Source organism: Somniosus microcephalus, unplaced genomic scaffold (genome assembly GCF_052327205.1).
Source record: "Somniosus microcephalus isolate GS21.2 unplaced genomic scaffold, FLI_Smic_1.0 unresolved_chr2, whole genome shotgun sequence".
Taxonomy (NCBI): domain Eukaryota; kingdom Metazoa; phylum Chordata; class Chondrichthyes; order Squaliformes; family Somniosidae; genus Somniosus; species Somniosus microcephalus.
Window position 1 is genome coordinate 2,518,628 of NW_028225180.1, and position 72,089 is coordinate 2,590,716.

Below are 72,089 nucleotides of genomic sequence, written 5' to 3' on the forward strand. Positions count from 1 at the left end.
AGATTTGGATTCATTCAGGGTCAAATTACGGCGATGGAGGGCATCCCGAAATTTTTGGAGGTTGGAGTCGTGTTCCTGTTGATCGTGACCTGCAATGGTAATGTTATCAAGATAGGGAAAAGTGTCCCTTAGGTTTTCCTGCTTAACCAGGCCATCCATTGCCCGTTGAAAGACAGCCACTCCATTAGTAACCCCGAATGGGAGGCGACGAAATTGGTACAGCCGTCCATTAGCCTCAAAGGCTGTGTACTGCTTATCTGAGACCTTCAAGGGTAACTGATGATAGGCACTTTTTAAATCGTAAGTTGAGAACACTTTGTATTCGGCCAGTTTATTAACCATATCATCAATGCGTGGCAATGGGTAGGCGTCCAAGTCGGTATATTGATTGATGGTTTGCGAATAATCGATGCATAGTCGCTGTTTGTGAGGTTTTAGAGGGTTCTTGACAATGACGACTTGAGCCCGCCAGGGCGACGAACATGGTTCAATGATATCCTCTGCTAGAAGTCGAGAGATTTCAGCCGCAATAAAAGATTGGTCTTCCTGATTAAAGCACCGCAATTTCGTTATTATCGGTTTGCATTGAGGCGGAATACTGGCAAAAAATGAGGGTTCATCCAGTGAAGCTGCTGATAATGCACACAATGGTAATTTAGACGGTATATTAGAAATAGTAAGTCCGGGTTTGGATCCACCAAACTCAATGGTGAGTTTCTTATGCTGTTTTTGGAAGTCCAGCCCTAAGAGGAGATCACGACATAAGTCCTTGAGCACCGAAAGTCGGGTGGAGGGATACATACGACCATGAAGTGTCATATCAACAACACAAAAGCCAGAGATTCTGGTATTAAGTGATGACTGGGCCATCGCAATTGCCTGGTCCGATGGGAAGACATGTAGTTTCAATTTCGCAACAATCTGTTCCTTAATGAAACTATCAGTACTTCCTGAGTCAATTAAGGCATCTAAGGTATGCCCTTTGATTGAAACTTTTGTGGCTGCATGTGACAGGTTCTGTGGGCATGCAGCTGTAATTGGTGTCGTTGCACAGAGAGTGGCTAAAACTCTCGGTGTGCTTCTTCGGGGGAGAGCTCGAGAGGAAGCTTGATAGGTCCTAGCTGGAGCATCTTGATAGGCCCTAATTGGGGCAGTTCGGTAGGCCTTAGCTGGATTGGCCCTCGTAGAGGCCCTTGATAGGCAAATTTTAGCAAAGTGTCCTTTTTTCCCGCAATAACTGCAGATTGCATTGCGAGCAGGGCAGGTTTTCCTAGGGTGAAAAGCATCTCCACAAAAGAAGCATTCCTTCCTAGATTGCCAAGAGGCTGCTAAAGTGGGGTCGTCCTCCTCTTCTTCATCAGAATTATCAGAATTAGATTCCCCCATGATAGGGTTCACCTGAGACCGCTTGAATTTTCTGGTTGCAGCTACAGCAGCAGATCGAGATCTGGCCAGCTGATAGAGGTCTGCATTTCTCTTTGCCAAATCCAGTGAACAGGCTAGGTCAAAAGCTTTTTGTAGCTCAAGCGTTTTACTTTCTAGTAGACGCTGGCGTATAAATGGAGAGGCAATCCCGCAGATGAAAGCATCACGAATCATTTCTTGGTGGTACAGCTCAGCTGAGGCTGCCTGAAAGTTACAATCTACGCTGAGCCTGCGAAGTTCTTGCAGGAATTCATCAATTGATTCCCCTGGCCCTTGTCGGGCTGTGGCCAGTAGATGTCTAGCATAGACCTCATTTGGGGTCTTCGCATACAGTTTAAGTGCCCGAATCAACTCTTCGTAATTATCCCATTCATCAACATATTCGAACGCTTTTGGGTTCACATAATTGACAAGTATCTTCAATTTAGCAGGAGCATCCGCTTTACATTCATCCAGAAAATTCTCAAAAGTACGATACCAATGCTTCCATACCCTGCCAGCTGCTGGTGTATTCGGGTCCAAGTCCAGATGAATAGGTCTAAGGATTTTCTCCATGATGGGTGGTTCCCTGGATCCTTAACTTCCGAGTTTGTCTGAAGGTCTAGTATTTGTCAGTGTAAATATTAAGTTACTTAAATTGATGTAAGAAAAAGGAGACTTACCATCAAGTAACTTTAAAGTAAGCTTTAAGTAACTTATAAACACACTATATACACAAGAGAGGTCTTTACCATGCCTCTGGTAGAAGCCTCTTACAATACTGAACAGACCAGTATTTATACCAGTCCAACAGGAAGTGACATATGACAGGAAGTGAGTTATGTACACAGTTCATAGTTCATAGTTCACAGGAAGTGATGACATAACTTCCCGGAAGTTATCATTTTTATCACATAAGCTACACTCCAAACCATGGGTACTGTTCCAGATTCCATCGAATGTCGGAAGATGATCAGCAATGCTTCTAATATTTCTAGGGCCACTTCCTTAATTACCCTAGGATGTAGATTATCAGGCCCTGGGGATTTATCGGCCTTCAATCCCATCAATTTCCCTAACACCATTTCCTACAAATAAAGATTTCTTTCAGTTCCTCCCTTTCATCAGACCCTATGTTCCCCATAGTTTCTGGGCAGAATACACAGCTACTGACTCGCTCTTGTAGCCACAGTTTTTATGTGGCTGGTCCAGTCAATTTTCTGTTGAATTGTGACCCTCAGGATGTGGATAGTGCGGGATTTGCCTATGGTAATGCCATTGAATGTCAAGGGGAGATGGCTGTTGTTGGAGATAGAAATTACCTGGCAGTTGTGTGGTGTGAGTGCAACACTCATACATCCCATTTGGACGGCAGAAATGTTCTACTTTACTGTTGTCCAAAACATGCTGGATTGAATGGGGTTAACTGAAGCTGTTTGTTCAGTGCCTGTAATTAATATCAGTCTCCATGGGTAAACTGAAGCTGTTTGTTCTGTGCCTGTAATTAATATCAGTCTCCATAGGTTAACTGAAGCTGTTTGCTCAGTGACTCTAATTAATGTCAGTCTCCATGGACTCTAATTGTACCAGTGCAGGGTTTCCCTCTTCTATTAATAAGGGATTCCTTTCAATGTGTTATGTTTCAGTGAGAGCTTCACCTCCGGCACTAACAGGGATCAGCGCAATGCTCCACACATAGGGAGTCAGAATATGAGAAGAGTAGATTGGAATTTTACAACAATGGATCAGAATCTGAAAACAGTAGATTGGAATGTTACAACAATGTGCAGGAGTTTCATCTTTGAGTTTGAATATCTGTCTGCATATTATGGCAGAATACCATTAGAAGGGCGGATCTATTTAGCACTTAAGATTATTCAATACTTTTACTATCCGCTCCTTGCTGCTGTTGGTGTTCCTGGTAAGTCTTTTTATCCAGCTATTCTATTAACCATGTTTAATTGCATTACTGTTCTTGTCATTTACTCTCCCCTCCTTGTTGCTGTTGTTGTTCCCGGAAAGACACTGCATCCAATGACTAACTCTTCAAACCTTTGCTAAATGCATTAATGTTCTTTTAATCTACTCTTTCATTTTTGCCCCGGTAAGTCTCTATATCCACCAATAGATATGTAATCCATTGAATCACCACACCATCAATATCACCCATCTCGGTCCCGTCTCAGCCATTCTGCTGCAATAACCAATTTGTTAAATCTAGACTCAACTATTCCAATGTTCTCCTGGTGGGCCTCCCAGTTACACGCCTCCATAAACTGGAGCTCATCCAAAACTCTGCTCTCCTTATCCTAACATGCATCATGAACTTTTCACACATCGCCCATGTGTTCGCTGACCTACATTTGCTCCCGATCCGGCAACATGTCAAGCTTAACATTCTCCTCTTTGTGTTCAAATCCCAACATGGCCTCACCCCTCCAATTAGTCCCATTCCCCTGCTGTTTTCCCATTGTCCTGCAAATTGTTCCCCTTCAAGCATTTATCCAAATCTGCTTCAAAGGAGATGTATTTTCCTCTGTAACTCTCCCAGTCTTTCATTCTTTATTGTTCTTTCTTTCTCTTTCTCTCTCCCACTAGTCTCTCTCTCTCTCTGTCTGTCTGCTCCTCATAGAATTAAAACATGATCCAGCACAGAAGGAAGCCATTTGTCCCATTGTGTTCGTGCCGTTTCTTTGAAAGAGCTATCTAATTAGTCCTAACCTTTAGCCAGAACCCTGTAAAAATGTCCTCTTAAACTAATAATTCAATTCCCTGTCGAAACCTACATTGAATCTGCCTCCATCACCTTCTCAGACCGTGCATTTCAGATCACAATGATTCACTGCATAACGAAAATTCTCCTCATCTCTCCGCTGATTCTTTTGCCAAATTCTTTCAATCTGTGACCTCTGGTTACCCACCATTCTACCACTGGAGACAGTTTCAACTTATGTACTCTATCAAAACCCATCATGAGTTTGACCATCATTATTAAATCTCCCATTATGGAAATGGACAAACACAGACCATGTTTAAAAGTTCTCAATTGTGGAAAGGCTCATTTTGTTAAGCTGCGATGTGATTTAGCAAGAGTGGATGGGAAAAAGTTACTTGAATGGAAATCAATGCCAGCAGTGGGAAGCATTCGAAGAGGAGATAGTGAGGTTTCGGAGCAAATATGTTTCCACAACGAAATAGGATTTGAATCCAATTCTAGAGTCCGTTGTATTTCAAGGAACATACAGTTGGGATATTGAAAAAAAGGTAACCATTTGGCAGATACCGAGAGCTCAATACTCCAGAAAGCCTAAAGGAGTGTAAAAAGTGCAGGGATGAAACTTAAAATGAAATTAGGGAGGAGAAGATTGGGCATGAAAAAGTATAGCCAATTAAAATCAAGGAACGTTTAAATATATTTTATATATATATAAAGAGCAAGGGCATATCTAAGGAAAGTGTAGGGCCTATTAGAGTCCAAAACGGTAACCTGTGTATGGAGGTGGAAGACCTGGGTATGGTTTTTGTATGTACTTTGCCTTTGGTAAAACAGCAGAGAGGGATGCTGCTGACATTGTAGTTAAGGAGGAGGAGTCTCAAATATTGAAGAGATAAGCAAAGTGGGAGAAGATATATTATGGCGTTTAGCATTTTTCAATGTAGATAAATCACGAGGCCTGGATGAAATTTATCTCAGGCTGTTAAGAGAGGTACGATGGGCAATAGTAAACGCTCAGACCATCATTTTGAGATCCTCAGTGACTACTGAAGCGTTGCCAGAGGAGTGGTTATCTGCTCAGGTTGTAACGTTGTTTAACGAGGGCGAAAGGGATGGGCCAATTTCAGGTCAATGAGCATAATATCTTGGGGAAAATCATTGGAAATATTCTGACGGCCAGTAGATTCGGCATTTAGTTATGCACGGATTAATCAAGGACAGTGAGCATGGTTTTGCTAAGGGAAGGGTGTGTCTCAGTAACAGGATTGAATTTTTAATGATGTAACGGGGAGGGTCCATGAGTGTAGTGCATTTGACGTACCACATATGTATTAGCAAAGACTTTGGCAAGGTCCCACATGACAGGTTAGTAAAAAAGTAAAAGAGTTCATGGGATTCAAGGGAAAGTTGCAAGTTGCATTCAAAATTGTCTCAGTGGCAGGAAACAAAAGCTAATGGTTGACAGGTGTTTTTGTGATTGGAAGGCTGTTCAAGTCTGGTTATGCAGAGCTCAGTACTAGGTCCCCTGCTTTTTGTGATAGATATCAATGATTCATACTGCAATGCTGTGGCCATGATTAAGAAGTTTGCGGATGATACACAAATTGACAGTGTGGTTGATAGTGAGGAAGATAGCTGTAGACTGCAGGAAGATATCAAAGGACTGGTCAGGTGCCAATTGGAATTCAATCCATAGAAGTGTGAGTTAGTGAATTTGTGGGGCAGGGAGCAATGAGGCAAGGGAAGACACAATTAATGCGAGGGTAATCAGAGGTGTAGAGGAACAGAGGGACCTTGCAATGCATGTCCACAGATCCCTAAATGTATCAGGACATGTAGATGGGGAGATTAAGAAGGCATATGTGATACTTTGCTTTATTAGCCAACGCAGAGAATATAAGAGCAGGGAAGTTATGCTAGAACTTTATAAAACACTAGTTAGGCCACTGCTAAGATTATTGTATACAGTTCAGTTCATCACATTACAGGAAAGATGTATCGGCACTTGAAAGTGTACAGAGCAGATTCATGAAGATGTTGCCAGACCTGGAGAATTTTAGCGATGAGGAATGTTTCGATAGGCTGGAGCTGTTAACTTTGGAAAGTAGGAGGCTGAGGGGAGATTGAATTAAGGTGTATAAATTTGTCAGGTTCTAGATAGAGTGGATAGGAAGCACCAATTACCGAGAGCAAAGAGATCAATAACCAGCAGGCATGGAGTTAAAGTAATTGGTAGAAGGATTAGAGGGGAGATGAGGAGATTTTCTTTTCACCAGAGGGCGGTAGTGATCTGGAACTCACTGCCTGAAAAGGTGGTAGAGGCAGAAACACTCAGCACATTAAAAAGAACTTCGATGTGCACTTGAAGTGTCACAGCTTTCAAGCCTACGGACCAAGAGCTGGAAAGTGGGATTAAGCTGGATGGCACTTTTCTGAACAGCGCACCCACGATGGGATGAATGACTTCCTTCTGTGCCGTCTATTTCTATGATTCTATAAAGCTATGTTTGTTAACCTTCGCTGCTCTAAAAAGAACAATCCCAGCATCTCCAGACTCTCCACGTAACTGAATCGCTGATCCTGGTGCCTTTCTGGTAAATCTCCTCTACACTTTCTTTAATCCTTGACATGCTTGCCAATGTGTGGTGCCCAGAATTGGACACAATACTTCAGCTGGTGCCTAAGCTGAGCATTTCCTCCTGGATTTTGATAATCTGGGTCTCTGTTTGAAAAGCCAAGGACTCTATGTTTTTTTAACAGTCGTCACAACTTGTCCTGCCACCTTCAAAGATTTGTGTAATTACAGTCCAGATCTCTCTGATAGGGCACCCGCCCTTAAAAATGTACCGTTTAGTTTATGTTGCCTCTGCTCATACTTTTTACCAAAATGTATCACCTCACACTTCTCTGCGGTAAATTGTATCTGCCATGAATCTGCCCATTTCACCATTCTGTCTCTTTCCTCCTCATGTCTCTTAGCACCTTTCCCTCTGTTTATTAACATTTCCGACTTTCCTCGACAGCTGCAAAATTTGAAATTATGCGCTGTATACCAAAGTCCATGGCATTGATGAAAATCAAACCAACAGTTTTCATCTTGAGCCGCTGCATTTCATGTGGTGAAGGTGCTCCCACAATACTGTTGCAGAGGGAATTTCAGGCTTTTGCCCAGTGATGATGAAGGAACGGCGATATGTTTGAAGTGTACAGTAGCATAGTGGTTATGCTGCTGGACTAGTAAACCAAGATGCCTTGACAAATGATCCAATCTCCACCAGCTGGAAATTTAAAATCAATTAATTAAACAATTCTGGAAGAAAAAGTGAGGGTCAGTAATGGTGACCATGACACTGCTAGATTGTCATAAAACCCATCTGGTTCACTAATGTCCTTTAGGGACGAATATCTGCCGTCCTTACCCATGCTGAACGAAATGTGACTCCAGACCCGCAGCAGTGAGGTTGCATATTAACTGCTGCACTGAAATAGCTTAGCTAGCCTCTCAGTTGTATACGCCAGCTCCACATAAGAAGTTTGGGATGGGCAATAAATGCTGGCCTTTCCAGCGGCGCCCAAGAAAGAAAGTTTTAACAAGTCCATGCCTGCATGCTGTGTGACATGAAGTGGGAAAATGGAGGTGGTGGTGTTTTGTGCTACAGTCCGAACAGATTTCTACCCCCTCCCCTGTCCCTCATCCCCCTGATGCCAATTGTAGCAATCCAACTGCAGCCCTGGGGGTTGAGAAGAACGTATGGCATTTTTGGGATGCAAGTCCTTTACTGGACGCTTGTCAATCCTTTGATGCTGAACACGACGATGAAAATGTCAAAATTGAGGCATTGCCGAAACAGGAGGGAATGTAAGTCAGCGAGCACATTGGTGATGGGTGAATGGGACTTGGTGCGAGTTAGGACACTGACAGAAGAGTTTTAGATCAGAATGAAATGTTTGTAGTTAATTTTAGATATAACTTTTTTATATCCTCACACATGTAGCAATCTAACTCGGAAGTAATAAATGACCCTGAATGGATTGAAGCCGAGCCTTTGAGAGGCAAAGACTAAGCCCAATTCGTCAGCACTCTGTGAAATTTATTATGTGCCGATGTCTGCAGACAAGGGCCGGGAAATTCTTCTCAGGCGGCTATCGCTGAATGTGTTGTGGCACTAAACGGGCGGTATCGGATCATAAGGACATAGGAAATAGGAGCAGGAGTAGACAATCTGGCCCTTAAAGCCTGCTCCGTCATTCAAAACGATCAAGGCTGATCTTGCACCTCATCTCCACTTTCCTGCACTATCACCATATCCCTTGATTCCGTTAATATTCAAAAATCTATCGACCTCTGTCTTGAATATATTCAATGACTGAGCATCCACAGCCCTCTGGGGAAGAGAATTCTAAAGACTCACCACCCCCTGAGTGAACAAATGTCTCCTCATCTCAGTCCTAATTGGACGACACCTTACGGTATTTTGAAACTTTGATCCCCGGTCCTTGACTCCCCAACCACGGGAAACATCCTCCCGGCATCTACCCTGTCAAGCCCTGTAAGAATTTTGTATTTTTCAATGAGATCACCTCTCACTCTTATAAACTCCAGCGAATATAGGCCTAGTCTACTCAATCGCTCCTGATATGTCTATCCCCCCATCCCAGGAACCAGCCTGGTGAACATTCGTTGCACTCCGTCGATTGCAATTATATCCTTCCTCAGGTAAAGAGGCAAAAACTGTCCACAATACTCGAGGTATGGTCTCACCAGAGCTCTCTATAATTGCAGTAAGACGACTGTACTCTTTAACTCCAATCGTCTGGTAATAAAGGCCAACATGCGATTTCCTTTCCTAATTGCTTGCTGTACCTGCATGTTTCATTGATTGGTGTACAAGGACACCCAGGTCCCACTGAACATCAACATTTCCCAATATATCACCATTTAAAAAATAATTTTCTTTTCTATTTTTCCTACCAAATTGGATAACAGCACATTTCTCCACGCATTATTCAGTTTGCAATGCTCTTGCCCACTCACTTTGTCTATCTATATCCCCAGGGTACTTGTAGAAACAGGACCAGTCACTTCGGCTTCTTTAAAAAGACAGGACCTGTCACATTTTCCTTTAAAAGAGACACGTCTAGTCCCGTAGGATTTTTAAAGAGACCGGACCAGTCACCCATGCTTTTTAAATAGACAGGGCCTGTCGCGCAAGCTTTTTCAAGAGACAAGACCTTTTACGCAGGATTTTTACAGAGAGTGGACCTGTTAACCAGGCTTTTTGAAGATATAGGATCTCTCATACAAGCACTTTAACGAGATGGGACCTGTCACATATGTTTTTTAAAGAGGAATAACCGGTGACACCGACTTTCAATCATAGATTGGTTACAGCACGGAAGAAGACCATTCGGCCCGTCAAGCCCACATCACCTCTCTGCAAGAGCAAATCAGCAATTCCCACTCCCCCGCTGTGCCCCCTGCATGTATTTTCTTTCAGGTATATATCTAACTCTCTTTCGAATGCAGTGATTGAGTCTGCCTCCACCAACCTTTCAGGCAGTGCGTTCCAGATCCTAATCATTCGCTGTGTAAAAATGTATTTCTTATGTTGCCTTTGGCACTTTTGCCAATCACCATAAATCTGTGTCTTCTGGTTCTCGACCCTTCTGCTAATGGGAACCTTTTCTCTCTATCTACACTGGCCAGACCCATCATGGATTTGAACACCTCTATCAAATCTCCTCTCAAACGTCTCTGCTCTAAGGAGAACAACTCCAGCTTCTCCTGTCTATCCAAGAAAGTGAAAACCCTCCCCCCTGGATTCTTTCTCGTAAATCTTTTCTGCACTTTCTCTTCGGCCTTCACACCCTTCCTATATACTCCAGCTGAGGCCGAACCAGTGTTTTATACTGGTTCATCATAATTTCCACGCTTTTGTACTCTGTACTTCTCTTCATGAAGCCCAGATACCGTAAGCTTTATTTAACTGTTTTCATAACATGCCCTGCCAAATTCAACGATTTGTGCACATATATGCATAGCTCTCACTAATCCCAATAATAATAAAAAAATCAAGCGGGCTATAGAGAGGGAGGAACTTAAAACTGTCCCTATCAATAGTCATAGAGTCATAGAGTCATAGAGTTTTACAGCACAGAAAGAGGCCCTTCGGCCCATCGTGTCTGCGCCGCCCATCCATCCCTGTCCAGTCTAAACCCATTTTCCAGCATTTGGTCCATAGCCTTGTATGCAATGGCATTTCAAGTGCTCATCCAAATGCTTCTTGAATGTTGTGAGGGTTCCTGCCTCTACCACCCTTTCAGGCATTGAGTTCCACATTCCAACCACCCTCTGGGTGAAAAAGTTCCTCCTCAAATCCCCTCTAAATCTCCTGCCCCTTACCCTGAATCTATGCCCCCTTGTTATTGACCCCCCTACTAAGGGGAAAAGTTCCTCTTTATCTACCCTATCTATGCCCCTCATCATTTTGTACACCTCAATCAGGTCCCCCCTCAGCCTTCTTTGCTCCAAGGAAAACAACCCCAGCCTGTCCAGCTTCTCTTCATAGCTGAGGCGCTCCATCCCAGGTAACATCCTGGTGAATCTTCTTACCACCCTCTCCAAAGCAATCACATCCTTCCTATAGTGAGGCGACCAGAACTGCACACAGTACTCCAGCTGTGGCCTCACCAACGTTTTGTACAGCTCCATCATAACCTCCCTGCTCTTATATTCTATGCCTCGGCTAATGAAGGCAAGTGTCCCATATGCCTTTTTAACCACCTTATCTACCTGTTCCGCTGCCTTCAGGGATCTATGTACATGTACACCAAGGTCCCTCTGACCCTCTGTACTTCCTAGGGTCCTACCACTCATTGTGTATTCCCTTGCCTTATTTGTTCGTCCAAAATGCATCACCTCGCACTTTTCAGGGTTAAATTCCATTTGCCACTTTTCCGCCCATCTGACCAACCCGTTTATATCGTCCTGTAGCCTGAGGCTTTCCTCCTCACAATTTACCACCGCACAATTTTCGTGTCATCTGCGAACTTACTGATCATACCTTTTACATTCTCATCCAAATCATTTATATGGATCACAAACAACAAGGGACCCAGCATCGATCCCTGAGGTACCCCACTGGACACAGGCTTCCAGTCACAAAAGGAACCTTCGACCATCACCCTCTGCCTCCTGCCACTCAGCCAGTTTAAGATCCAACGCGCCAAGGCAACCTGGATCCCATGGGCTCTTACCTTCTTGACCAGTCTCCTATGCGGGACTTTGTCAAAAGCTTTACTGAAGTCTATGTAAACCACATCCACAGCATTTCCCTCATCTACCCCTCTAGTCACCCCCTCGAAAAATTCAATCAGATTTGTCAGACATGATTTACCCTTGACAAAGCCATGCTGACTATCCCCGATTAATCCTTGCCTCTCCAAGTGGAGACTAATTTTGTCCCTCAGAATTTTTTTCCAATAATTTCCCTACCACAGGTGTTAGGCTCACTGGCCTGTAATTCCCTGGTTTATCCCTGCTACCCTTCTTGAATAATGGTACTACGTTAGCTGTTCTCCAGTCCTCTGGTACATCCCCTGTGGCCAGAGAGGTTCTGAAAATTTGTGTCAGAGCCCCTGCAATCTCCTCCTTTGCCTCCCACAGCAGCCTGGGATACATCTCGTCCGGGCCTGGGGATTTACCCACTTTTTGGCCTGCTAAAACCGCTAGCACCTCCTCCCTCTCGATGCTAATATGTTCAAGTATGTCACAGCCCCCTTGCCCGATTTCTATGTCTGCATCATCTTTCTCCATAGTGAACACAGATGCAAAAAAATTAATTTAAAACCCCGCCTACATCATCTGGCTCTACACACAGATTGCCACTTTGGTCCCTAATGGGCCCTACCCTTTCCCTGGTTATTCTCTTGCCCTTAATATACTTATAAAACATCTTAGGATTTTCCTTTATTTTGCTCACCAGTGTTATTTCATGGCCCCTCCTCGCCCTCCTAATTTCTTTTTTAAGTATGCCCCTGCATTTTTTATACTCCTCTAGGGCTTCTTCCGTCTTTAGTCTTTTGTAACTGCCAAAAGCCCCCCTTTTATTTCTAATGCATTTTTGTATATCCCTTGTCATCCAAGGTTCCCTTTGCTTGTTGGTCCCACCCTTGACCTTTACAGGAACATGTTGGCGTTGTACTCTCTCTATTTCCCTTCTGAAAATCTCCCACTGTTTTGATGCGGGTTTTCCTATAAGTAGCTGCTCCCAGTCCAATTTGGCCAGATCCTGCCTTATCATATTAAAATCGGCCTTCCCCCAATTTAGAACCCTTATTTCCGGGCCGTCTTTGTCTTTTTCCATGACCACCTTAAATCTCACCGAATTGTGGTCGCTGTCGCCAAAATGCTCTCCTACTGATACTTCCACCACTTGCCCGGCTACATTCCCCAGAATTAGGTCCAGTACCGCCCCCTCTCTTGTAGGACTTTCTACATGTTGGCTCAAAAAGCTCTCCTGGATGCACTTTAAGAATTCTGCACCCTCTAAGCCTTTCACACTCTGACTATCCCAATTTATATTGGGGAAGTTGAAATCCCCCACTATTATTACCCTATTATTTTCGCACTTTTCTGAGATTTGCCTACATATCTGTTCCTCTATCTCCCCCTGACTGTTTGGGGGCCTATAGTACACTCCCAGCAAAGTGCTTGCCCCCTTTTTGTTTTTAAGTTCTACCCATATGGCCTCATTAGAGGAACCCGCTAATATATCATCCCTCCTTACAGCAGTAATTGACTCCTTAATTAATATTGCAACACCCCCTCCCCTTTTACACCCCCCTCTGTCTCGCCTGAAGATTCTATACCCCGGAATATTGAGCTGCCAGTCCTGACCCTCCCTCAACCATGTCTCCGTGATAGCAACAATATCGTACTCCCATGTGTTCAACAACAACTTCAGTTCATCCACCTTATTTGCAAGACTCCTTGCATTAAAATAAATGCCTTCCAGCCCTGCCATATTCTCTTTTGCCTTCACATATTTGCTTTGCCTTCCCAGCTGATTGTTTTTCCCTCTGTATTTGGCTATAAATCACCCCCTACTATAGCTCCACTCTGTACCCCATCCCCCTGCCAAGTTAGTTTAAACCCTCCCCGCAAGGATATTGGTTCCCCTCTGGTTCAGGTGTAAACCGTCCGACTTGTACAAGTCCCACCTTTCCCAGAAGCAGGCCCAGTGATCCAGGAAACTAAAGCCCTCCCCCCTGCACCATCCCTTTAGCCACGCATTCATCTGTTCTATCTTCCTATTCCTATACTTATTGCACGTGGCACCGGGAGTAATCCAGAGATTACAACCCGTGAGGTCCTGCTCTTTAATCCTTCACCTAGCTCCCTAAATTCTTGCTGCAGGACCTCATCCCTCTTTTTACCTATGTCGTTGGTACCAATGTGGACCACGACCACTGGCTGTTCACCCTCCCCCTCCAGAATGCCCTGCAGCCGCTCAGTGACATCCTTGACCCTGGCACCAGGGAGGCAACAAACCATCCTGGATTCACGTCTACGGCCACAGAAACGCCTATCTGTTCCCCTTATTATAGAATCCCCTACCACTATTGCTCTCCCACTCCTTTTCCCCCCTTCCTGGGCAGCAGGAGCACCGCCAGTGCCAGGAAGTTGGCTGCTGCTGCCTTCCCCTGGTGAGTCATCCCCCTCAACAGTATCCAAAGCGGTATACTTGTTTGAAAGGGGGATGTCCGCAGGGGTTCCCTGCACTACCTGCCTGCCTTTGTTGCTCCACCTGATGGTCACCCCCTGTGCTGCCCTACCCTGAGGCGTGAACAACTCGCTAAACGTGCTATCCACGAGCCTCTCAGCATCGCGTATGCTCCAAAATTCATCCACCCGCAGCTCGAGCGCCACAATGCGGTCTACAAGTAGCTGCAGCTGGATGCATTTCCCGCACACATGGTCGCCAGGGACACTGGCAGCGTCCCTGATTTCCCACATAGAGCAGGAGGAGCAGAACACGGGTCTGAGTTCTCCTGCCATGACTTACTCCTTTAATTAATCTAAAAATTTATTCAATACCCCAGTTACAGGTATACTCTAGGGCGCTTTATTTACCAACTGTCCTCACCACAACAGAGACCCTAGAAATTTAACACCACAGAATTCAAGCTTGTTTTGAAAAGAGAGAAATACTCACCAACCAATCACTTACCTGCTCCCTGGTGACGTCACACCCCGATTACTTTGTACCTCTCTGCAACTACTGAGCTCGCAGACTGGAGTTTGGTAAGCCTCTCCTGGCCCCGCTGCCGCTTTTTATCGCCGCCGAGTCTCCCACAGGTCCCGCCTCTCTCGCTGCCTGCCGCCGCTGCTCTGAGGCCTCTCCTGGCCCCGCTGCCGCTTTTTATCGCCGCCGAGTCTCCCACAGGTCCCGCCTCTCTCGCTGCCTGCCGCCGCTGCTCTGAGGCCTCTCCTGGCCTCGCTGCCGCTTTTTATCGCCGCCGAGTCTCCCTCAGGTCCCGCCTCTCGCTGCCTGCCGCCGCTGCTCTGAGGCCTCTCCTGGCCTCGCCGCCACCTTTTGTACCTCGCCGCCGAGTCTCCCCCAGGTCCCGCCTCTCTCGCTGCCAGCCGCCGCTGCTCTGAGGCCTCTCCTGGCCTCGCTGCCGCCTTTTGTACCTCGCCGCCGAGTCTCCCACAGGTCCCGCCTCTCTCGCTGCCTGCCGCCGCTGCTCTGAGGCCTCTCCTGGCCTCGCTGCTGCCTTTTGTACCTCGCCGCCGAATCTCCCACAGGTCCCGCCTCTCTCGCTGCCTGCCGCCGCTGCTCTGAGGCCTCTCCTGGCCTCGCTGCCGCTTTTTATCGCCGCCGCCCAGGTCCCGCTTCTCGCTGCCTGCCGCCGCTGCTCTGAGGCCTCTCCTGGCCTCGCTGCCGCTTTTTATCGCCGCCGCCCAGGTCCCGCTTCTCGCTGCCTGCCGCCGCTGCTCTGAGTGAAGATGTACAAGGCAAACTAATGGGGCTAAAGTCCGACAAGTCCCCAGGACCTATGTGCCAGCATCCTAGGGTCTTAAAAGAAGTGGCTGCATGGTAATGGTTGCGTTGGTTGTAATCTACCAGAATTACATGGATTCTGGAGAGGTCCCAGCGGATTGGAAATCCACAAATATAACGCTACTATTCAAGAAAGGAGGGAGACAGAAAGCAGGAAACTATAGGCCATTTAGCCTAAAATCTGTCATTGGGAAAATTCTGGAATCCTTTATTAAGGAGGTAATAGCAGGACAGTTAGAATATCATAAGACAATCAAGCAGAGTCAACATGGTTTCATGAAAGGGAAATGGTGTTTTACAAATTTACCAGAGTTCTTTGAGGATGTAACAAACAGGATGGATAAAGGTGAACCAGTCGATGTGGTGTAATTGGATTTCCAGATGGCATTAGATTAGGTGCCACATAAAAAGTTACAGCACAAGATACGAGCTCACGGGGTTGGGGGCATTATTTTGTCATGGATAGGGGATTGGCTAACTTACAGAAAACAGAGTGTCGGGATAAATGGGTCATTTTCCGGTTGGCAATCAGTACCTTGTGGGGTGCCACAGGGATCAGTGCTGGGGCCTCAACTATTTACAATCTATATTAATGATTTGGATGAAGGGACCGAGTGTACTGTAGCCAAACTTGCTGATGATACAAAGATAGGTGGGTTAGCAAGATGTGAGGAGGACACAAAGGGTCTGCAAAGGGATATAGATTGGTTAAGTGGGTGGGCAAAAAATTGGCAGATAGAGTACAATGTGGGAAAATGTGAGGTTATACACTTTGGAAGGAAGAATGAAAAAGCTACTTATTATTTAAATGAAGTGAGACTAAAAATGCTGCAGTACAAAGGATTCTGGGGATTCTAGTACATGAAACACTAAAATTTTGCATGCAGGTACAGCAGGTATTCCGAAGGCAAATGGATTGTTGGCATTTATTGCAAGAGGTATAAACTATAAATGTAGGGATGTTTTGATGCAACATTACAGGGCACTGGTGAGACCGCACCTGGAATATTGCATACAGTTGTGTTCTCCATAGTTAAGGAAGGATATACTTGCATTGGAGGCAGTACAGTGAAGGTTGACTCTGTTGATTCCTAGGATGAAGGGGTTGATGTATGACGAAAGGTTGAGCAGGTTGGACATATACTCATTGGAGATGAGAAGAATGAGAGGTGATCTTATTGAAAAATAGAAGAATCTGAGGGGGATTGACAGGGTGGATGCTGAGAGGATGTTTCCCCTAGTTGGGTATCTAGAACTAGGGGGCATAATTTCAGAATAAGGGGCTGCCCATCTGAAACGGCGATGAGGAGGAATATCTTGTCTCAGAGGGTCGTTAATCTTTGGAATTCTCTACCCAGAGAGCTGTGGAGGCGGAGTCAATGAATAAACTCAAGGCGGATATTGACAGGCATTTTAACTACAAGGGAATCATGTGGTACGGAGAGAAAGCGGGAAAGTGGTCTTGAGACCAAGATTGGATCAGCCATGATCTTATTGAAAGGTGTTCCGCAGGTCTCAGTACTACGTCCCTTGCTTTTTTTGGTATATATCAATGACCTAGACCGTAACATAGAGCGTATGATTTGGAAGGTTGCAAATGATAGTAAAATCGGCTGTGTGGTTGATACTGAAGAAGGAAGCTGTACCCTGCAGGAAGATATCAATAAATTGGTCAGGTGGGCAGAACATTGGCAAACGGATCTCAATCAGGAAAAGTGTGAGGTAATGCATTTGGGGAGGGCTAACAAGGAAAGCGAACACACATTAAATGATAGGACACTGAGTAGTGTAGAGGAACAAAGGCACCTTGGAGTGCATGTCCATAGATTCCTGAAGGAAGCAGGCCAGGTAGATAAGGTGGGTAAGCAGGCATATGGAATGTTTGACTTTATTATCTGTGGTATAGAATATAAGATCAGGGGGATTATGTTTCAACTATATAAAACATTAGTTAGGCCTCATCTATATTATGGCGTGCATTTCTGGTCACCACATGAATGGAAAGATGTGATTGCACTGGACAGGGTACAGAGGAGATTTACAAGGATGTTGCTTGGAGTAGAGAATCTTAGCTATAATGAAACATTGATAGGCTGGGCCTGTTTTCCCTGAAACAGAGGAGGCTGAGGGAAGACCATATTGAGGTGTATAAAATTATGAGGAGTCTAGATAAAATGGATAGAAAGGAACTACTTCCCTTAGCAGAGGGGTCTAAATCCTGGGGGCATAGATTTAAAGTAATTGCTGAAAGGTTTAGAGTGGAAAGGTTTTCACCCAGAGGGTTGTGGAGGTCTGCAACTCACTGCGTGAATGGGAGGTAGGGGCAGGAACCCTAACCACATTTAAAAAGCACTTGGAAGTGCCCTTGGGATGCTCTAACCTGCAGGGCTGCGGACCAAGAGCTGGGAAGTGGGATTAGGCCGGATAGCTCTTTGATGGCTGGCGTGGACACAATGGGCCGAAATGGCCTCCTTCTGTGCTGTAACTTTCTATGATTCTATGATTCTACAAATCGGCTATTTCAAGAGACAGGACCAGTCACTCATTCTTTTTAAAGAGACAGAACCAGGGACACAGGCATCAAAAAGAGAAAGGAACATTCACACGGGCATTTTAAAGAGAGGACCAATCACTGAGGCTTTTTACAGAGACAGGACCGGTCACACAGGCTTCTTAATGAGTCAAAATCATAGAATCATAGAATGATTACATCACAGAAGAAGGCCGTTGGTCCCATTGAGCCCGTGCCTGCTCTGTGCAAGCTCACCTCAGCCAGTCCCACTCCGGCGTCCTTTCCCCATAGCCCTGCATTAGATTTTCTTACATGTAATTATCTAACTCCCTTTTGAAAGCCGTGATTGAGTCTGACTCCAACACATTTTCAGGCAGTGCATTCCAGAGCTTAACCACTCGCTGCGTAATTTTTTTTTCTAATTTCGCATTTTGTTCTTTTGCCAGTCACTTTTAATTTGGTTCTGCACACATCTGCCAATGGGAAGGGGTTTCTCTCTATCCATTCGGTCCAGAAGCCTCATGACTTTGAACAACTCTATCAGATCTCCTCTCAATCTTCTCTGCTCTAAGGAGAACAACCCCAGCTTCTCCAGTCTATCGACATATCTGAAGTCCCCAATCCCTGGAATAAGTCTCGTAAATTTTTTCTGCACCGTCTCTAAGGTCTTCACATTCTTCCTGAAGTGCGGTGCCAAGAAATGGACACAATACTCCAGTTGAGGCCAAACCAGTGCTTTATAAACGTTCATCATAATTTCCATGCTTTAATACTCTGCACCTCTATTCCTCAAGCCCAGGATCCCGGAAGCTTATTTAACTTCTTTCTCAAACTGCCCCGCCACATTGAATGATTTGTGCACATTTTCCCCGTAGGTCTCCCTGTTCATGCACGCACTTTAGGATTTTATCTTTTAGATTATATTTCCTCTCTTCCTTCTTCCTACCAAAATATATAGCTTTCCTTTTTTCAGCTTTAAATTTCATCTGCCACGTGTCCACCCATTCCAACAGCTTGTCTATTTCATCTTGAAGTCCATCACTATTCTACTCACTGTTCACTATACATTGTAAACATAGAAACATAGAAGATAGGAGCAGGAGTAGGCCATTCGGCCCTTCGAGCCTGCTCCGCCATTCAACGAGATCATGGCTGATCATCCAAACCCTAGCACCCGGTCCCTACACCGACAGCCATCCCACCCAAGCCCTATCCCTGTAACCCCACGTATTTAATCCCGCATAACACTAAGGGTCAATTTTTATCATGGCCAATCAACCTAACCCGCACATCTTTGGACTGTGGGAGAAAACCGGAGCACCCGGAGAAAACCCACGCAAACACGGGGAGAATGTGCATGTGCAAAGACACAGGGCCAGTCACACAGGTTTTGTAAAGAGAGAAAATCAGTCACACAGGCATTTAAAACAAACATAACAAGTCACACAGGCTTTTTACATAACCAGGACCAGTCACTCGAGCTTTTTAAAGAGACATGACAAGTGTCACACGCTTTGCAATTAGAGAGAACCAGTCGCACAGGCTGCTTAAGTGACAGGAACACTCCCAATGGCATTTCCAAGAAACATGACCAGAGATTCAGGCTTTTTAAAGAGACAGCACTAGTCACCCAGGCTTTTGAAAGTGACAGGACAAGCCACACAGGCATTTGAAAGAGACAGGACCAGTTACACGTGCGTTTTAAGCAGACAGAACCAGTCACACAGGCTTCTTAAGGAGAGATGACCAATGTCACAGGCTTTTTAAATAGTTAGGATAAGTCATACAGGCTTTTTAAAGAGACAGGTCCAGTTAAACTGGCTTTTTCGAAAGTCAGGACCAGTCACGCAGGCTTTTTAAAGAGGCAGGACTCGTCACACAGCCTTTTTAAACAGACAGCCTTTTTAAAGATCCAAGGGCAATTAGGGATGGGAAATAAATGATGGTTATTCCAGCAACGCACTAATCCCATGAAAACGAATGAAACAAAATAAGAAATTCCTCCTCATCCCAGTTCGAAAATGGCGACCTTTTATTCTGAAAATATGCCCCCGAATTCTAGCTTCCCCCATGAGGGGAAACATCCTCTCTGCATTTATCTTGCCGAGCCCCCTCAGTATCTTATATGTTTCAGGACGATCACATCTCATTCTTCTAAATTCCAATGAGTATAGCCCCTACCTGCTCAACCTTTCTTCATAAGTCAACCCCCTCATCTTTGGAATTAACCTACTGAATCGTCTCTGAACTGCCTCCAATGCAAATATATCCTTCCTGAAATAATGAGACCAAAACTGTACGCAGTACTCAAGGTGTGGTCTCACCAATACCCTGTACAGTTGCAGCAGGACTTCTCTGTTTTTATACTCCAACCTCCTTGCAATAAAGGCCAACATTCCATTTGCCTTTTTGATTACTTGCTGACTCTGCATGCTAACTTTTTGTGTTCCATGCAAAAGGACCCGCAGGTCCTTCTGAACTGCAGTTTTTTGGAATCTCTCTCCATTTAAATAATATTTTTTTTATTTTTCCTGCCAATGTGGATAACCTCGCAATTTCCCCCATAATACACCTTCTGCCAAATATTTGCCCACTCACTTAGGCTGTCTATATCCCTTTGCAAATTCTTTGCTCCTCTGCACAGCTTGTTTCCTACCCACATTTGTATTATCCGCAAAATCAGGCTAAATTACACTCGGTATATACACTTTATACCTCTATTCATGAAACACATGATCCTGTAAGATTTTTTAACTGCTTTCTCAAACAGCCCTGCCACCTTCAAGGATGTTTGCACATATACCCCGTAGGTGTCTCTGTTCATACATCCACTTTTGGATTGTATCCTTGAGTTTATCTTTCCATTCTTCATTCTTTCTACCAAAATGTATAATTTCACATTTTTCTGCATTAAATTTCATCTGCCACGTGCCCGCCCATTCCACCAGCCTGTCGATTTCCTCTTGAAGACTATCACTATCCTGCTTAATGTTTACTACACTTTTACAGACACAGGACCAGTCACACAGGCTTTTTAAAGAGGAAAATGGTGAAAGCAAAAGAGCCTAGGAATTCCTCTCTGGCGACGTCACAAAGTAGATGATTTCAGAACGGAAATTCTCAGACCCCATATCTGTCCTTACATATTATTAGATCATTAATGTTCGTTCACAAATTCTAATCTTGTCCTGAATATGACCCTTTAGAACATGAGTATTTTGCAGACTCTCAGTTTTAATAAGTTTACTTGATATATTTGGGCATCGCTGGCAAGTCTAGATACAGACAATCCCTAATTGCCCTTGAGAAGGTGGTGCTGATCCACTGCCTTGACCCGCTGCAGTCCTTGTGGTGAAGGTACTCCCCAGTGTCTGACTTTGGTACAACCGAGTGTCTTGCTCAGTCATTTCAGATCGCAGTTAAGAGTCAACTACATATGGGCAACACAAGTAAGGATGGCAGGTTTCCATCATTTAAGGACATTATTGAAGCAGTTGATAATCTGGTAGTTTCATGATCTCCATTACTGATAATAGATTTTTAATTTCAATTATATGTAATTTCTCAGCCGTGGACGTGGGATTTTAACTCAAGACTTACAGTTTATTGGTCCCAGTCTCTGGATTAATAGTCAGGAAACATATCCACCATGCCAATGTATTCGGTGTCTACAGATAGTAATCCGTAACTCTCTTGACTTGTGCCTTCTAGGTGCTGGACATGCTTCGGGGCGTCAGGAGGTGAGTTGCTCACGATAGCATATCTAGCCGCTGACCTGCTGTAGTACCCATGGCATTTATGTGGCTAGTCCCGTTGATTTTCTGATCAATGGCGATCATTCGGATTTTGATGGTAGAGGATTTGGTGATTGAAATGCCAATCACTGTCAAGGTTAGACTATGTATTGTTGGAGGTCGTCATCGTCTGGCGCTAGTCAGAAGCGAATGTATCCTTAATGACACCAGGGATGAGGGATATCAGTTATGTGGAGAGACTGGAGAAGCTGGGAGTGCTCTCCTTGGAGCATAGAAGTTTAGGGGGAGATTGAATAGAAGTGCTAAAAATGTTGAGGGTTTTGATACGGTAATTAAGGAGAAACGTTTACCACTGGCTGACTTGTCATTACTAAAAGAACGAACCTTGAACACGCTATATGGTAACGTGGAATTAACTCCCTGAAAGGCGGGTGGAAGCAGATTCAATAGGCTCAGTCGGTAGCAAACTCGCCTCTGACTCAGAAGGTTGTAGGTTCAAGGCCCTTTCCAGCAACGTGAGTAAAAACATCTAGGCTGCCACTCCAGTGCAGTAGTTACGAAGCACTGTACTGCAAGAGGGGTCACACTGAGGGAGCTGTGAAATGTCGGAGGCTCAGTAGTGAGTGAGCGCTGTAGTGTCCGAGGGACAGTACTGAGGGACCACTGCACGGTCAGAGGGTCAGCACTGAGGGGGCACTTCAGAGTCCATGGGGGAGTACTGAGGGAATTCAGCACTCTAGGAGGATCATTACTGAGGCAGAGCTGAAATATCCGAGGGTCAGTACTGAGGGTGCGCTGAAATGTCGGAGAGTCAGTACTGAGGGAGTGCTGCACTGTTGGAGGGTCAGTACTGGGGGAGCGCTGCACTGTCAGAGGGTCAGCACTGGGGGAGCGCTGCACTGTTGGAGGGTCAGTAATGAAGGAGCGCTGCATTGTTGGAGGGTCAGCACTGAGGGGGTGCTGCACTCTCAGAGTGGCAGTAGTGAGGGACCACTGCACTGTCGGAGGGCCAGTACTGAGGGAATGCTATACATTCGGTGCAGCTGTACTGAGCGATCGCTGCACTTTCGAAGGGGCAGTGCTGAAGGGGCACTGTATTGTTGAAGGGGTAATACTGAGCGAGCGCTGCACTTTTGGAGGGGCAGTGCTGAGGGAGCACTGTATTGTCGATGAGTAAAATTGAGCGAGCGGTTCATTTTCGGAGGTGTAGTATTGAGGTAACGCTGCACTCTCGGTGGTACATTACTGTGGGAGTACTGTTTTGTCGAAGGGCTAAAACTGAGCGGTTGCTGCACTGTCGGAGGTGCAGTGTTGAGGGAATGCTGCACTGTCGGAGGGGCATTAATGAGGGAGCACTGTCTTGTCAGAGTGGCTGTCTTTCGGATGCGACGTCAATTTGAGGCCCTGTCTGCTCTCTCTCTCAGGTGGATGTAAATGATCCCAGGGCACCATTTGAAGAAGAGCAGCGGAATTATCCCCAGTGTTCTGGCCAATAATTATCTCAATCAACATCTCTAATGACCTGATCGTTATTGTAATGCTGTCTGTGGGAACTTGCTGTGCACAAAATGGCTGTCGTGTTTCCTACAGTACAACACTGACTTCAGTTCAAAAGTGCTTCTTTGGCTGTAAAGTGCTTTGGGTCATCATAAGGTCGATAAAGGCGCTCTATAAATGCAAGGCTTTATTTCTTAATAGTAACTTTCAAAAGGTAATTCGATATATGCTTGTAAAGAAAAAAAAATGAGGGCTATGGGGAAACGGTTACGTTTTTCATTTCCTTTCGCGAAAGGATATGACAGCTTTCAAATAATCTGATCTGTTGGTTATGGGATCGTACCAATCTGTGTAATTTCAACCCACAGAGCACGATGGGAGTAACAAATGACACGATGCATGGTGGTATCGGTGTGAAAGCGAGACTTATTCTCCACAAATATTTTGCAGTGGTCAATCCTAACAATATCATCATAGACACATGCATATGCGATAGGTAGATTGGTGAGTACGAGGTAAAGCAGGCTATTGTCCCCTGTTGATTCTCCCACCACCTGCTGTATATTCAGTCTGGCAGCTTTGCTTCCGGGCTCGGATAAATATGGTGCTTCCGAGCCACTCTTTGTTATGGACATTTAAGTCTCCCCTTCCCCACCCAGAGACTATATTTTGTGTTCTTTCTCTTCTCGTTGCTCACATCAACTGGTGTTCAGCATGAAGATGTGCTGATTCACCAGCTGAATGAGGGCGGTAGGTGGTGACCAGCCGGAATTTACCTTGCCCATGTCTGATTGGAAGCAATGGGACTTTATTATGTCCTTAGGTAATGTTGAGGCGGCGCAAGATCTCTCCCAAACGATTGTATACCGCTGCGCCCCCACCACTGGTGTGTTTGTCCTGCCGGTGGAACAGGATATACACTGGGAGGGAGGAGTCTGGAATGTTGACTGATAGTTATGATTCTGTGACTATGATTGTGCGATAATTCACTGTTTGCAGAGCGTATCATGGAGTATTGAGACAGTTATAGGTTACTTATCTCATGGGTTTATCTTTTAAGCGTTTTCCTTTGATGCCTTGGTGTTAAACCTTTGCTCGTTTTATTATTTTCTCCTCCTCTGCAAAGCAGCATTTTAAGATTGGCTGGTTGAGGTCAATCATTAGAAACACCTTGTTGTTCTTGTTCTAGATTTACTGGACTGAGGCGGGGACATGTAAATTTGGCGGCCCTGGGAATGAAATTCCTGGTGTGAGGCGGGAGCAGTGTTATCGAGGCAGACCTGGGAATGAAATTCCTGGACTGTGGCAGCAGCAGTGTAATCTGGGTGGCGGTGGGACTTAAATTCCTGGATTGAGGCGGGAGCAGTGTAACCTAGGCGGCCCTCGGTATAAAATTCCTGGATTGAGGCAGGAACAGTTTAATCGAGGCGGTGCTGAGAATTAAATTCCTGAACTGAGGATCGGTGACATGTTATGCAGGCGCTCACATTTAATTTAAGTCTGTGTACAATAATGTGAGCTAGATTGTGATGAGGAGAATTGTTGTGGTGAGTATGGATCAATGAGTCTATTTGTTCAATGAATGTGATTAAAGCTAGTTACAGTGAGGCCTAATGATGTCAATTGCGGATTTCCCTCTGCTCTAAATAAGTAGCACCCTTCACTGTGTGACCTCACACAATCAGCGCGTTGCCTCCAAAAAAAACCCACCAGCCTCTCACAGAAGGGATGCCTTGAGTTCTAGGATCGTTAGGGAATGTCATCTTGGACAGTGGCGCTTAGCAAGAATACTTTGGACTAACAACAGGAAATGTTGAAAACACTAAGCAGGTCAGGCAGCATCTGTGGAGAGGGAAAGAGTTAACGTTTCAGGTCTGTGACCCTTCGTCAGAACTGAAACATTTTAGAGCTGGAACAGATTCTAAGCAGGTTCCGGGGCAGGAAAATTCGGGAGGGGTGGAGAAAAGAACAAAAGTGTCTTTCTGTGATAGGGTGGAAGGCAGGAGTTGTTAAATGTTGCAAAAGGAGATGGGAGAAATATCAAAAGCAGCTGCCTGAAAAAAGTAGGGACCGAGGACATGGTTCTAAATTGCGGAACTCAATGTTGAGTCCAGAATGCTGTAAAGTGCCTAATAGGAATATAAAGTGCTGTTCCTCGAGCTTAAATTGAGTGCCGTTGGAACATTGTAAGAAGCCGAGTACAGAGAGGGCAGAGTGGGAGGTGAACAGAGAATTAAAGTGGAAGGAGACCAGAAGCTTGGGGTCAAGCTTACAGACTGAACGGAAGTGTTCGCATAGCCATCACCCAATCTGCATTCTGTTTCTGAACAGTGTATTAGATACCGTATTGTGAGCAGCGAATACAGTATAGTAAATTGCAAGAAGTACAAGTAAATCGCTATTTCAACTGGAAGGAGTGTTTGGGGCCCTGGACAGTGGGAAGGGAGAAGGGAAAAAGGCAGGTGTTGCATCTCCTGCACTTGCACGGGAAGGATGCGGGGATGGGAGGGGCTGTTGGGGGTGATTAAGAAGTGGACCAGGGTATTGTGGAGGGAGCGTTTCCTTCGGAATGCTGAAAGGGAAGGGGAGGATATACAAAAGTTTTACTATCCCCTTCTCGCTGCTCTTAATGTTCCTATTAAGTATCTATGTCCAGTTATTAATTCTATGAAACACAGTCTATCGAGCAGTAGTGATACCCGCCCTCCTGAATGCCTCAGGGACATGGACCATGTAAAGCAGGCACCTCAAACCAATGGAGAATTACAACCAATGCTGCATCAGCCAGATCCTGCAAATCCATTGGCAGGATCGGTGCGCCAATGTCAGGGTTCCAGCTCAGGCGAACATCTCCAGCATTGAAGTATTGACCACAGCAATCAGCTCCGATGGATGGGCCATATTGTCCGCATGCCCGATACAAGACTCCCAAAACAAGAGCTCTACTCGGACCTCCGAAACAGCAAGTGAGCCCCAGGTGGGCAGAGGAAACACTTCAAGGACACCCTCAAATCCTCCTTGAAAATGTGCAACATCCCGACCATCATTTGGAAATCCCTGGTCCAACACCGCACAAAGTGGAGTCAGAGTGTGAAAGGCTTAGAGGGTGCAGAATTCTTAAAGTGCATCCAGGAGAGCCTATTGAGCCAGCATGTAGAAAGTCCTACAAGAGAGGGGGCGATACTGGACCTAATTCTAGGGAATGTGGCCGGGCAAGTGGTAGAAGTGTTAGTAGGTGAGCACTTTGTTGACAGTGACCATAATTCGGTGAGATTTAAGGTAGTCATGGAAAAGGAAAGTGACGGACCGGAAATAAAAGTTCTAAATTGGGGGAAGGCTGATTTTAATATGATAAGGCTGGATCTGGCCAAAGTGGACTGGGAACAGCTACTTGTAGGAAAATCCATATCGGAGCAATGGGAGTCTTTCAGAAAGGAAATTGAGAGAGTACAATGGCAACATGTTCCCGTATTGGTCAAGGGTGGGACCACCAAGCCCAGGGAACCTTGGATGTCAACGGATATGCGAGAATGGATTAGGAAAGAAGGGGGACTTTTGGCAGATACAAAGGACTAAAGACAGAGGAAGCCCTAGAGGAGTATAAAAAGTGCAGGGGGATCTTTAAAAAAGAAATTAGAAGAGCGAGGAGGGGCCATGAATTAACACTGGTGAGCAAAATAAAGGAAAATTCTAAGATTTTTATAAGTATATTAAGGGCAAGAGGTTAACTAGGAAAAGAGTAGGGCTCATTAGGGACCAAAGTGGCAATCTGTGTGTGGAGCCAGAAGATGTAGGTGGGGTTTTAAATGATTTTTTAGCATCTTTGTTCACTGTGGAGAAGGACGATGTAGACATAGAGATCGGGCAGGGGGACTGTGATATACTTGAACGTATTAGCATCGAGAGGGAGGGGGTACTACCGGTTTTAGGAGGCTTAAAAGTGGATAAATCCCTATGCCGGGACGAGATGTATCCCAGGCTGCTGTGTGAGGCAAAGGAGGAGATTGCATGGGCTCTGCCAAAAAATTTCAGAACCTCTCTGTCTACAGGGGATGTGCCAGAGGACTGGAGAATAGCTAACGCAGTACCATTATTCAAGAAGGGTAGTGGGGATAAACCAGGGAATTGCAGGCCAGTGAGACATACATCAGTGGTAGGGATATTATTGGAAAAAATTCTGAGGGACAGAATTCGCCTCCACTTGGAGAGGCAAGGATTTATCAGGGATTGTCACCATGGCTTTGTCAAGGGAAGATCATGTCTGACTAATTTGATTGGAATTTTTCGAGGGGGTGACTGGGTATGTGGATGAGAGTAGTGCAAGTGGATGTGGTAAGGCTTTCAATAAAGTCCCACATAGGAGACTGGTCAAGAAGATAGTATAAAAGGGGCGGGATTAGTGCTTGTGCACGGAGTGCTGTGCATTGAGTGCTGCTAGAGTTTGGTAAGAGGGATAAAAGTCATTTAAGTGTATTTTGTGAATTTTTGTGTTAAAAAGTTAATTATTTGAAGTGTGTTTAATTTTTAAGTGTATATTAAACTGTTAGGGAGTTTAAACCGGAAGTAGAATCCGGGTATAAAAGGGGCAGGACTAGTGCTTGTGCACGGAGTGCTGTGCATTGAGTGCGCCTAGAGTTTGGTAAGAGGGAGAGTTCGGGCAAGTGGCAGGTGAGGGTGTGTTTTTTGTTCTGTTTTGTTCCTCACTCCCCAGGCTTAGACAGGACTGCGGAAGCAGAGCAGCGAGACGAGTCAACCAAACAGGCCCCACAGACAGTATTCAAGGAGGAGGTTGGTGATCAGCTGGTTGGTTGGTTTTCTTCCTGCTCTTTTATTCCTTTAAGTTGGTAAGTCCCATTGAATAGTGGTGTAAAATATCATCTGCATCGGGTCAGAGGGTCTTCATAACTAATAATAATAAATTTAATTAATTACATAGTTATGGGTGAACAGGTGATGTGTCACTGTTGCGAAATCTGGGAGCTGGTGGACCCCATTGAGGCTCGCGGTGATTAATTTTGCTATAAGTGTTTGCTAATAGAGGAACTCAACCACCATGTTAAAGAGCTTGAGACCGAGCTTCAGACACTACGACACATCAGGGAGGGGGAGAAGTTCCTGGACTCTATGTTTCAGGAGGTGGTCACACCTATGAAATTAATTACTGCAGATGTAGTCCGTGGTCAGGGACAGGACGGTGTGACTACGAGTGAGGAAGGTACAGGGATCCAGGATGTAGTGTTGAAGGAGACGCAGCCCTTGCTCTTGTCAAGCAGGATCGAGGTTTTTACTTCCTGTGAGGGCGGGAGAGGGGACTGCAGGGAGGATGAGCAACCAGGTCACAGCACCGTGATACAGGGGGCCATGCAAGTGGAGGGAGTAAACAGAAATGTTGTAGTGGTAGGGGATAGAATCATTAGGGGGATAGATAGGGTTCTCTGCAGTCAAGAGCGGGAGTCCCGAAGGTGCCAGGGTTAAGGACATCTCTTCTGGGCTGCAAAGAAACTTGGATTGGGAGGGGGAGGATCCAGTTGTCGTGGTCCATGTTGGTGCAAACGACGTAGATAGGACAAGCAAGACGGTTCTGTTAAAGGAGTATGAGCAGCTAGGGTTCAAATTAAAAAACAGAACCTCAAGGGGAATAATCTCTGGGTTATTACCTGAGCCACAAGCGAATTTGGCTAGGATAAATAAAATTAAAGAGTTAAATGCGTGGCTTAAAGACTGGTGTGGGAGAAATGGGTTTTGCTTCTTGGGACACTGGCATCAGTACTGGGACAGGAGGGAGCTGTTCCGTTAGGAGCGACTCCACTTGGCCAGTGCTGGGACTAGAGTCCTGGCGAATCATATATCTAGGGCTGTAGAGAGGGCTTTAAACTAATTAGTGGGGGGGGGGAGGTTTCTAGAGATCAAAAAATAGAAATGACAACGGAGAAGGTCAGAGACTTAGGTAGCAGTGGGGGAATTAAAAAAACAGAACGTGTCAGGAAGGGACAGAAGGTATGGAGTAAAATGTAAAGTACTAAAAGGGGACAAAACAGGAACTAAATGTTACAAAACATATTTGAATGTTCTTTATCTGAATGCACGTAGCATTCGTAACAAAATGAATGAGTTAACGGCACAAATAACGACATATGGGTATGATTTTTTGGCCATTACAGAAACATGGCTGCAGGGTGACCATGACTGGTAATTAAACATACCAGGTTATTTAACAATCAGGAAGGACAGGCAGGAAGGGAGGGGAGGTGGGTGGCTATGTTAATAAAGGAAGGAATCACTATAATACAGAGAAATGATATTGGGTCAAAGGAGCAGGATAGTGAAACAGTTTGGGTGGAGATAAGGAATAATAAGAGGAAAAAACACTTGTGTGTGTGGTCTATAGGCCTCCGAACAGTTGCAACTCTGTTGGACGGAGTATTAATCAGGAAATAGTTGAGGCTTGTGAGAAGGGAACAGCTATAATTATGGGGGATTTTAATTATCATATTAACTGGACAAATCAAATTGGGCAGGGCTGCCATGAGGATGAGTTCATTGAGTGTATTAGGGATGGGTTTCTTGGGCAGTATGTAACTGAACCGACCAGGGGGCAAGCAACCTTAGATTTTGTCCTGTGTAATGAGACAGGATTAATTTAAAATGTCCGAATAAAGGATCCCCTTGGAATGAGAGATCATAACATGGTTGAATTCCATATTCAATTAGAGGGTGAGAAGGTTGGATCTCAAACAAGTGTGCTGAGCTTGAATAAAGGAGACTATGAAGGTATGAGAGCAGAATTGATAAGAGTGGACTGGGAAAATAGATTAAAGGGTAAGATGGTACATGATCAGTGGTGTACATTTAAGGACTTATTGTACAACTTCCAAAAAATATATATTTCACTGAGGAAAAAAGGGTGTAAAAGAAAAGAGAGCCATCCATGGCTAAGTGAAGTGATTAAGGATAGTATCAGACTAAAAACAAGGGCATATAAGGTAGCCAAATCTAGTGGGGGGATAGAAGATGGGGAAGTCTTTAAAAGACAGCAAAAAATAACGAAAAGATTAATTAAGAAAGGGAAGACAGATTATGAAAGTAAATTAGCAAAAAATATAAAAACAGACAGCAAAAGTTTCTATAGTTAAAAAAAAAAGAAAAAGGGTGACTAAAGTAAATGTTGGTCCCTTAGAGGATGAGACCGGGAAATTAATGGTGGGAAACATGGAGATGGCAAAAACGCTGAACAAGTATGTTGTATCTGCCTTTACGGTAGAGGACACTAAGAATATCCCAACACTGGACAAACAGGGGACTCGAGGGTGCAGGAGTTAAATACGATAAAATCACTAAGGAAGTCGTACTTGGTAAAATAATGGGACTCAAGGTGGATAATCCCCTGGACCTGATGGCTTGCATCCTAGGGTCTTGAGGGAAGTGGCGGTAGGGATTGTGGATGCATTGGTAATAATTTTCCAAAACTCCCTGGACTCAGCAAAGGTCCCGGCAGATTGGAAAACTGCTAATGTAACACCCTTATTTAAAAAGGGTAGTAGGCAGAAGGCTGGAAACTATCGACCTGTTAGCCTAACATCTATGGTTGGTAAAATGTTAGAGTCCATTATTAAGGAGACAGTAACGGGACATTTGAACAAACATAATTTAATAGGACAAACTCAGCATGGTTTCATGAAGGGGAAGTCATGTTTGACAAATTTGCTTGAATTTTTTGAGGAAGTAACATAAAGGGTGGATAAAGGGGAACCAGTGGACGTAGTGTATTTAGACTTCCAAAAGGCATTTGACAAGGTGCCACACAAAATATTATTGCTCAAGATAAAAAATCACGGGATTGGGGGTAATATTCTGGCGTGGGTGGAGGTTTGGGTCTCTAACAGAAAGCAGAGAGTTGGGGTAAATGGTTCGTTCTCAGACTGGCAACCAGTAACTAGTGGTGTTCCGCAGGGGTCAGTGCTGGGTCCCCAACTCTTTACATCCAAGTGTAACATATCAAAATTTGCAGATGATACAAAGACGGGACATAAAGTAATGAGTGAGGAGGACATAAAAAACCTGCAAAGGGACATTGACAGGCTAAGTAAGTGGGCAGAGATTTGGCAGATGGAATACAATACTGGAAAGTGTGAGGCTTTGCACTTTGGCAGGAAAAATCATAGAGCAATTTATTATCTTAATGGCAAGAAACTGGAAAGTACTGTAGTACAAAGGGATCTGGGGGTCCTGGTGCACGAAACTCAAAAGGTTAGTATGCAGGTGCAGCAAGTGATCAAGAAGGCCAATGGAATGTTGGCTTTTATTGCTAGGGGGATAGAATATAAAAACAGGGAGGTATTGCTGCAGTTGTACAAAGTATTGGTGAGACCGCACCTGGAATACTGCGTACAGTTTTGGTGTCCATACTTAAGAATAGATATAATTGCTCTCGAGTCAGCACAAAGAAGGTTCCCTCGGTTAATCCCGGGGATGAGGTGGTTTTCATATGAGGAGAGGTTGAGTAGATTGGGACTCTACTCATTGGAGTTCAGAAGAATGAGAGGCGATCCTGTTGAAACATCTAAGATTGTGAAGGGGCTTGATCGGGTGGATGCGGTGAGGATGTTCCCAAAAGTGGGTGAAACTAGAAGTAGGGGGCATAATCTGAGATTAAGAGGCTGCTCTTTCAAAACTGAGATGAGGAGAAACTTCTTCACTGAGAGGGTGGTGGATTTCTGGAATTTGCTGCCTCAGAAAGCTGTGGAAGCTATATCATTAAATAAATTCAAAACAGAAATAGATAGTATCCTAGAAGTAAAGGGAATTAAGGGTTACGGGGAGCGGGCAGGAAATTGGACATGAGTGTAGGTTCGGAATGGTCATGGCCTTGTGGGCAGTGGAGTGGGCCCATGGGCCATGTAGCCTGGTTCTGCTCCTACTGTGTTCTAATTCTGTGTTAGATATCAGGAGATGGTTTTATTCCTGTTCTTGGCTGGGGTGGAGATCGCCTTTACAGAAGGTAAGTACTGTAGAAAATAAAGGGACAGAGTGATCTCCTCGATGAGTTTCGATCGCCGAGATGGGTCGGATTGGAATTTCCCAGATTTTTTTCTCCCAAATTGCCATTGGGTGTTTTATCTGGTTTTTCGCCTCTCCCGGGAGATCACATGGGCTAGGGTGGATGGAGAGTGATAGAAGATTTGAGGTTAGGATCAGATCAGCCATAATCTTATTGAATGGTGGAGCAGGCTCGAGGGGCCGATTGACCTACTCCTGCTCCTATTTTTTATGTTCTAAGGTAAGAGTCCATGGGATCCAGGGTGCCTTGGCACATTGGATCCAAAACTGGCTTAGTGTCAGAAGGCAGAGGGTGATGGTGGAAGGTTGTTTTTGTGACTGGAAGCCTGTGTCCAGTGGGGTACCGCAGGGATCGGTGTTGGGTCCCTTGCTGTTTGTGGTCTAAATTAATGATTTGGATGTGAATGTAAAAGGTATGATCAGTAAGTTCGCAGATGACACGAACATTGTTGGGGTGGTAAATAGCGAGGAGGGTAGCCTCAGTCTGCAGGACGATATAGATGGGTTGGTAAGGAGGGGGGAACAGTGGCAAATGGAATTTAACCCTGAGAAGTGTGAGGTGATGCATTTTGTAGGGACTAACAAGGCAAGGGAATACACAATGGAAGGTAAGACCCTAGGAAAGACAGAGGATCAGAGGGACCTTGGAGTGCATGTACATAGATCCCTGAAGGCAGCAGAACAGGTGGATAAGGTGGTTACAAAGGCATGTGAGATACTTGCCTGCATTAGCCGAGGCTTCGAATATAAGAGCAGGGAGGTTGTGATGGAGCTTAACAAAACGCTGGTTAGGCCACAGCTGGAATACTGTGTGCAGTTCTGGTCGCCACACTGTAGGAAGGATGTGATTGATTTGGAGAGGGTGCAGAGGAAATTCACCAGGATGTTACCTGGGCTGGAGCGCTCCAGCTATGAAGAAAGACTTGACAGGCTGGGGTTGTTTTCCTTGGAGCAGAGAAGGCTGGGGGGGGGGGGACCTGATTGAGGTGTACAAAATTATGATGGGCATAGATACGGTAGATAGAAATGAACTTTATCCCTTCGTAGAGGGGTCAATAACAAAGCGGCATAGATTCAAGGTAAGGGGCAGGAGGTTTAGAGGGGATTTGGGGAAGAACTTTTACACCCAGTGGGTGGTTGGAATCTGGAACTTGCTGCCTGATGGGTGGTAGAGGCAGGAACCCTCACATCATTCAAGAAGCATTTCGATGAGCACTTGAAATACCATAGCATACAAGGCTACGGACCAAATGCTGGAAAATGGGATAAATTAGACAGAGCTTGATGGCCGGCGCGGACGCGATGGGCCGAAGGGCCTCTTTCTGTGGTGTATAACTCTACGACTCTATGACTCTATCTATGAGAAGCATCCAGGAAGGTGCTGAACACCATGAGTCTCTTCGCCGGGAGTAAGCAGAAGCCAAGCGCAGGCAGCGCAAGGAGCGCACATCAAGCCATGCACCCCGCCTACATGCCCCTTCAACCACCGTCTGCCCTACCTGTGACAGAGACTGTAGGTTGTAATTAGACTCATCAGTCACCTGTGAACTCATTTTTAGTGTGCGAGCAAGTCATTCTCGGTTCCGAAGGACTGCCTAAGAAGAGAAACCAGGTTACACTGCAATATGATTCTTGTTACTTCTGTTATTAATGGTATTCTGTGTTTCAAGATGTTGAATCTTTGTTAATGCAAGAGTTGTTGTTTAAAAAGCCCACCACATCCTCGCTGCTGTTGGTGTTCCTGGTAAGTCTCTGTATCAAGCTACGAATTCAATAAATCATGTTTAACTGTATTACTGTTCTTATAATTTCCTCTCCCCACACCCTGTCGCTACTTTTGGTGTCCCTGGTAAGTCTCTGTATCCAGCTATTCATTCTGTAAATCATGTTTATCTGTATTTCTCTCCAAGCCATTCCCCATCCCATCCGCACTGAAGTCGGCTATTTATTCTGAAGGTGATGCAGTGTTAACAAGATTCAATTGTTCTATATTCAACTCAAGAAAATATATAGGACGAGACTATTTGCTTAACGAATTCCATTCTGCAATCTACACTGAACTATTGTAACAGATCAGAGGAACATTGTCTTTGTGAGGAGAATGTTCACCGAATGACAACAAATCATCGACCTGAAACTTGAACTCTCTCTCTCTCCAAAGCTGCTGCCTGACCTGCTGAATATTTAAAATATTTTCTGTTCTTATTTCAGATTTCCAGCATCCGCAGTAATTTGCTTTTGTTTTCACCTAATGCTCGGCCTGGTTACTGACACAGTCACAGGAACAAATCATGGCAGATCACACCCATATCTTTAAATGTCTGAAATATCCGCGAATAACTCATTGCAGTCAATGTCTCCTTTCCCACCATCTCCAGTTCTGCATTAGTGGCACTGCTTCTGATGGCTAGAACAGGATTATAAGGATAAATTCTCAAAACACGTTCACTCAGCCATATTTCAATGCGTTTATTTCCAATCTTTGTTTTGAATTAACAATTGGATCCCATGTCCGCCTGTCACAGTTCAGTGGATCTCTCAGTGAGACCCAGAGTGATTCTCTGTTGCCTCCTGCTGCACTGCAGGATAAACAATCCCAGCTGATTGTAACTGAAGTACTGAGGATAAGAAACTCCTTTCATATTTCCTGGATTAAAATTACCTGCACAACTTGGTAACCAACAGGTGAAAAAGTACAAGGATAAATCTCTTCAAATTGAGTTCAAATACTTCACAAAGGTTTCGCCAGGTCGTTGCCTGTGTGATAAATCACGTGACTATGGTGCTAATAAATGCATTTAGTGGGCTATTACCTGGTCAATTATAACTATTTATTTTAATTCAGAATCCATTCCTTACAATGTTATATGGAAAATCTTCCTTTCAATGAGCTACAATTTGTGTCACAGTGTTATACAGCACAGAACGAGCCCCTCTGGCCCATTGTATCTGCACCGGCCATCAAGCGCTATCTATTCTAATCCCAATTCCCAGCACTTGGTCCGCAGCCTTGTATGCTATGGTGTTTCAAGTGCGCATCTAAATGCTTCATGAATGTTGTGAGGTTTCCTGCCTCTACCGCCCTTTCAGACACTGAGTTGCAGATTCCAACCACCCTCTGGGTTTAAAAGCGTTTCCACAATTCCCCTCCAAACCTCCTGCCTCTTACCTTGAAACTGTGCCCGCTGGTTTTTGACCCCACTACTATGGGGAAAAGTTCCTTTCTATCTAACCTATCTATGCCCCTCACAATTTTTGTACACCTCAATCAGGTCCCCCCGCAGCCATCTCTGCTCTAAAGAAAACAACCCAAGCCTGTCCAGTCTCTCTTCAGAGCTCAAACGTTCCAGCCCAGGTAACATCCTAGTGACTCTGCTCTGCAACCTCTCGAATGCAATCACATCCATCCTATTTCAGCGAACCGAGGGCCGACCAGTGCGGACCTGTGAGGAAGCACCTGAGGACAATTCAAATACCGGCGGCAGTTGGGGAGAGGCGGCTGATTCAGTGAACCGAGGCCCGACCAGAGCGGACCTGCGAGGAAGCACCTGAGGATAATTCAAATACCGGCGGCATTTGGGGAGAGGCAGCTGATTCAGCGAACCGAGGCCCGACCAGAGCGGACCTGCGAGGAAGCACCTGAGGAGAATTCAAATACTGGCAGCAGTTGCGGAGAGGCGGCTGATTCAGCGAACCGAGGCCCGTCCAGAGCGGACCTGCGAGGAAGCACCTGAGGATAATTCAAATACCGGCGGCATTTGGGGAGAGGCAGCTGATTCAGTGAACCGAGGCCCGACCAGAGCGGACCTGCGAGGAAGCACCTGAGGAGAATTCAAATACTGGCAGCAGTTGCGGAGAGGCGGCTGATTCAGCGAACCGAGGCCCGACCAGAGCGGGCTTGCGAGGAAGCACCTGAGGAGAATCAAATAGCGGTGGCAGTTGAGGAGAGGCGGCTGATTCAGCGAACCGAGGTCCGACCAGAGCGGACCTGCGAGGAAGCACCTGAGGATAATTCAAATACCGGCGGCATTTGGGGAGAGGCAGCTGATTCAGCGGACCGAGGTCCGACCAGAGCGGACCTGCGAGGAAGCACCTGAGGAGAATTCAAGTACCGGCGGCAGTTGGGGAGAGGCAGCTGATTCAGCGAACCGAGGCCCGACCAGAGCGGACCTGCGAGGAAGCACCTGAGGAGAATTCAAATACTGGCAGCAGTTGCGGAGAGGCGGCTGATTCAGCGAACCGAGGCCCGTCCAGAGCGGACCTGCGAGGAAGCACCTGAGGATAATTCAAATACCGGCGGCATTTGGGGAGAGGCAGCTGATTCAGCGAACCAAGGCCCGACCAGAGTGGACCTGCGAGGAAGCACCTGAGGAGAATTCAAATACTGGCAGCAGTTGCGGAGAGGCGGCTGATTCAGCGAACCGAGGCCCGACCAGAGCGGACTTGCGAGGAAGCACCTGAGGAGAATCAAATAGCGGCGGCAGTTGAGGAGAGGCGGCTGATTCAGCGAACCGAGGTCCGACCAGAGCGGACCTGCGAGGAAGCACCTGAGGATAATTCAAATACCGGCGGCATTTGGGGAGAGGCAGCTGATTCAGCGGACCGAGGTCCGACCAGAACGGACCTGCGAGGAAGCACCTGAGGAGAATTCAAATACCGGCGGCAGTTGGGGAGAGGCGGCTGATTGAGTGAACCGAGGCCCGACCAGAGCGGACCTGCGAGGAAGCACCTGAAGAGAATTCAAATACCGGCGGCAGTTGGGGAGAGGTGGCTGATTCAGCGAACCGAGTCCCAACAAGAGCGGACCTGCGAGGAAGCACCTGAGGAGAATTCAAATAGCGGTGGCTGTTGGGGAGAGGCAGCTGATTCAGCGAACCGAGGCCCGACCAGAGCGGACCTGCGAGGAAGCACCTGAGGAAAATCAAATAGCGGCGGCAGTTGGGGAGAGGCGGCTGATTCAGCGAGGTGAGGTGGACCAATTTAACAGCAGAGGAGAGATGTAAAAAGTAATCCAACTGTGATGGCACCAGGAAGCAGGTAAGTGATTGGTTGGATTGGTTGGCGAGTATTTCTTTCTTTCTCCTTTTCATTACAAGCTTAAATTCTGCGGGGGGTTTTTCTGGGGTCTCTGTGGTGTAGTGGGGACAGTTGGAAAACCATTTAACTGGTGTAATTAGAGGGATTGATTTAATTTAAATCCAATTAATTAAAGGGGATAATAGCATCTATAATCGGGCAATAAATATTTTAAATTAATTGCACACAATGGAGCAGGTGATGTGTTACTGTTGCGAGATGTGGGAGCCTGTGGACCCCATTGAGGCTAACGGTGATTACTTCTGTGACAAGTGTCTGCTGCTGCAGGATCTCCAGCTCCGTGTTGATGAGCTGGAGTCTGAGCTTCAGACACTGCGACACATCAGGGAGGGGGAGAAGTACCTGGACTCTGTGCATCAGGAGGTGGTCACACCTATGAAGTTAATTAATTCAGATGTAGCCCATGGTCAGGGACAGGACGGAGTGACATTAGTAGCGAGGCAGTTACGGGGAACCAGGAGGTGTTGTTGGAGGAGCGACAGCCCTTGCTCTTATCCAACAGGTTCGAGGTTCTTACTCACTGTGGGGATGGGAGCAGGGAATGCAGGGAGGATGAGCAACCTGGCCACAGCACTGTCGAACAAGGGGCCATTCAAGAGGGGGGAGTAAATAGAAATGTTGTAGTGGTAGGGGATAGTATTATCAGCGGGATAGATAGAGTTCTCTGCAGCCAAGAGCGAGAGTCCCGTAGGCTGTGTTGCCTACCCTCTGCCAGGGTTAAGGACATCTGCTCTGGGCTGGAAAGAAACTTGCAGTGGGAGGGGGTGGATCCAGTCGTCGTGGTCCATGCTGGTTCAAACGATGTAAATAGGAATAGGAAGCCAGTTCTGTTAAAGGAGTATGAGCAGCTAGGGGTCAAACTAAAAAATACAACCTCAAGGTTAATAATCTCTGGATTATTACCTGAGCCACGAGCGAATTTGGCTAGGACAAATAAAATTAGAGAGTTAAATGCGTGGCTGAAAGACTGGTGTGTGAGAAATGGGTTTTGCTTCCAGGGACACTGGCGCCAGTACTGGGGCAGGAGGGAGCTGTTCCATTGGGACGGGCTTCACTTGGCCTGTGCTGGGACTAGAGTCCTGGCGCATCATATAACTAGGGCTGCAGAGAGGGCTTTAAACTAACTAGTGGGGAGGAGGTTCCTAGAGAGCAAATAATAAAAATGACAACAGAGAAGGTCATAGAATTAGGTAGCAGTGGGAAAATTAAAAACCAGAGCGTGTCAGGAAGGGATAGAAGGTATGGAGTAAAAGGTAAAGTAATAAAAAGGGCAAAAGCAGGAACTAAGTGTCACAAAACATATTTGAAAGTTCTCTATCTGAATGCCCGTAGCATTCGTAACAAAATAGATGAGTTAATGGCATAAATAACTACATATGGGTATGATCTTGTGGCCATTACAGAAACATGTCTGCAGGGTGACAATGCCTGGGAATTAAACATACCAGGTTATTTAACGATCAGGAAGGACAGGCAGGAATGAAGGGGAGGTGGGGTGGCTATGTTAATAAAGGAAGGAATCACTGTAATACAGAGAAAAGATATTGGGTCAAAAGATCAGGATAATGAGTTTGGGTGGAGATAAGGAATAATAAGGGGAAAAAAACACTAGTGGGCATAGTCTATAGGCCTCCGAACAGTTGCAACTCGGTTGGACGGAGTATCAATCAGGAAATCGTTGAGGCTTGTAATAAGGGAACATCTATAATTATGGGGGATTTTAACTATCATATTAATTGGGCAAATCAAATTGGGCAGGGCTGCCTTGAGGATGAGTTCATTGAGTGTATTAGGGATGGGTTTCTTGAGCAGTATGTAACTGAACCGACCAGGGGGCAAGCAAGCTTAGATCTGGTCCTGTGTAACGAGACAGGATTAATTAAAAATGTCCTAGTAAAGGATCCCCTTGGAATGAGCGACCATAACATGGTTGAATTCCATATTCAATTAGAGGGTGAGAAGGTTGGATCTCAAACAAGCGTGCTAAGCTTGAATAAAGGAGACTATGAAGGTATGAGAGCGGAATTGAGTAGAGTGGATTGGGAAAATAGATTAAAAGGTAAGACGATATATGATCAGTGGTGTACATTTAAGGAGTTATTTTACAACTTCCAAAAAATATATATTCCACTGAGAAGAAAAGGGTGTAAAAGAAAAGACAGCCATCCGTGGCTATGTAAAGAAATTAAGGATAGTTTTCGACGAAAAACAAGGGCAAATAAGGTAGCCAAATCTAGTGGGAGGACAGAGGATTGGGAAAACTTTAAAAGACAGCAAAAAATAACAAATAGATTGATTAAGAAAGGGAAGATAGTTTATGAAATAAATTGGCAAAAAATATACAAACAGATAGTAAGAGTTTTTATAGTTATATAAAATGAAAAAGGGTGGCTGAAGTAAATGTTCGTCCCTTAGAGGATGAGACAGGGAAGTTAATGGTGGGAAATATGGAGATGGCAAAAACACTGAATGAATATTTTGTATCAGTCTTTACAGTAGAGGACACTAAGAATATCCCAACACTGGACAAACAGGGGGCTATAGGGGGGGAGGAGATAAACACGATCAAAATCACCATGGAAGTGGTGCTCGGTAAAATAATGGGACTCAAGGCGGATAAATCACCTGGACCTGAGGGCTTACATCCCAGGGTCTTGAGGGAAGTGGCGGTATGGATTGTGGATGCAAAGGTAATAATTTTCCAAAACTCCCTGGACTCAGCAAATGTCCCGGCAGACTGGAAAACTGCTAATGTAACACCCTTATTTAAAAAGGGCAGTAGACAGAAGGCTGGAAACTATAGACCGGTTAGCCTAATATCTGTGGTAGGTAAAATATTGGAGTCCATTATTAAGGAGACAGTAACAGGACATTTGGATAATCATAATTTAATAGGACAAAGTCAGCATGGTTTTATGAAGGGGAAGTCATGTTTGACAAATTTGCTGGAGTTCTTTGAGGAAGTAACATATAGGGTGGATAAAGGGGAACCAGTGAACGTAGTGTATTTAGACTTCCAAAAGGCATTTGACAAGGTGCCACACAAAAGATTATTGCTTAAGATAAAAAAAAACGGGATTGGGGGTAATATTTTGGCATGGATAGAGGATTGGCTATCTAACAGAAGGCAGAGAGTTGGGATAAATGGTTCATTCTCAGACTGGCAATCAGTAACTAGTGGTTTTCCGCAGGGATCAGTGCTGGGTCCCCAACTCTTTACAATCTATATTAACGATTTGAAGGAGGGGACCGAGTGTAACATATCAATGTTTGCAGATGATACTAAGATGGGAGGGAAAGTAGTGAGTGAGGAGGACATAAAAAACCTGCAAGTGGACATAGACAGGCTAAGTAAGTGGGCAGAGATTTGGCAGATGGAATACAATATTGGAAAATGTGAGGTTATGCACTTTGGCAGGAAAAATCGTAGAGCAAGTTATTATTAATGGCAAGAAACTTTGAAGCACTGAAGTACAAAGGGATCTGGGGGTCCTGGTGCACGAAACTCAAAATGTTAGTATGCAGGTGCAGCAAGTGATTAAGAAGGCCAATGGAATGTTGGCTTTCATTGCTAGGGGGATAGAATATAAAAATAGGGAGGTATTGCTTCAGTTGTACAAGGTATTGGTGAGACCGCACCTGGAATACTGCATACAGTTCTGGTGTCCATACTTAAGAAAAGACATACTTGCTCTCGAGTCAGTACAAAGAAGGTTCCCTCGGTTATTCCCAGGGATGAGGGGATGAACATATGAGGAGTGGTTGAGTAGATTGGGACTCTACTCATTGGAGTTCAGAAGCATGAGAGGCGATCTTATTGAAACATATAAGATTGTGAAGGGGTTGGATCGGGTGGATGCGGGGAGGATGTTCCCGATGATGGGTGAAACTAGAACTAGGGGGCATAGTCTTAGAATAAGGGGCAGCTCTTTCAAAACTGAGATGAGGAGGAATTACTTCACTCACAGGGTGGTAGGCCCATGGAATATGCTGCCCCAAAAAGCTGTAGAAGCTGCATCTTTACATAAATTTATTATAGAAATAGACAGTGTCCTAGAAGTAAAGGGAATTAAGGGTTACGGGGAGCGGGCAGGAATTTGGACATGAGTCTAGGTTCGGATCGATCATGGCCCTGTGGTTAGCGGAGCGGGCCCAGGGGCCGTGTAGCCTGATCCTGCTTCTATTTCATGTGTCTAATTCTGTTGGTTTCAGGAGATAGTTCTGTGATAGAGATTGGCTGTTAGGATCAGATCAGCCATTATCTTACTGATTGGCGGAGCAGGCTCGAGGGGCCGATTGGCCTACTCCTGCTCCTATTTCTTATGTTCTTATGTTTTTATGTATTGTTTGGCGACGAGAACTGCACACAGTATTCCAGCTGTGGCCTAACTAGCGTTTTATACAATTCCATCATAAACTCCCTGCTCTTATATTTTATGCTGCGGGTAATGAATGCAAGTATCCCATATGCCCTCTTAACCACCTTATCTACCTTTCCTGCTGCCTTCAGGGATCTATGTACATGCACGCCAAGGTCCCTCTGATCCTCTGTCCTTCCTAGGGTCCTACCATTCATTGTGTATTCCCTTGCCTTGTTAGTCCTCCCAAAATGAAACACCTCACAATTTTCAGGTTTAAAATCAATTTGCCAGTGTTCTGCCCGTCTGATCAACCCGTCTATGTCGTCCTCGAGACTAAGGCTTCCCTCCTCGCTAATTACCGCTCTACCAATTTTCCTGACTTCTGCGAACTTACTGGTAATACCTCCTACATTCATATCTAAAGCATTAATGTACACTACAAACAGCAAAGGACCCAGCACCGAATCCTGCAGTACACCACTGGACACAGGCTTCCAGCCACAAAAACAACAATCGGTGATCACCCTCTGCCTCCTGCCACAAAGCCAATTTCGGATCCATTGTGCTAAATTGACCTGGATCCCATGGGCTCTTACCTTCTTGACGAGTCTCCCATGCGGGACATTGTCAAAAGCCTTACTGAATTCCATGTAGATTTCATCAACAGCACAACCCTCATCCACACATCTAGTCACTCCCTCGAAAAATTCAATCAAATTGTTTAGACATGATCTCCCGCTGACAAAGCCATGCTGGCAATCCTTGATTAATTATTGCCTCTCCAAGTGGAGACTAATTCTTTCCCTCAGAATATTATCCAATAAATTCCCAACCACTGACGTTAGCCTCATTGGCCTATAATTCTCTGGTTTAACCCTACTACACTTCTTGAACAATGGTATTCCATCATCTGTCCTCCATTTCATTGGCAGCTCCCCTGTGGCGAGAGAGGTTCTGAAAATTTGTATCAGAGCCCCTGCAATCTTCTCCCTTGCCTCACAAAGAAGGCTGGGATGCATTGCATCTGGGACTTGTAGTGTCCGTGTGTTGATAAAGACACTGAAGACAGAAGTTGGTTCATAGGTATTTATTAAGCAAAGTCTGGGGGGGGGGTTTCTAAAGGATATACACAATACACAGGCTTATATAGCCCACGTGGCAATTACCAGCATTACGCACACCTGGGGCTCTTAAAGGCACATACACCACAATTCCTCCCCTTTTAGCTAACCAGTACATCATATTTTAAGTAATTATTAATTACATGTTATATGCAAAATAATATTCATTGATGTAATTAATTAATTATAAGTTAGTCTCTCAGGAGGCTTCCTGACTCGGTCCGGATAATGCCTCGGGGGTGTAGTAGTTTCTGGTCGTGTAGTAGGTTCTTCTGGCAAGGCTGATTCGGCTTGAATGCCAGTGTCGGGTTTTTCGGGTCCCAGTATCACCGGATCGGAGGTAGATATGGGTATCTCTACTTCATCGTTAGATGTATAGAGTGGTGGTGTAGGTTGTCCCTTTTCAGATGACTTTATGATTTGGTCATCATGGCGCCTCATTATGCTTTCTCCGATGTCCACGGTATACATTAGTGGTCGTAGTCGTGTGCAGATAGTTCCAGGCTGCCATTTCTCGGTACGGTAGTCCCGAGCCAAAACCTGTTGACATATCTTGAAGGTTCTAGTTGGCCTTTCATTCATGCCTTGAAACTGCCGGTTCTCCACGTCACTTCTGATGTTGGGCTTGACCAAATCCAGCCGGCATCTTAGGTTTCTATGGAAGAACATAATGGCGGGAGTTTGGTTGGTAACTGTATGTGTTGCATTCCTGTATGCGAATAAGAATTTATCCACCTTGTGCTGAAGTTTTATGTCTTCATTACCCATGGCCTTTATGGCCTTCTTGAAGGTCTGGACAAACCTTTCAGCCAATCCATTGGTGGCGGGATGGTATGGGGCGGACGTGTAGTGCTTAACCCCATTGATTTTTAAGAACTTTCTGAATTCTTCGGACACAAATTGCGGTCCATTATCAGAACAGATCTGTTCTGGTAGCCCATTCCTGGCAAATATGGTCCTTAATACTGTGATGGTTTTTTCCGTGGTGGTGGTGGACATCTTTATTACCTCCGGCCACTTGGAGTGTGCATCAACCGCGATTAAGAACATTGAGTCCATAAATGGACCGGCAAAGTCGATGTGTACCCTTTGCCAAGAAGATGAGGGCCACTCCCATGGATGTAGAGGGGCTTGTGGTGGATTGTTTTGGACCTTCTGGCATCCTAGGCAGCTCTTGGTCATTTCTTCGATGTCTCCATCGATACCTGGCCACCATACAAACGCCCTGGCTAGGTTCTTCATTTTCACTCCACCCAGATGCCCCTCGTGAAGCTCCTTTAGCACTTTATCCTGGAGTTTGGGTGGAATCACCACTCTGGTTCCACACATCAAGGTTCCTCGGCACACTGACAGCTGTTCTCTTCTTTGCGAGAATGCAGGCAACAGTGGTTCGCCATGTGCTGCCCATCCCTTCACTGTTAAATCGTAGACCCGTGAGAGAGTCGGGTCATTTCTTGTCTCCCTTTCAATTGCAGAATTTGTCACTGGTAGACATTCCACTATGGTAGAGTGGAATATCTCTACTGGGTCTACTGTAGGTGCCTCTTCTATCGTTGGAACAGTAGGTGCGATAAACCGTCAGCATTCCCATGCTGTTTTGACGCTTTGTATTCTATGTTGTATTGGTGTGCCCCTAGAAAAAGGGACCACCGCTGTAGCCTTTGTGCTGTCATAATGGGAACACCCTTTTTAGGGTTGAATATGGAGATGAGGGGTTGTTGGTCAGTCAACAAGGTAAATTTTTGTCCGTGTAGGTAATGGTTGAATTTCTTTACTCCCCATACCAGGCTGAGTGCTTGGCTGTCGATTTGGGCATAGTTACGCTCAGCTGAGTGCAATGAGCGTGACGCAAAAGCTATCGGCCGTTCCGAGCCATCAGGGAATTTATGCGATAATACTGCTCCTATGCCATAAGGGGATGCATCGCACGCCAGTCTGATTGGCAGTAATGGATTGTAATGAGCCAAAATTCTTTGGATGTGATTAAGTCTTTGCATTTATGGAAGGCATTTTTGCAGTCTTCGTTCCATTTCCAAATTACTCCTGTTTGCAGCAGTTCATTAAGAGGGTGTAGAAGAGTTGATAGGTTCGGTAAAAATTTATGATAGTAATTTATTAATCCCAGGAACGACCTTAATTGTGAAACATTTTCAGGTGCTGGGGCTTTTATGACCGCCTCAATTTTTTCAGGTGACTTATGCAACCCTTCCTTATTTATTATGTGGCCACAATATGATATTTGATTTCGGAAAAATTCGCACTTGGTGCGATTTGCTCGTAGGCCCCGTTTTCTCAGCCTAGTGAACACCTGCTCTAAATTGGCAAGGTGCTCGTTGTCGTTTTCTCCTGTTACAAGGATGTCGTCTAGGTAGCATTGAGTCCCCGGAATCCCTTGGAGGACTTGCTCCATAGCTCTTTGCCAGATAGCTGGAGCGGATGCTACTCCGTAAACCAGTCGATTGTACTGGTACAGACCTTTGTGTTTATTTATCGTGAGATATTTTTTAGAGGCCTCTTCAACCTCCATCTGTAGGTATGCCTGTGCCAAGTCAATTTTGGTGAAACGTTTCCCTCCGGATAGTGAGGCGAAAATATTTTCTATCCTCAGAAGAGCACACTGTACTGTGTGAAGGACCGGGTTTACAGTCACCTTGAAATCTCCACAGATGCGAATTTTTCTCTGTTCTTCAGATCCATCACCCTTCAATGCTTTCTTCATGACTGGGACGATGGGTGTTGCCCACTCGCTCCAATCTATTTTAGATAATACGCCTGCCTTTTCCAAATTCTCCAGCTCTGCTTCGACTGCTGGACGAATTGCGTATGGCACCGGTCTTGCCTTAAAAAACTTGGGAATTGCTGCATCTTCCACTTTTATTGAGGCGGTGATGCCTTTCAAGGTTCCTAGTTTCTCTTGAAACACTTCCTTGGCGTTGGCCAAGATGTCTTTTAATCGTTCAGGTATGACGTCATCGTCATTTTTTTCCTTACTGGTCACCGTCAGTGCCTGAATGGAGTGCCAGTCTAAACGTATTTTTCTGATGCATTCACGTCCCAACAGCGGTGGACCACCATCTTGTAGAACGTATAAATACAACTTCTGTATTTCCTTGCCGTTGTATACAACGGGCACCCTTATTTTTCCTTTGGGGTATACTTTCTGCCGCGTATATGTTTTCAAGATAATGGATGTGTCCTTTAAAGGTATATGCAGAAATAGCCGCTCGTAATCCCGTCGATTTATGACGGTCAGAGCTGATCCTGTATCTAGCTCCATTTTAACTGGGGACCCCGCTATTGTGAGGGTAACCCAAATGGTCTGGTAATCTTCTTTGGCAATGACATTATGTAATTTGAGAGAGCTTAGTCTCTTGTTCCCGGAGTCGCAATCGCTCTTCTGGTCCGCGGAGCCACTGTCCATCATCATTTGTAACTTTCTGTGCTTTTCCTTATTGATTCTTTCCCGTTAGTGGATTTTTTATTTACAGATCGGCACACACGTGGAATGTGTCCCATCTTTCCGCATCGCCTGCATGCTTTTTCCTTGAACCAGCAGTCCCTCTGGTCATGGGTGGATCTGCCGCAGCGATAACATCTCTCGAAACCCCGTTTCATTTCATGGGTGCCGAAGTCCTGTGGCCTTTGCGGTATCTTTGCAGCTCCTATTGCACTGAAAGCCTTGTCCAGTGTAAAATCTTTCTCAGAAGATACCTTTTTTTGTATTTCTACACTTAGGGGATCGCAGATGAATTTGTCTCGCAGAGAATCTGCCAGTCCTGCCTCGAATTGGCAGTGTAGGGTATCAACAATCTCCTCAAAATTCTTGTCCATCGGTTCGGCTGGAGTGATTAAGTTTCGCAACAGCTTGTATGTCTTTGCGCCCATTAGATCAAGAAGCAGTGAAGCTTTTTTTCATCTTCTATTCCATTTGCGGTGCAATATACCTCCACACTTTCCACATATGTGGTCCAATCCTCTATCTCGTTATCAAAAGCATCAATATTGCCAAAATTAGGCTCTCTTTCGCTATCAAAAGCATCAATATTGCCAGACTTAGGCATTTCAGAAAAGATATGGTGCTTCCCGCGCTTTTTTTTTTCTTTTCTGTAGCAAAGGTATGGCGCTTTCCGTGCTTTCCCGCCGCTGCTGCCGATAACAACGCTGTTTACTGCAGTTTGCGTTCTCTTTATTTTTAATTTACTGTTGGAGACTCGTTTCCGCCGGAGCTCTGAACGCTGACCTGCTTGCCGCACCGGCCGTCTCCCGAGTGCTCCCTCCCAGTCCGTTATTGCTTGCCTCCGATTTCGCTGCCTGTCTCAGCTGTAGAGCCCGCCGCTGGAGCCCAAGCCTGACCCCCAGGAAGGATTAGCGCAGTACCTGCCACCAGCTTGGCCAGCTGGTGAAACCACAGCTTTTCTCACTTCCTTGAGTCTTCTGGACGCCGGAGGAATCGATGTCCTTGAGGTGCTGCCGAATTGCCGGTAAGTCCGTTTCCACTTCATCGCCACTGTAGTGTCCGTGTGTTGATAAAGACACTGAAGACAGGAATTGGTTCATAGGTATTTACTAAGCAAAGTCTGGGGGGGGGTTTCTAAAGGATATACACAATACACAGGCTTATATAGCCCAAGTGGCAATTACCGGCATTACGCACACCTGGGGCTCTTAAAGGCACATACACCACAGGCCTGGTGTTTTATCCAAATTTATGCCCGCTACAACTGCTGTTACCTACTCCCTCTCAATGCTAATTTGTTCAAGTTTATCACAATCCCCCTGCCTGATCTCTGTGCCTACATCCTCCTTCTCCATAGTGAACACAGATGCAAAATATTAATATAAAACCTCACCTGCACCTTCCGGCTCTGCACACAGGCTGCCACGTTGGTCCCTAATGGCACGTACTCTTTCCCTGGTTATCTCTGTTGCCCTTAATATACTTACAAAACACCTTGTGGTTATCCTTTATTTTGCCCGCTGTTTTTTCATGCCCCCACTTCGGTCTCCTAATTTCTTTCTTATATAATCCGCTGCACTTTCTATACTGCTCTAGGGCTTCCACATGTTTTTAGTAGTTTGTATCTGCCAAAAGCCTCCCTTTCTTTCCCTAATCCATTCTTGTATATCCCATGTCATCCAGGCTTCCCTGGACTTGTTGGTTCCAGCCTTGACCTTTATGGGAACATGTTGGCGCTGTATTCTCTCTATTTGCTTTCTGAATGACTCCCACTGCTCCGATGTGGATTTTCCTACAAGTCCACTTTATCCAGATGCTGCATTATCGTGTTAAAATCGGCCTTCCCCCAATTTAGAACTTTTATTTCCAGTCCATCTTTGTCCTTTTCCATGACTACCTTAAATCTCACCAAATTATTATCACTGTATTATGTGTATTTAAAGAAAACTGTAGAAAGCACAATCTTTAACACACTTCTTACAGCCCGTTATCTTTATAACTGCAGTGCACTTGTATTTATTTTCCTTGTCATTTCATATTACAGCCTTACATTTCATATACAATTGGCTTTAATTAATGCACGCCAAGATTGTAGTTTCTGTATTTCGCCGTTGCATTCATTTTCAGTCCCAAATATAATGGATGTTCTAACGAGGAGCAGGAATCCAAGCGGGATTTCCCCCTCTCTAACATAAAGGGCAATGAAGCGAATTGCACCGCTCCAAAAGCTGACTGATCCCGGGACACAAAGGCTTCCTGCGAGGTTCTGGTCCTTTGTGTCCCTGGTACCTCGGGCAGTACTTTTGTCTGCTGGGCTGAAGGTAGATCTAGCATTTAATCACACATTGATCTAACATCTGTTATTTTCCTGTTGTATTTGGCCCGATTTCATTGATTGATTCTTCAATGTATTCCCGATTATTTTTACAATAAACCCTGTATTCAGCTCTGCGGGTAATAGAAATAGATTATATCATTGAATGTCGCTAATGAGTTGCAGATTTCTCCTCGAATTCCTTCAAGCTGCTGCTCTTGCTCCCAGCCTGATGTATAATTTCCCTGTTTATTTCCCCTCCCAGCCTGATGTATACGTTCCCTGTTTATTTCCCCTCCCAGCCTGATATATAATTTCCCTGTTTATTTCCCCTCCCAGCCTGATGTATAATGTCTCTGGTTATTTCTCTTCCTCACAGTGAACTTAGTGACGATTATGATCCTGTCTCGGGGAAGGTGCGGTCTCTCCAAATGTGTCACTCGCTACCTGCTGGCAATGGCAGCGGCTGATCTACTGGTCGTTCTCCTCGACCTGATACTGAGGCACATTCCGATTGTTTATTTGGAACATTTTCGTTACGTGCGGTCCATCCCCATGTGTAATATCCATGCCGTCCTGCTTTATGCAGCCACAGACTGTTCTGTCTGGTTCACTGTCACTTTCACCTTTGATCGATTTGTGGCCATTTGCCACCAGAAGCTGAAAACTAAATATTGCACCAAGAAAACGGCAGCTGTGGTTCTGGGAACAGTGACTGTGCTGAGCGGTTCAAAGAACATTTTCTGGTATTTTATGTTCACAGGTTGGTATGGTCTTTGGAACATGCCCTGGTTTTGTGATGTAACAAAAGATGTTTTGAATTCACGGATCTGGGCAGCAATCGAGCTCCTTCATTATATTCTCACACCGGGGGTCCCATTTGTTGTGATTCTGCTGCTCAATGCTCTCACCGTCAGACACATTTTAGTGTCCAGCAGAGCCCGCAGGAGACTCCGGGGTCCCAGCAGTGGGGAGAGTCCCAGAGACCCAGAGATGGAGAGCCGCAGGAAATCCATCATTTTACTGCTTGTTATCTCAGGCAATTTTATCCTGTTATGGGCAGTGTTTGTGGTGGTTTATATATGGAGCCGAATAGGGTCTATCAGGCCTGTGTCTGTAAATGCACCTCTTTATTTACAGGAATTGGGATTGATGCTGCAGATGCTGAGTTGCTGCACAAACACTGGGATTTATGCCGTGACCCAGACTAAGTTCAGAGAGCAGTTGAAGAATGTGGGGAAATATCCCTTTACCGTGATTGTAAAATTCATTAAAGGATGATGTGAAGTGGAGACTTTGCAGCCTGACAGCTCCATGGGCCTGATATTGTAGCGAGCCGCTCTCTCCTGGGCCAGCGGGGAGATTCTAAAAACAAAGATGGCGGACCCAGCAACGCGCACAAATATGACGCACTCAGCGCCCGTCAAAAAGATAGCGGCACCATTGCCCCAGACAGAAATGGGGACTCCGATCCACTGCACAAAAATGGTGGGTCCATTGCCGGCACCAAGTTGGCAGAATGCGTATCTTACAAAAAGATGGTGGTTCCGGCACCCTGCACAAAGATGGCACCATGCACAAAGGAGTCAGCTCTGGCGCTCCACACGAAGATGCCGGCTCTGGCACCCCGCTCAATAAATGCGGCTCCGACGCACGTAACAAAGATGGCAGCTCTGGTTACAACATTATGAAGCTCTATAATTAGCATAATTAATAATTTTTTTAATTAATTCTTGGACTATGGCCATCACTGTTAATGCCTGCATTCATTGGCCATCCCTAATTGCCTTGCTTAAGGTGGTGCTGAGCCGCCTAATACAATTGAGTGGTTTTCTCTGCCATTTCAGAGGGCCATTGAGAATCAAACACATTGCTGTGTGTCTGGATTCACATTGCGTCCAGAATTGGTAAAGAAGGCAGATTTCCTTCCCTGAAGGACATTAGTGAACCAGCTGTGTTTTTACGCCAATCCAGTAGATTCATGGTGACCATTACTGACAGTGTCCTTTCGTCCCAGATTTGTTTAAATATTCGAATCTAAATTCACCAGCTGTTGGGACTTGAACTCAGGATCATTCCTCCAGGCATCTTTTTAACTAGTCCAGCAGCATGCCCACTATCCTAAGGTACCCTTCAAATATATTGCCGTTCCTTCATCGTCACTGGTCAAAAGCCTGAAATTCCTTCCGTAAGAGTATTGTGGGAGAACCTTCACCACACTGACTGCAGCAGCACAACATGAAGACCCACCATTTAATCATGGGTAACTGGGGATGGGCAAGAAATACAGGCGTTGACAGTGCCTCCCATATGCTGAGAACAAATACATATAAATAATAAAATGGGAATAAAATCACTGAGTATGAAAATCACTGATTGAAACCAGGCGAGACCTGTGATCAGTGCGGGTCGTCCTGTTCCACCAAACAAATTGTCAACACAACCTGGCTTACCAATTCTATGGTTTTATGATTGATACTACGCACACATTGCCAATTTCCCTTTATTTTCAAAAGATCCTTGATAATGTACCACATATTACCAGAACTGACGCCCACGGGAATAAAGTGGCAGTGGCACCAGTGAGTGTTGCGAGGTATATCAGTATTACAGTGACTGGTGTGGGGAATAACAGTCCAGAGTGGGCACGTATCAGAGTGTAGCAGTTAGGGTTGTGAATATAGCATAGTGTTACAGTGAGGGGTGTGGGGTATATCACAATTTTACAGTGACTGGTGTGGGGTATATCAGAGTGTTACAGTAAGGGGTGAGGGGTATATCAGAGTGTTACACTGAGTGGTGCAGTATATCAGAGTGTTACATTGAGGTGTGTAGGTTATATCAAAGTCTTACAGTGACGTGTTTTGTGGTATATCAGAGTGTTACAGCAAGGGGTGTGGGTACATCAGAGTGTCACAGTGAGTAGTTTAGTATGTCAGAGTGTTACAGTGAGGGGTGTGGGGTATATCAGAGTGTTACAGTAAGGGGTGTGGGGTACATCAGAGTGTTACAGTGAGTGGCATAGTATATCAGAGTTTTTAGTGAGGGGTGTGGTATATATCAGAGTGTTACAGTGAGCGGTGTAGTATATCAGAGTGTTACAGTGAGGGGTGTGTGGTATATCGGTGTTACAGTTAGGGGTGTGGTGTATATCAGGTTGTTACAGTGAGGGTTGTGGGGTATATCAGATTGTTACCATGAGGGGTGTCTGGTATATCAGATTGTTACAGTGAGGGGTGTGTGGTATTAGAGACTTAGTGTGAAAGGTGTGGTGTATATCAGATGTTTAAAATGAGGGGTATGGGTTATATCAATGTTAGAGTAATGGGTGTGGCATTTATAAGAATGTTACAGGGAGGGCTGTGGGATAACGCATACTATTAAAGTGACTGGTGTTGGCTATATCATAATGTTACATTGAGGATGTGGGTTGATGTAATTTACCTCACTATGCACTTGGTTTGCCTATAAAGCAAGGCTTTAATCAACTTGTTTCAGAACATGGAGGTCTAGTTGTACTTCACCAGTCCCTTGTCTTACAAAATGTCCCTGGGAAAGCATGGGGCCAACACCCGAGTATTTATACCCCTTGGAGGGGGCCACCAGCTGGCCGTCCAACATTATTTCATGAATAGTTTCTTGATGAATGAAGAGATTTATAACATTATTCCTGCCTAAATGATTTGGAAGTCCGACGACTTCCTCTTAGCATATCAGGTGAACCACAAGTAGCTGCACTCTTTTAGATTTTTGTTAATGGCTGGAAGGCACGTCTCTCCGGACCGTGTCTTGGTCCCTGGGCCGCTTGATCCATACCGGTGGATCGACAGGGCCCGTGTTGCTCTGATCGACCCGAGGGAGGCTGGGGAGATCGTGACTCCGGGTGCGAGTCCCCACAGGTGCAGAACTGGCTTCACCTTGTTGGACAGCTGGGGATTGACCAGAGTCCTAGCCTCGGGTGGCCATCCCACGGGGAGCGCTCGGCTCCCCGAGTGGATCCGGTGGGGCAGCTGGAAGATCTCTCGATGCCCCAGGTAGGGCGTTATCTTCGGGGGAGTGTAGAGCTTCGGCATCATCCCCGTGGGTCCCTCTATCGGTTGGGTCCCTGGAACCGGCCAGAGAGGGAGCCAGGTCCCGAAGCGAAACGGTGGACTCCCGGCCATCAGGGTACCGCACATGCACGTATGTTAAGTTGACGTCCGTGATTTCTACCTCGTTGATGAGAGGATCAGTTTTAGATGATCGGACAAATCTTCGGAACAGCACAGGGCCAGGAGCTGCCCACCATGACGGTAGAGATGTCCCATGGGTGGAGCGATGCTGGAAGCTGAAGAATCGCTCGTGAGGTGTGACATTGGTAGATATAGAAAGGAGAGACCTGATGGAATGCTACACGTCAGTGAGCATAGTTTCCTACGGCTGGTCTGGTAGGTTGCGTGACCTCAGTGCAAGATGAACAGCGGTCCAAATGATAGCATTGTATCTCTCAACCTGTCCCATACCAATGGGATGATATGGTGTCATTATTCTTGAGGCGATTCCCCATTGAGAGCGATAACTTTTGCGTTCGCTTGACATGAAGGAGGGACCCCGATCAGTGTGGATGAATTGGCCGTACCGCAAAGGGAAAAGACCTGAGGAAGGCATTTGATCACTGTGGAATTAAGCATATTGGGACAGGGGAAAGCAAAGCGAAAGCGTGAATATTTGTCCATCATAGTCAGTAAGTAGGTGTTCCGCATTGAGGAAGGCAATGGGCCTTTAAAATCATTGCTGAGTTGTATAGCGTGTATGAGCGAGCAATCCGATGGATGGAAGAATTGTGGTGTTAACTCTGCACAATTTTATAGTAAGAGCACGTTCTTTTCACATTTTCTGTAGAAAATGGGTCATTTTTAGATCGCACAAAGTGCAACATATGGGTAGCGGCAGGATGGCTTAAGTCAGTATGAAGATCCACCAAAGTCGACTTTGATATAGAAGAGCAGAATGCCCGCGTGAGAGTAACCGGGGCCACATTCTCTTCGATAAGCTGATAATGTATGGTGTATGGAAAGGTGGCCAATTCCATCCTCCACAGTTGTATTTTGTTATTTTTGATCTTAGTGCGTTACCGGTTATTCGGCATAAAGGCCAAGGCGCGCTGATCGGTTATAAGTGTGAAATGGCGACAGCGAGAAATGACTCCATTTACATGCTGCTTCGATGATGGCCGTAGCCTCCTTCTCGATAGGAGGGTAATGGAGCTCGCTACCCTGCAAAGTTCTGGACAGAAATGCAACAGGTCGACCACCTTGATTCAAGTAACAGAGATCGCCACATCCAATGCATCGCACTCGACCATGAAAGGAAGATTTTCATCAATGGAATGAAGCATGGCTTTTTCTAGTTTTCACTTGAGGTGGTTGAAAGCTGGATGAAGCAGGGGCTGGATCTTGTCGGAGAAGTGGGGTATCCATTTTGCATAATAGGTGAACATGCTGAATGCCCGACAAACAGAGCCGAGATTCATAGAGGGAGGGAGCTCCTGAAGTGGACGAAGTCGCTCCAGATCCGGTTTGATTACACCATTGCCCACCCAGTAGCCAAGGATGTTGACGGATGGTACAGATTTCACAGATTTGAACTCATTTCAGATTAAGTCGCGATGATGGAGAACGTCAAAAAATTTCTGGAGTTTGGCATCATGCTCCTTCTGGTCATGCCCAGCAATGTTGATATTATCCAGATATGGAAAAGTGCCTGTTAAGTTCTCCTGTTTGACTAGGCTATCCATTGCCCGTTGAAAGACAGCCACCCCATTGGTGACCCCAAATGGAAGGTGACAAAACTGGTAAAGCTGACCATTGATCTCAAAGGCCGTATGCTTCTTGTCAGAGTCCTTTAACAGCACTTGATGATATGTGCTCTTTAAATCAAAAGTTGAAAATACCTTGCAGTTGGCAAGGTTATTGACCATGTCATCAATGTGTAATAGTGGGTAGGCATCCAGGTCGGTATACTGGTTAATAGTTTGCGAGTAATCGATGCAAAGACAGCTCTTGTGTTGCTTCAGAGCATTTTGAAAAGCGACGACTTCAGCCCGCCAGGAAGATGAACATTGCTCAATGATACCGTCAGCTGAAGGCGAGAGACTTCTGTCTCAATAAAGGATCGAACATCTTGGCTGAAACGTCGTGACTTAGTGACTATGGGCTTACATCGGGGGGAATGATTGGCAAACAAGGAAGGCTCGTTCAGCGACTCCGCCGAAAGCGCACAAAACAGTAATTTGGAAATAGTAAGCTCCGGTTTGACCATCCAACCTCGAACGTGAGTCTTTTGTGTTGTTTCTGGAAATCCTGTCCCAGGAGCACATCACTGCATAGGTTCTTGAGCACCCCGAGACGGGTGGAGAAATAAGTGCGGCCAATGAGAATAAGGTCGACAAGAAAAAAAGCTGGAAGAATTGGTGGTCAGTGTCATCAGAGCCATTGCAATTTCCCTGTCCGAGGGGTAAATACGCGGTTTTAACTTATTACAGCCCGCTCATTAATGAAGCTGTCAGAGCTGCATGAGCCAATTAGTGCACTGAAAATGTGTCCATTTATCAAAACCTTCGTGGCTGCATGGGACAGACTTTGGGGAAAAACAGCTGTGATGTGAAGAGGGGCAGTTTTCCCCTAGACAGCTGTAACCATAGTAGTGGTTCTTGGGGTGGAGCAGTTTCATAGATAGCAGCTGTAATCTTAGTAGTGGCTCGTGGGGGAGGAGCAGTTTTATAGATAGTCGCTGCAAAATTAACAGGAGCTCTTGAACGGTATACCTTTGAAAAGTGGCCTTTCTTACTAACAGCGGCTCTTGACTGGCATACATTAAAAAGTGACCTTTCTTGCTGCAATGATTGCAGATCGCGTTACGAGCAGGACAAAATTTCCGATAATGGAACGCACCTCCACAGAAGAACACTTCTTTCCAGATTGCCAAGCTGCTGCTAGGGCGGGGTCGTCATCAGTGCAGGTTTCTAGGGTAGGGTTGTTATCAGACGGGTTGGAGTCATCGTCCGTGAGGGCTTCCACCCGAGGCCTATCGAAATAGTCACTAAAAGTGATAGCAGCAGCCCGTGCACGTGGTGAAAGATAGGTGTCTGCATTCCTCTTTGCTAAGTCCAGCGAACATGCCTGGTCAGAGGCAGCCTGTAACTTGAGGGTTTTTTTCTCCAACAGTCGCTGACGTATGAAGTGAGATGCAATCCCATTAATAAAGGAACCATAAATTAACTCCTCCTGGTACTGCCCAGCTGTAATAGCTTTAAGATTACAATCCTTGCTGAGCCTGCAAAGTTTCTGAAGGAATTGGTCAAGTGATTCCCCGGGTTATTGTCGAGTTGTGGCCAGTAGATTCCGAGCAAAAATTTCATTTGGGGACATGAATTATAGCTGCTGTCGTGTTTGGATAGCGCCGTCATAGTCTACACAGTCTTCGTAATAATCAAACACATGAGGGGATACATAATTAGCAAGCATTCACAACTTGTTAGGAACATTCTCACGACACTCCTCAAGGAAGTTGCTAAAGGTATGATACCAGTGTTTCCATACATTAGCGGCTGTAAGTGAATTCGGGTCCTGGTCGTTTCTCCATGATGGATCGATTACTTGTCTGAGTTCCCTTCTACGTTTCGAGTTGTAGCTGGCTCTTCCAGAATCACCCAAAGCGTGGAGTCGATATCAAGTTGATTAAATTGACGGAATAAAATTCATACGCACTTGGTTTGAGCATAAAGCAAGGCTTTTATCAACTTGTTTCAGAACATGGAGGGCTAGTTGTACTTCACTAGTTCCTTGTCTTACAAAATGTCCCTGAATGGATGGGGCCAACGCCCGAGTATTTATATTCCTTGGACGTCGCCACCAGCTAGCCGTCCAGCGTTATTTCACGGGTAGTTTCTTGATGAATGATGAGATTTATAACAGTACTGAGTCCCACACAGAGCTGGATGGGCTCAGGATGATTCCTGGCCGCTTGTATGTCAGTCGTTCACAGTCGATGAGGTACTGAGCCCCACACAGAGCAGGAAGGGCCAAGGCTCCATTTCCGGTTTGTGCTATGTAATTTATTCTCATTCGGTGAGGTACTGAGCCGTACACACAAATCAGGAATGGCCTAGACTCTATTCCCAGCCTGTGGTATGTCAGCTACTCTCATTCGATGAGGTACTGAGCCCAACAAAGAGTAGGAATGGCACAGGCTCAATTTCCAGTTTGTGATATGTCATTTATTCTCATTCTGCGAGGTACTGATCAGGAAGGTGCTAAGCTCCATTCCTTGTCCTGTGGTGTTTTCCCTGATCTCACCCGATGTGATACTGAGCACAACACCCACAGCAGGAAGGGCACAGGCTTCTTTGCTGGCCTGATGTATGTCTGTTATTCTCACTTTGTGAGGTTCTGAGCAACACACACAGAGCAGGATGGGCCTATGCTCTACTCCCGGCTTGTGGTATTTCAACTGTTTTCAGTCGATGATGTACTGATACCCACATACAGAGTAGGATTGGCCCAGGCCCTGTTAATAGAACTGAACTGCTGAAGTGCTCAGCCCCACAGAGCAGGAAAGAAGCAGGATCCATTCATGCCTTTCCTGTGTTAGCTGATCTGTACTTGTGGGGTACTGAGTCCCACACAGAACTGGATGGACCTAGGATCAATCCCAGGCCTGTACTGCGTTAGCAGATGTCACTCAGTCTGGTAATGAACCCCACACAGAGCTGGATGGGCCCAGTAACAATCCACAGCCTGTGGTGTCTTAGCTGATCTCATCAATATGGTGCTGAGTCACACACACAGCTGGATGAGCTCAGGATCATTGTATGGCCTATTGTATGTCAGTTGCTCACAGTCGTAAAGGAACTGAGCCCCACACAGTGCAGGAAGGGGCCAGGCTCCATCCCCAGCATGTGATATCTCTGTTATGCTCATTCGGTGAGGTACTGAGCCCTGCACACAGAGCAGGAAGGGCCCAGGCTCCATCCCCAGCATGTGATATCTCTGTTATGCTCATTCGGTGAGGTACTGAGCCCTGCACACAGTGCAGGAAGGGCTCAGGCTCGATCCCCAGCATGTGATATCTCTGTTATGCTCATTCGGTGAGGTACTGAGCCCTGCACAAAGTGCAGGAAGGGCCCAGGCGCGATCCCCAGCATGTGATATCTCTGTTATGCTCATTCGGTGAGGTACTGAGCCCTGCACACAGAGCAGGAAGGGCCCAGGCTCGATCCCCAGCATGTGATATCTCTGTTATGCTCATTCGGTGAGGCACTGAGCCCTGCACACAGAGCAGGAAGGGCCCAGGCTCGATCCCCAGCATGTGATATGTCTGTTATGCTCATTCGATGAGGGACTGAGCCCTGCACACAGAGCAGGAAGGGCCTAGGCTCCATTCCCCGCCTGTGGTATGTCTATTATGCTCATTCGGTGAGTTACTGTGCTCCACAAAGTGCAGAAAGGGCCCAGGATCATTCCCTGTCCTGTGGTGTGTTCCCTGATCTCACCCGGCGTGATACTGAGCACCACACAACGTATGTCCAGGCTCCATTCTCGGCCTGTGGTGAGTCAGTTATTCTCATTGATAAGGAACAGACCCTCACCCACAGAGCAGGAAAGGCCAAGTCTCTATTCCCTGCCTGTGGTATGTCAGATATTCTCATCCGGAGAGGTACTGAGCCCCACCCAGTGAGAAGAAAGCGAACAGGCTCCATTCCCGGCCTGTGGTGTGTCAGTTATTCTCATTGATAGAGGTACTGATCCCCACACACAGATTAGCAAGGGCCCAGGCTCCATTCCCGAACTGTGGTATGTCTGTTTTTCTCATTCGGTGAGGTACTGAGCTGCACCAATTGCAGCAAGGGCCCATGATCATTCCCTGTCCTGTGGTGTTTTCTTTGATCTCACCCAGTGTGACACAGAGCAGAATGGGCCCAGGCTCCATTCCTGGCCTCTTGTTTATCGGTTGTTCTCATTCGGAGAGGTACTGAGCCCCACACACTGAGCAGGAAGGACCCAGGATCATACCCTTTCCTGTTGGTGTTTTCCCTGATCTCACCCCATATGTTACTGACCACCACACACAGAGTCGGAATGGGCATGGCTCCATTCCCGGCATGTGCTATATCACTTGTTCTCATTCGGTGAGATACTGGTCCCCACAAACAGACAAGAAATGGTCCAGGCTCTTTTAACAGATCAGCCCCACAGAACAGGAAAGAGGCAGGATCAATCCCGTCCTGAGCTGATCTCACACAATAATCCCCACACACAGTGCAGGATAGGCCCCGGATCAATCCACCGAATTGTTGTGTAAGCAGATTTCACCCAGTGTGGTACTGAGACGCACTCAGAGCAGGATGGGCCAAGAAATATTCCCCGACCTGTGGTGTTTTAGCTCTTCAAACCCAGTGTGGAACTGAGCCCCACATAGAACAGGATGGGCTCAGAATCAATCCACCGAATTGGTTTGTAATCAGATTTCACCCAGTGTGCTACTGAGCCCCACTCAGAGCAGGGCATTCTGAAGGGGGAGGGTGAACAGTCAGAAGTCGTGGTTCACACTGGGACCAACGACATGGGTAGGAAGAGATTTGAGGTCCGGCAGCAAGAAGTTAGGGAGCTAGGTAGCAGATTAAAGAGCAGGACCTCAAAGGTTGTAATCTCTGGATTACTCCCGGTGCCACGTGCTAGTGAGTATAGGAATAGGAGGATAGAGCAGATGAATGCGTGGCTGAAGTGTTGGTGCAGGAGGGATGGCTTTAGTTTCCTGGATCACTGGGTCTGCTTCTGGGGAATGTGGGATTTGTACAAATCGGACGGTTTGCACCTGAACCAGAACGGGACAAATATCCTTGCGGGGAGATATGCTAGCACTGTTGGGGGGTTTAAACTAACTTGGCAGGGGGATGGGATAAACAGTGGAGCTATAATAGGGGGTGATGTACAGCCAAATATAGAGGAAAAACAAGTCAGATTCGAAGGCAGAGCAAATATGTAACGGCACAAGGGAGTAGGGCAAGGCTGGATGGCATTTATTTTAATGCAAGGAGTCTTGCGAATAATGTGGATGAACTGAAGGTATTGATGAACACATGGGAGTATGATATTGTTGCTCTCACGGAGACATGGTTGAGGGAGGAGCAAGACTGGCAGCTCAATATTCCGGGGTATAGAATCTTCAGGCGAGACAGGGGGGGTGGGTAAAAGAGCAGGGGGTGTCGCAATATTAATTTAGGAGTCAATTACTGCTGTAAGGAGGGATGATATATTAACAGGTTCCTCTAATGAGGCCATATGGGTAGAACTTAAAAACAAAAGGGGGCAAGCAATTTGCTGGGAGTCTACTATAGTCCCCCTAACAGTCAGGGGGAGATCGAGGAACAGATATGTAGGCAAATCTCAGAGAACTGTGTAAATAATAGGGTAATAATAGTGGGGGATTTCTACGTCCCCAATATTAACTGGGTTAGTCAGAGTGTGAAAGGCTTGGAGAGTGCAGAATTCTTAAAATGCATCTAGGAGAGCTTTTTGAGCCAGCATGTAGAAAGTCCTACAAGAGATGGGGCGGTACTGGACCTAATTCTAGGGAATGTGGCCGGGCAAGTAGTAGAAGTGTTAGTTGGTGAGCACTTTGGTGGCAGTGACCATAATTCGATGAGATTTAAGGTAGTCATGAAAAAGGACAAGGATGGACCGGAAACAAAGGTTCTAAATTGGGGGAAGGCCGATTTTTATATGATAAGGCAGGATCTGGCCAAAGTGAACTGGGATCAGCTACTTATAGGAAAATCCACATCGGAGCAATGGGAGTCTTTCAGAATGGAAATTGAAAGAGTACAATGGCAACATGTTCCCGTAAAGGTGAAGGGTGGGACCAACAAGCCCAGGAAACCGTGGATGTCAAGGGATATACGAGAATGGATTAGGAAAAAAAGGAGGGCTTTTGGCAGATACAAAGGACTACAGACAGAGGAAGCCATAGACGAGTATAAAAAGTGCAGGGGGTTAATTAAGAAAGAAATTAGGAGAGCGGGGAGGGGCCATGAAATAACACTGGCGAGCAAAGTAAAGGAAAATCCTAAGGTCTTTTGCAAGTATATTAAGTGCAAGAGGATAACTAGGGAAAGAGTAGGGCCCATTAGGGTGCAAAGTGGCAATCTGTGTGTGGAGCCAGAAGGTGTAGGTGGGGTTTTAAATTAATTTTTTGCAGCTGTGTTCACTGTGGAGAAGGACGATGTAGACATAGAAATCGGGCAGGGCGACTGTGATATACTTCAAAATATTAGCATCGAGAGGGAGGAGGTACGACCAGTTTTAGCAGGCTTAAAAGTGGATAAATCCCCAGGCCCGAACGAGATGTATCCCAGGCTGCTGTGTTTTGCAAAGGAGGAGATTTCAGGGGAGCTGACACAAATTTTCAGAAACTCTCTGGCCACAGGGGATGTGCCAGAGGAGTGGAGGACAGCTAATGTAGTATCATTATTCAAGAAGGTTAGTAGGGATATACCAGGGAATTACAGGCCAGTGAGCCTAACATCAGTGGTAGAGAAATTATTGGAAAAAATTCTGAGGGACAGAATTCGTCTCCACTTGCAGAGGCACGGATTAATCAGGAATAGTCAGCATAGCTTTGTCAAGGGAAGATCATGCCTGACTAATTTGATTGAATTTTTCGAGGGGGTGACTAGGTGTGTGGATGAGGGTAGTGCAGTGCATGTGGTATACATGGGTTTCAGTAAGGCTTTTGACAATGCCCCGCATATGAGACTGGTCAAGAAGGTAAGAGCCCATGGGATCCAGAGTGCCTTGGCACATTGGATCCAAAACTGGCTTAGTAGCAGAAGGCAGAGGGTGATGGTCGAAGGTTGTGTTTGTGAATGGAAGCCTGTGTCCAGTGGGGTACCGCAGGGATCGGTGCTGGGTCCTTTGCTGTTTGTGGTCTATATTAATGATTTGGATGTGAATGTAAAAGGTTTGATCAGTAAGTTCGCAGATGAATTGAAAATTGGTGTGGTGGTATATAGCGAGGAGGGTAACCTCAGTCTGCAGGACGATATAGATGGGTTGTTCAGATGGGCGGAACAGTGGCAAATGGAATTTAACCCTGAAAGTGTGAGATGATGCATTTTGGAGGGACTAACAAGGCAAGGGAATACACAATGAATGGTAAGACCTGGAAAGACAGAGGATCAGAGGGACCTTGGTGTGCATGTACATAGATCCCTGAAGGCAGCAGAACAGGTGGATAAGGTGGTTAAAATGCATATGGGATACTTGCCTTCATTAGCCGAGGCATAGAATATAAGAGCAGGGAGGTTATGATGGAGCTGTACAAAACGCTGGTTAGGCCACAGCTGGAATACTGTGTGCAGTTCTGGTCACCACACTATAGGAGGGATGTTATTGCTTTGGAGAGGGTGCAGAGGAGATTCACCAAGATGTTAACTGGGCTGGAGCGCTTCAGCTATGAAGAAAGACTGGACAGGCTGGAGTTGTTTTCCTTGGAGCAGAGAAGGCTGAGGGGGGACCTGATTGGGGTGTACAAAATTATGAGGGGCATAGATATGGTAGATAGAAAGGTACTTTTTCCCTTAGTAGAGGGGTCAATAACAAAGGGGCATATATTCAAGGTAAGGGGCAGGAGGTTTCGAGGTTATTTGAGGAAGAACTTTTTCACCCAGAGGGTGGTTGGAATCTGGAACCCTCACAACATTCAAGAAGCATTTGGATGAGCACCTGAAATTCCATGGCATACAAGGCTACGGAGCAAATGCTGGAAAATGGGATTAGATTAGACAGGGCCTGATAGCCGGCGCGGCCTCTTTCTGTGCTGTATAACTCTATGACTCTATGACTCTATGAGAGCAGCAAGGGCCCAGGTTCATTCCCAGGCTTTTGGTGTGTTAGCAGATATCCGGAACGGTGGTGTAGTGATAATGTGGCTGGATTAGTAATTCCGAGGCCTAGACTAATGATCCAGAAATGTGAGTTCAAATTCCACCAACGCAGCTGTGGAATTTAAATTCAGTTAATTAAGTATATCTGGAAAAAAAAGTTTATATCAATAACGGTGACCACAAAAGTACCAGATTTTCATAAAAACCCATCTGGTTCACTAATATCGTTTAGCGAAGGAAATCTGCCATTCTTACCTGGTCTTGCGTATAAGGGACTCCACACCCACAGCAATGTGGTTGACTCTTAACTGCCCTCTGAAATGGCAATTAGGAATGGCCAATAAATTCTGGCCTTGCCAACGACGACAACAACCCGTGAACGAATATAAAAGAAACTCTGAAGCACTGTGAATGAGGCCCACAAGAAGCAATATGGGCCCAGTGTCATTCCCCGGCCTATGGTGTGTCAGCTGATCTCACCCGATGTGCTGCTGAGCCCCACAGAGAGCAGGATGGGCCCAGGATCATCCCATGGCCTGGTGAGTTACTGAGCCACAAGGAACAGGACAGTTCCCTGCATCCTCTCTGGTCTATGCTGAACTATCACATCTCACCTGCTCTCTGGAATGAACACAACACATGCTAGCCGACCCACCATCCAAAAACTGCCCCAGTCTCAAATAACTGAACCAGAAACCTTAAAGGTAGCCATTACCCGAAAGTGATGCCAGTGCTCGGCCTGATTCAGGGATCATTAATTGTTGGAAAACATTAACCCAATTACATTACTGATGCCAGAGTTTCAAAGAATGTTCTAGGCTGAATAAAGCAATCACATGGAATAAACGGTGAAAGTTAATAGCTCGGCATCCTGGGCACCGACATCACTAAACAGCCACCTGTGTAAGTAATATTTCAGAAAAATGGGGCTGAATCCTCCAACAGATGGGAGAAATGCAGTCATAGAGTCATAGAGTCATAGAGTAATACAGCACGGATAGAGGCCCTTCGGCCCATCGTGTCCGCGCCGGCCATCAAGCCCTGTCTAATCTAATCCCATATTCCAGCATTTGGCCCATAGCCTTGTATGCTATGGCATTTCAAGTGCACATCCAAATGCTTCTTAAATGTTGTGAGGGTTTCTGCCTCCACAACCCTTTCAGGCAGTGAGTTCCAGACTCCAACCACCCTCTGGGTGAAAAAGTTATTTCTCAAATCCCCTCTAAACCTCCCGCCCTTTACCTTGAATCTATGCCCCCTAGTTATCGACCCCTCTACTAAGGGAAAAAGCTCCTCAGCATCCATCCTATCTATGCCCCTCATAATTTTGTACACCTCAATCATGTCCCCCCTCAGCCTCCTCAGCTCCAAGGAAAACAAACCCAACCTGCCCAGTCTCTCTTCATAGCTGAAGCGCTCCAGCCCTGGTAACATCCTGGTGAACCTCCTCTGCACCCTCTCTAACGCGATCACATCCTTCCTGTAGTGTGGCGACCAGAACTGCACACAATATTCCAGCTGTGGCCTAACCAGTGTTTTATACAGCTCCATCATAACCTCCTTGCTCTTATATTCAATGCCTCGGCTAATGAAGGCAAGTATCCCATATGCCTTTTTTACCACCTTATCCACCTGTTCCGCCGCCTTCAGGGATCTGTGTACTTGCACACCCAGATCCCTCTGACCCTCCGTCTTGCCTAGGGTCTTTCCATTCATTGTGTATTCCTTTGCCTTGTTAGTCCCCCCAAAGTGCATCACCTCGCACTTTTCCGGGTTAAATTCCATTTGCCACTGTTCCGCCCATCTGATCAACCCATCTATATCGTCCTGCAGACTGAGGCTACCCTCCTCGTTATTTACCACCCTACCAATTTTTTTATCATCCGCGAACTTACTGATCATACCCTTTACATTCATATCCAAGTCATTAATGTAGACCACAAACAGCAAGGGACCCAGCATCGATCACTGTGGTACCCCACTGGCCACAGGCTTCCAGTCACAAAAACAACCTTCGACCATCACCCTCTGCCTTCTGCCACTAAGCCAGTTTTGTATCCAATGTGCCAAGGCACCCTGGATTCCATGGGCTCTTACCTTCTTGACCAGTCTCCTGTGCGGGACTTTATCGAAGGCCTTACTGAAATCCATGTATACCACATCCACTGCGTTACCCTCATCCACAGACCTAGTCACCCCCTCAAAAAATTCAATCAAATTAGTCAGACATGATCTTCCCTTGACAAAGCCATGTTGACTATCCCTGATTAATCCTTGCCTCTCCAAGTGGAGACACATTTTGTCCCTCAGGATTTTTTCCAATAATTTTCCTACCACTGATGTTAGGCTCACTGGTCTGTAGTTCCCCGGTTTTTCCCTACTACCCTTCTTGAATAATGGTACTACATTAGCGGTTCTCCAGTCCTCTGGCACATCCCCTGTGGCCAGAGAGGTCCTGAATATATGTGTTAGAGCCCCCGCAATCTCCTCCTTTGCCTCACACAGCAGCCTGGGATACATTTCATCCGGGCCTGGGGATTTATCCATTTTTAGGCCAGCTAAAACCGCCAATACCTCCCCCCGCTCGATGTTAATATGTTCGAGCATATCACAGTCCCCCCGCCCTATTTCTATGTCTACATCGTCCTTCTCCATAGTGAAAACAGACGCAAAAAATTCATTCAGAACCCCTCCTACATCTTCCGGCTCCACACACAGATTGCCACTTTTGTCCCTAATGGGCCCTATTTTTTCCCTAGTTATCCTCTTACCCTTAATATACTTATAAAACATCTTCGGATTTTCCTTTATTTTGCTTGCCAGTGTTATTTCATGGCCCCTCCTTGATCTCCTAATTTCTTTTTTAAGTATCCCCCTGCACTTTTTGTACTCCTCTAGGGCTTCCTCCGTCTTTAGCCTTTTGTATCTACCAAAAGCCCTCCTTTTTTTCCTAATCCATTCCCGTATATCCCCTGACATCCAAGGTTCCCTGTGGTTTTTGGAACCACCCTTGACCTTTACGGGAACATGTTGCCATTGTATGTTCTCAATCTCCCTTCTGAAAGCCTCCCATTGCTCCGATGCGGATTTTCCTACAAGTAGCTGATCCCAGTCCATTTTGGCCAGATCCTGCCTTATCCTATTAAAATCGGCCTTCCCCCAATTTAGAACCTTTATTTCCGGCCCATCCCTGTCCTTTTCCATGGCCACCTTAAATCTTACCATATTATGATCACTATCACCAAAGTGCTCACCTACTAGCACTTTTTCCACTTGGCCGGCCACATTCCGGAGAATTAGGTCCAGTACCGCCCCCTCTCTTGTAGGACTTTCTACATGCTGGCTCAAAAAGCTCTCCTGGATGCACTTTAAGAATTCTACACCCTCTGAGCCTTTCACACTCTGACTATCCCAGTTAATATTGGGGAAGTTGAAATCCCCCATTATTATTACCCTATTATTTGCACATTTCTCTGAGATTTGCCTACATATCTGTTCCTCTATCTCCCCCTGACTGTTTGGAGGCCTATAGTACACTCCCAGCAAAGTGCTTGCCCCCTTTTTGTTTTTAAGCTCCACCCATATGGCCTCATTAGAGGACCCTGCTAATATATCATCCCTCCTTACTGCAGTAATTGACTCCTTAATTAATATTGCGACACCCCCTCCTCTTATACCTCCCCCTCTGTCTCGCCTGAAGATTCTGTACCCCGGAATATTGAGCTGCCAGTCTTGCCCTTCCCTCAACCATGTCTCCGTGATAGCAACAATATCATACTCCCATGTGTTTATCAACACCTTCAGTTCATCCACCTTATTCGCAAGACTCCTTGCATTAAAATAGATGCCATCCAGCCTTGCCCTTATATATTTGCCCTGTCTACCAAGCTGACTTGTTTTTTTCTCTATAATTGGCAGCACATCCCCCCCTATTTCAGCTCCCCTCTGTATCCCATCCCCCTGCCAAGTTAGTTTAAACCCTCCCCAACAGTGCTAGCAAACCTCCCCGCAAGGATATTTGTCCCGCTCTGGTTCAGGTGCAACCCGTCCGACTTGTACAAGTCCCACCTTTCCCAGAAGCAGGCCCAGTGATCCAGGAAAGTAAAACACTCCCCCCTACACCAACTCTTTAGCCACGCATTCATCTGCTCTATCCTCCCATTCCTATACTTACTAGCACGTGGCACTGGGAGTAATCCAGAGATTACAACCTTTGAGGTCCTGCTCTTTAATCTGTTACCTAGCTCCCTAAATTCTTGATGCAGGACCTCATCCCTCTTTTTACCTATGTCGTTGGTACCAATGTGGACCACGACCATTGCCTGTTCACCCTCCCCCTCCAGAATGCCCTGCAGCCGCTCAGTGACATCCTTGACCCTGGCACCAGGGAGGCAACAAACCATCCTGGATTCACGTCTACGGCCACAGAAACGCCTATCTGTTCCCCTTACTATAGAATCCCCTACCACTATTGCTCTCCCACTCTTTTTCCCCCCTTCCTGGGCAGCAGGAGCACCCCCAGTGCCAGGAAGTTGGCTGCTGCTGCCTTCCCCTGGTGAGTCATCCCCCTCAACAGTATCCAAAGCGGTATACTTGTTTGAAAGGGGGATGCCCACAGGGGTTCCCTGCACTACCTGCCTGCCTTTGTTGCTCCGCCTGATGGTCACCCCCTGTGCCGCCCTGCCCTGAGGCGTGAACAACTCGCTAAACGTGCTATCCACGAGCCTCTCAGCATCGCGCATGCTCCAAAATTCATCCACCTGCAGCTCGAGCGCCGCAATGCGGTCTGCAAGTAGCTGCAGCTGGATGCATTTCCCGCACACATGGTCGTCAGGGACACTGGCAGCTTCCCTGATTTCCCACATGGAGCAAGAGGAGCAGAACACGGGTCTGAGCTCTCCTCCCATGACTTACTCCTTTAATTAATTAAAAAATTTATTCAATACCCCAGTTACAGGTATACTCTAGGGCGCTTTATTTACCAACTGTCCCCACTACACCACAGAAGTGTAACACCACAGAATTCAAGCTTGTATTGAAAAGAGAGAAATACTCACCAACCAATCACTTACCTGCTCCCTGGTGACGTCACACTTGGATTACTTTTTACCTCTCTCCTCTGCTGTTGATTTGGTGTGCCTCTGCCTTGGCGCCGGTTTTTATACCGGGCTCACCTCCGCTGCTGCTGCTCTCCCCCGAACTGGTCGGGCCTCTGCCTTGGCGCCGGTTTTTATACCGGGCTCACCTCCGCTGCTGCTGCTCTCCCCCGAACTGGTCGGGCCTCTGCCTTGGCGCCGGTTTTTATACCGGGCTCACCTCCGCTGCTGCTGCTCTCCCCCGAACTGGTCGGGCCTCTGCCTTGGCGCCGGTTTTTATACCGGGCTCACCTCCGCTGCTGCTGCTCTCCCCCGAACTGGGATACATACCGTGGAATACATATTTACACAGTTACGGATAGTCCAGAAACACTCACTGACCACACAGTTTGACGGCATAAGGTAGAAATCAACTTCTGTCCTCATAACAATTAAAGATGCCCGCATTTCTGTGAGAAGTGGTGTTTTCTGTTCGTGGAGTAGTGGCTGTTCGCTTGACTGGGTGCCTGATTTGCAAACAAAGGAAACCTGCACTGAGACACTCAAATTACATGATTCTATTAGTGCCAGTCAGGTGGGCACAGCTGCGCGAGACACTATTCCATTTCATGGTTAATATATTTAAATAGAGATATTGAGAATGAACACTCAAAGCAATCCAACATTCAATCAATGTCATTTCAATCATCAAACCCCTTGACTGGACAGCCCTAAGAAATGGTGATCGGACTATGACGGTAAACTGACCTGTTTAATTGCGGGAGGCAGGCTCAGCAATGAAGATCCATAGTGGCTCCATTCCCGGCCTTTGGAATTTCAGTTGTTCTCATTCAGTAAAGTACTGAGCGCCATTCAGTGACAAGGAAGGGCCCAGGGTCCATTCCCGGCCTGTGGTATGTATATTGTTCTCATTTGGAGATGGACTGTGCCCCGCATACAGAGCAGCAAGTACCCAGGTTCATTCCCTCTCCTGTGGGATGTTAGCTGATCTCATCAGGTGTGATACTGAGCACCACACACAGAGCAGGATGGGTCAAGGTTCCATTCCAGGCCTGTGCTATTTCAGCTGTTCTCATTCAGTGTGTTACTGAGCCCCACAGAAAGAGCAGGATGGGTCCAGGATCATTCCACGACCTGTGTTGTGTTAGCTGATCACACATAGAGTGGTACTGAGTCCCACAAAAAGCAGGATTGGCCCAGGATTGTTTTTCTGCATGTGGTGTGTGAGCGGCTCTCACCCAGTGTGGGACTGAGCACCACACAGAGCAGAATTGGACTGGGATCATTCCAGTCCTGGTGGGGTGTTAGATGATATCACCCAGTGTGGTACTGAGCCCCACACTTAGAAGGATGTGCCCAGAATCATTTCCAGGCCTGCGTTGCGTTAGCTGATCTCACCCAGTGTGGTACTGAGCACCACCCTGAGCTGGATGGGCCCAGGACCGTTCTGTAGCCTGTAGCGCGTCACCTGATTCCCCCACTGTGTTACTGAGTCCCACACTCAGCAGATTGTACCCAGGATCATTTCCAGGCCTGTGGTGTATTAGCTGATCTCACCCAGTGTGGTACTTAACACCACATAGTGGAGGATAGGCCCAGGCTCCATTCCAGGCCTGTGCTGTGTCAGTTCTTCACATTCGGTGAGGTACTGAACCCCACCCAGAGAGATGGGGGGCCCAGGCTCCATTCCCGGCCTGTGGTATGACTGTTATTCTCATTCGGTGAGTTAATGAGCTCCACACAGTGCCGGAAGGGTGCAGGATCTTTGCCTGTCCTCTGGTTTGTTAGCTGATCGGACCCGGTGTGATACTGAGCACTACACACAGAGCAGGATGGGTGCATGTTATATTCCCGGCTTATGCTGTGCCAGTTATTCTCATTTGTTGAGCAACTGAGGCCCACACGCAGAGGACGAAGGGCCCAGATTCCATTCCTGGCCTGTGGTATTCTGTTGTTCTCATTTGGTGAGGTACTGAGCACCACACAAATAGCAGGAACGGGCCTGGAGCCATCCAGGGCTATGGTATGTTAGTTGTTCTCATTTAGTGAGCAACTGACACCCACACAGAGCAGGAAATGCTCGGAATCTGTTAACAGATCTGACCCGGTCTAGTGCTCAACCCCACTTTACAGGAAAGGCGCAGGATCTATCCCGGCCTGTCCTGTGTTAACTGATTTCCCCCGTGTGGTACGCAGTCATACATGAGAGCAGGATGGGCCCAGGCGCAATTTCCAACCTGTGGTATTTCAGTTGTTCTCATTCGTTAAGTTACTGAGCCCCACACACGGGGCTTGAAGGGTCAAGGCATCATTACCGTCCTGTGCTATGACTGTTATTCTCATCCGCTGAGGTACTGAGCCACAAACACTGGGCATGAAATGTCAAGGCATCATTCCCTGCCTGTGGTATGTCTGTTATTCTCATTCGGTGAGGTAATGAGCACCACACACAGAGTAGGAAGGGTCCAGGATCATTCCCTGTGCTATGGTATATCAGCTGTTCTCATTTGATGGGAAACTGTGCCCCGCAGACAGTGAAGGAAGTGCCCTTGATCATTCCCTGTTCTGTGGTGTTTTCCCTGATCTAACCCGGTGTGATGCTGTGTACCACACACAGAGGCAAATGGTATGTTGGCCTTCGTAGCAAGAGGGTTCGAGTACAGGAACAAGGATGTCTTGCTACAGTTGTACAGGGCCTTGGTGAGACCGCACCTTGAGTGCTGTGTGCAGTTTTGGTCGCCTTACCTGAGGAAGGAAGTTCTTGCCATGGAAGGAGTGCAGCAAAGATTCACCAGGCTGATACCTGGGATGGCAGGAATGATGTATGAGGAGAGATTGTGTCGATTGGGCTTATACTCACTGGAGTTTAGAAGATTGAGAGGGGATCTCATCGAAACTTATAAAATTCTGTCAGGCCTGGACAGACTAGATGCAGGAAGGATGTTTATGATGGCCGGGGATTCCAGAACCAGGGGTCATAGTCTAAGGATAAGAGGTAAGCAATTTAGGACTGAAATGAGGAGGAATTTCTTCACCCAGAGAGTGGCAAACCTGTGGAATTCTCTGCCACAGAGGGCGGTGGAGGCCAGTACATTAAATATATTCAAAAAAGAGTTGGATATATTTCTTAATGCTAAAGGGATCAAGGGATATGGGAAGAAGGCAGGGACAGGGTACTGAATTTGGATGATCAGCCATGTTCTCATTGAATGGCAGAGCAGGCTCGAAGGGCCGAATGGCCTACTCCTGCTCCTATCTTCTATGTTTCTAGAGCAGGAAGGGGCTTGGCTCCATTCCCGGCCTCTGGTATATCAGTCGTTCTCATTCGGTGAGGTACTGATCCCCACACACAGAGCAAGAATGACCCAGGTTCTGTTAACAGTTCCGACTCAGTGCAGTGCTCAGCCCCAAAGAACAGGGGAATGATGCAGGATCCATCACGGCCTGTCCTGCGTGTGGTACCGAGTCACACACCGAGCATGAAGAACCCAGGTTCCATCCCCGGCCTGTTTTGAGTGAGCTGCTCTCACCCAGTGCAGTATTGAGACAAAACTAGACAAGGATAGGTCCAGGAGAATTGCCCGGCAAGTGGTGTTTTATCTGATCACACCCGGTGTGGTACTGAGGCTCGCACGGAACAGAGTGGGCTCAGGATCATTCCAACGAATTGGTGATTTAGCAGATTTCACACGGTGTGGTACTGAGCCCCACACAGAGCAGGTTGGACCCAGGATCATTTCATTGGCTGTGGTGTGTTAGCTGATCTCACCCAGTGTGATACTGAGCACGACACTGAGCAGTGTAGGCCCAGGATCATTCCACGGCCTGTGGTGTGTTAGCTGATCTCACCCAGTGTGATGCTGAGCCCGATCCTGAGCAGGATGGGTCCAGTATCATTCCCCCTCCAGTGGTATGTTAGCTGATCTCACCCGGTGTGGTACTAAGTACCACAAAAAGCAGGACGGGCCCAGTATTATTCCGCAGCCTATAGTGTGTCAGATGATACTTCCAGTGTATTACTGAGCCCCTCACTGAGCATGATGTGCCGAGGATAATTTCCAGCCCTGCGGTGTGTTTCCTGAACTCACCCGGTGTGCTAATGAGCCCCACACAGAGCAACATGGGCCCAGGGTCATTCTGCAGCCTGTAGCGTGTCTGCTGATAGCTACAGTGTTCTACTGACTCCCAGACTGAGCAGGATCTGCTCAGGATCATTCTCCGGCCTGTGCCGGGCTCGCTGACACCTCCCAGTGTACTACTGAGCACCACACTACGCAGGACAGGCCCAGGACTCTTCCTAGGCATGTGGTGTGGTTCCTGAACTCACACCGTGTGGTACTGAGCCCCATACAGAGCAAGATAGGCCCAGGATGTTTCCCTGGCCTTTGGTGTGTTGCCGATCGCATCCGGTATGGCACTGGCCCGACAGAGTGCAGGATAGGCCCAGCCTCCATTACCAGCCTGTGCTGTGTCAGTTATTCTCATTTGGTGAGGTACTGAACCACACCCAGAGGGAAGGGAGGGCCCAGGCTCCATTCCCGGCCTGTTGTATGTCTGTTATTCTCATTCGGTGAGGTACTGAGCTTCACACAGTGCAGGATGGACGCACGATCATTCCCTTTCATGTGCTATGTCAGTTCTTCCCATTTGGAGTTGAACTGTGCACCTCACACAGAGCAGCAAGTGCCACGACTGTCCCCTCTCCTGTGGTA

General features: G+C 46.2%; 1 protein-coding gene across 1 annotated transcript; it reads left to right on the forward strand.

Moving 5' to 3' along the window:
- Positions 1-3,144: 3,144 nt before the first annotated feature.
- Positions 3,145-49,638, forward strand: LOC147092037 (putative G protein-coupled receptor 139). The gene is made up of 2 exons (XM_085976410.1): positions 3,145-3,325; positions 48,737-49,638. The coding sequence occupies exons 1-2, from the start codon at positions 3,145-3,147 to the stop codon at positions 49,636-49,638; spliced, it is 1,083 nt and encodes a 360-aa protein (XP_085832536.1).
- Positions 49,639-72,089: the final 22,451 nt, after the last annotated feature.

Bases quoted from the DNA above. Each gene is read 5' to 3' on its own strand.
- LOC147092037 (XM_085976410.1), top strand. From the start codon at position 3,145: ATGGATCAGAATCTGAAAACAGTAGATTGGAATGTTACAACAATGTGC. The intron at 3,326-48,736 runs GTAAGTCTTTTT...TCTTCCTCACAG, and splicing joins TGCTGCTGTTGGTGTTCCTG to TGAACTTAGTGACGATTATG.